General features: G+C 42.1%; 3 long non-coding RNA genes and 1 other non-coding gene across 10 annotated transcripts; 1 reads left to right on the forward strand and 3 right to left on the reverse strand.

Moving 5' to 3' along the window:
- Nucleotides 1-3,493: 3,493 nt before the first annotated feature.
- LOC107401586 (uncharacterized) lies at nucleotides 3,494-25,799 on the reverse strand. Its single transcript, XR_006064543.2, has 4 exons — nucleotides 25,605-25,799; nucleotides 25,229-25,486; nucleotides 5,715-5,764; nucleotides 3,494-4,520 (listed from the first exon to the last, which is right to left on the reverse strand). It is a non-coding gene; the product is annotated as an uncharacterized LOC107401586 (long non-coding RNA).
- Nucleotides 25,800-30,974: 5,175 nt separating this feature from the next.
- Nucleotides 30,975-31,078, reverse strand: LOC121823338 (small nucleolar RNA U13). The gene has a single exon (XR_006064748.1). It is a non-coding gene; the product is annotated as a small nucleolar RNA U13 (small nucleolar RNA).
- Nucleotides 31,079-31,100: 22 nt separating this feature from the next.
- On the reverse strand, nucleotides 31,101-47,967 carry LOC121823181 (uncharacterized). Of its 5 annotated transcripts, none has more exons than XR_013045041.1 (7): nucleotides 47,320-47,967; nucleotides 46,477-46,707; nucleotides 37,515-46,297; nucleotides 36,407-36,513; nucleotides 35,069-35,689; nucleotides 34,870-34,993; nucleotides 31,101-31,402 (listed from the first exon to the last, which is right to left on the reverse strand). It is a non-coding gene; the product is annotated as an uncharacterized LOC121823181 (long non-coding RNA). The 5 variants fall into 5 exon arrangements; XR_013045040.1 differs by lacking the exon at nucleotides 46,477-46,707 and having other exon boundaries at nucleotides 37,515-41,005; nucleotides 42,798-46,297; nucleotides 47,284-47,965; XR_013045038.1 differs by lacking the exon at nucleotides 46,477-46,707 and having other exon boundaries at nucleotides 47,320-47,966.
- Nucleotides 44,844-50,372, forward strand: LOC121823182 (uncharacterized). Of its 3 annotated transcripts, none has more exons than XR_013045044.1 (4): nucleotides 44,844-44,917; nucleotides 45,279-47,561; nucleotides 47,708-48,472; nucleotides 49,888-50,372. It is a non-coding gene; the product is annotated as an uncharacterized LOC121823182 (long non-coding RNA). The 3 variants fall into 3 exon arrangements; XR_013045042.1 differs by having other exon boundaries at nucleotides 44,856-44,917; nucleotides 47,422-47,561; XR_013045043.1 differs by having other exon boundaries at nucleotides 44,856-44,917; nucleotides 47,422-47,561; nucleotides 47,708-47,837.
- The last annotated feature ends 21,717 nt before the right edge of the window (nucleotides 50,373-72,089 follow it).

A 72,089-nucleotide genomic window follows, 5' to 3' on the forward strand; every position in this document is an offset into this window, starting at 1 on the left:
CTTCTTTGGGGACCAACGAGCTAAAGTCCCACAGTATTTTAACTTTTGGAAGCCGCTAAAGACCAGAATGGCCAGGTAGACCAGAGTGTAGTTTTCTCTGACTGGCATTTCAGGATAATGGAAGGAACCAAGATAATTTTTCCACATGGTGAAAATCAAGGGTTCCTCATCCTAAGTCCAAAGATCTGTAATTTGTAGACATCTGTTGTATCTGCTATGGGATGGTCTGTATGTCAAATCTGTTGCACTGATTGGCCAGTGGCCAGGCAGGAGGAAGTATAGGTTGGACAAGGAGAAGAAGAATTCTGGGAAGTGGAAGGCTAAGAGAGACACTGCCAGCCGCCGCCATGACCAGCAGCATGTGAAGACACCGGTAAGCCACCAGACACGTGGCGAGGTATAGATTTATGGAAATGGATTAATTTAAGCTATAATAACAGTTAGCAAGAAGCCTGCCATGTCCATACAGTTTGTAAGCAATATAAGTCTCTGTGTTTACTTGGTTGGGTCTGAGTGGCTGTGGGACTGGCGGGTGACAGAGATTTGTCCTGACTGTGGGCCAGGCTGGAAAACTCAAGCTACAGACATCATCTTGCATTCATTTTGAACATCCCTCCCACCTTCTAGGCTCTTCTGGTCAACCTCCATTCCAGTTCTTTAGAGAGGAAGCCTTTGCTGACATTCATGCTTCACCCCTCACTATGAACTTTCCTAGCAAACACAACTCATTGAGGGAGGATACTGACTAATTTTGTTTACACAGTGGAATAGCTCTCACTAGGAAGTATCCCAAAGATTCAGGCCGATGGTTCAAGATTCCAACATTTTAGTATTAAGGAATGTCAGCCCTTTAAAGGCATCTTACATCAGAAAAGGCAGTGACTAGGGTGAAGAAGCCACTGCTGGATAACATATACCTGCAGTGAATCACTGACATGCAATATTCTACAACTTAACTTGCTTCTCATTGTCCCTGACCTGGGCAGTAGAAAGGAGCACAGAAGGAGAAAATGAATTCCATAAATAAGGTGAAGTGCCTGGTACATGGACATGGTCCAATTACAGCCTTACTGATTAGTGTAAAAAGAAACCATTTCGCCTTGGGAGACTCAAAACTCCATGCAGAGGAGGACCGACTAAGGCCACCGAACTTTGACTCTCTACATGTTGTTACAAGGGGAAAGCACTGGAGCTCTGTGTGGGTGTGCCTAAAGTGGCAGCTTTGATGTGTGGGAAAGATCCATGCTGCTACAGTAAGGAGCATTTGCCGCCTTGCCCTGCATGTGCCAAGAGTCAAAGTCAAGGTCACTTCAAAGCCCTCAGCACGGACTCAGGAGAGAATGATGAACAAGCCATCCCCTCTGACAATGGAAACCCTTCATGAAGCCTGAAGGAATTTTCCAAGAGGAAACTTTCTCATTCTCTGCCCAGCTCTAGAGGAGATGGTGCCCGCAAGAGCCCTCAAGTCTCCAATGTTGTGAAGAACTTCATAGAGCCACAGACCTGCCCTTAAGCAATATCCTTGTTTACATCTTTAGTTTTATGATGTCACTAGAACATTGCTGAAGACTGGCCATCTTATAAAGCCTCAGTCATAGCTCTTCCTATTTCTATGACCTTGAACACAGCCTCTTATTCAGTGAACAATTAACTGCCTAATCACTTGCTTAGCGCTCTCCGTGTTGGGACAGTTGGCATATAAGTATCTGGATGTTAGCAGCAAACCACGAGCATCTGAGTCCTGACCGTATTATTTCACTGGTAGTGAACAAGCTGGGCCTCAGTTTCCTCATTTGAAAATCAGGTACTATAATAGTAATGACCTCAAAGGGGGACTACATACAAATGAGCATTATCATCTTTGGGAAATTGGAAAGGTAGATGCCACAGCCCATCTACCTTCTTAAGGAAACACTATATGTCTAAAATGTCCTTTGCTGAAAACAAGTGGTCACAAAGACTTTGGAGCTAACATGAAATATTTAACTTACGGATCATCGTTGGTACCTTCGGCAAACAATTTAAAAGCATACAGAAGTGAGCACTGGGCTCAGAAATTCCAGACACATCAGGAGCTTCAGAAAGCAGCTCATCTGTCTGTTCCCATGTTCTTCCATTGTTCAGCCCCTTGGGCCACATCATAGTCCCCACCATGGCTCTCTCCATCCAGCTGAGTTTTAGGGTGTCTGAATTTAAAAGCAGACCCTCTTCCTCCAGTGTCCTTGCTACTCATTATCTGGGCCACAGTGGACAATGTACTCTCCATGTGTGCTGGTAAGGAGCACACGAGGGACGATTATGTGTGTGCTATTTTTAATCTGTGCATTTCCTCTCAATTTTTCTATTCATCATATCTCAGGAGTAGCTAAAAAGAATCGTGTGGCATGAGAAGAGAATTTGCATGTCTTTAGGCTTTACGTTTACAGAGGTGGTTGGAGAGTCGGGAGTCGGTTGTCCTGACAAAGGTTGATAATGTTCAGCAAGGATATTTCCAGAAGCGCTGAACTGGCTAACTTCACCACTCTTTTCTTCCTTCAAGGCTTCCTTCATTGGGCCCGGCTAACAACAGAATAAAGAGATGCACGAAAAGACAGGCGTGTCTTTCAGAGGGAAAGGACGTAGGTCTAACGTTTAAAAAAAACAAAACAAAATAAAACAGACTTGACTTTGCACATCTCCACTTTGAGCTACAGCTGTGTGACCGGGAATAAGAGACACAGCCTCTCTAGACCAAAGTGCCACTAAGTGAAATGGTCTGTAGGACTGTCGCGAGTCCTCCAAACGAGACTAAATCACAAGTGTAACATGGGTAAATACTTGAAAGCGGAAGTACTTACCATTCGGAAACGTCAACTCAGTTCGCTCCCTGCAAGCAAGCGCTGCTGCAGACTTCTGAGCTCTGAACTGAGGCAAGAGCAAGCTGACAGTCGGGCTCCAACCACTGGATCACAGTGGGAAGCTCTGACCGTGAGCAAGTTCCACGCTAGGATGCTCCATACAGAGCTCCACGAAGGATGACTAGCAGCAGAGATCACAATGGCTGAGCAGGCAGTAGCAAATACAGATCGATAAAACTGAATAGTGAATAGAATTCTCATATATGTTAACGCTACCTCTTCAGGAAGAGAGGCAGGCAATGGTTTAACCACCCTGAGATAGATGTCTTTAAAAAAAAATTGACCTTTAAGGATTAGTGACTTGACTTTTTTATTTTCACTTGCCTTGTTCTCTGCGGTCAGTCTACAAGCTAGCTGAAACTAGTTTTCTAAGAGCCAATAAAATTTCCTATGTCAGCATGGAAAAATTAATTACTCATAATAACTGTTCAGGACATTGTGTATACACTAAATGGAATGACGCATTTTCTTAGTGCAATGTCCAAGTCCTGTTATTATAATAATGCAACATCTGGAACACTTGCTTCTATATTATCAGTACAGTTAACATCTGAATATCTTGACCTGGGTAAGAAATAAAGAGACAAAAAATCTAGAAGAAATGAATCAGTGTTATATTTAAATGTACAGGCATCCCAAGTGGTAGATGGAATATAAGGTCAATGTAGTTTTTCATTTTAAATATACAAACAAGCTCAAAACTATTTCTAATGAATATTGAGAACCTATATAAAAAATCTGTTTCCACATAGGTCTTGTTTAATCAGCCTTGTATGAGAAAAGTATAACATTAACTCTACACACAAAAGAGAAAATTAACTGTATGAGGAACCTTATCTACGAAGCATCTTCCTAGCACGTTGTTAAGCTTAACAAAGAGCTGTCCCTGGTTAATTTGACACATCTGCGATCATCTGACTGTCAGTCCGGAGATTCAGCACACTCAGTGTAAGCCACGTTCTCATCACAGCTCCAGACGTGCTGCTTGTGAGGCAGATGCAGGTGTTGACGAGCAGAGTAGAGATAGACACAGTGTGCTCCCTGCTCCTGATGAAGGGCAAATCACGGGCTGGGGCGGAAGGCTAGTCCCAACCAAACACAGCAAGCCAGGAGGGTTGTAGAAAGCAAACACAATCACACGTCTCCAAACTGTACCCAAACCCCTTAAAATACTCGGACATTTTACTCAATAACCTTTTAGTAACAGAAAATTATAATCAGAATGACTACATCTAAAAAGTCATACATGGAGAAACATTTAACAATTTTTTTTATAGTAAGGACAAATTGCAAACAATTTGAACTTCCACCTACAGGGAAATATTAAATAAGTCATGTTACATCTTGGAAAGGAATGGTATATAATATACAATGCTTCGTGGAAGTATTTATTAATGAGAAAATACATGATTTTATTAAGTAATGTGAGAGATATAAAAGCACGTGGTATACAATATCAATTTTGTAACAGCTGGCTATGGATATTATAGAAAGATCTGATTCTCTGCTGTATCCACCTGAAAGGACAGGTCCCAAGGCAGGTCATTGATCTGGATGAATGTTATAAAGATGCCAGTAATGTGCCTGTCATTCAGTGGTTTTCATTTCCCTTCTCTGTGACACCTGAAAAACCAAGATTGAAAAGATTAACTTTGCCAAGCACAGTGGCACAGTGGCCCACCTTTACATCTTAGCACTTGGGAAGCGGAGGCAGGTGGATTTCTGTGAGTTCAAGACCAGCCTGGTCTACATAATGAATTCTAGGACAGCTGGGAATACATAGTAAGAGCCCAGGTTTTTTGTTTGTTTGTTTGTTTGTTTGTTTTTAATGAAAAGAAAACAAGACAGACAGTTTTCATAGATACCAAATGAATTTATCACTGGCACCTTCTTGGCTCCCCGAGGACACAGATAAGTTAAAGTTGCTAAGATGTTTTCAAAAGGAGAGCCATAAATGAATAGTCCTAATGTACTGTTGACATCACCTCATCAAAATTAATTTTATATCATCAGAACAATGTTAACTATTGTGCAGTTAAAATGGAAAATAAACATGCTACTTAAATCTGGAACATTGGTAAGGAACACAAATAAAAAGGAGGGCAGGCTAAAGGAAATGTCCGGCGCTTTCCCTGCCCTTGCCAAAAAGATCTTTTACCTTTCTGTACAAAACTCAAGTTCCCACAGACCTCTGGAGCAATAAAAAAAAAAAGTGTACTGTGCATCATGTGCTGACTCGCTATAAATGTTGTGGACTCTGCAAGCGTGGAAGGCCACCTGTTCTTTGTGCAAAGGACAGACAGTGGAGCTGGGACCTGAAACTAAGAAGAGGAAGAATTAAATAAGGACGCTAACCCAGACAAGGGTTGAGTCAGCGGGGGCAGCCTCAGACAGCACACAGCCCTTGTCTTGCTTAAGCTCCAGGGTTCACTTGCTCAAAACCAGAGGCCACAGCCAAGTAGGTGGAGGCCAGAGAAAGAGCGTTCCGTGGGTCAAATGATTGACCTCGGCCTTCCAAGTCACCAAGCCTTCTGAGGAGAAAGACTGTCCAGACTGTTTCTATTTCTGCCCTACTGGCAGCCTCAGCAAAAAACCTTCGGACTTTTAAACCAGGACGGCCTGAGTGCTGATCAAGCACAGGCATTCGTTTGCTTACCAATTCGTGCGAGATCTTTACGCTTGCTGACCATATCACCCAATCCACAAAGTGGTGTTAATATCTACTTGGCAGACGTTTAGTGGAGTAAAAGAAATAGTTGTCGTAAAACGCCTGGCACACAATAGGTGTTTAATAACAGTCAGATCCTTTCTACTTACTCCCGTTTAGCTTCTTCTCTGGGTACTGCTCACCTCGGTGCTTTAAAACGCTAAGAAGGAAGAAAAGGGGGACAGAGGATTATTTTCAGGAGCTCAGATATCGTAAAAACCCTCCCAATAAAATGGCAGGTTACTAAGCTCTAGAGTTTTGCTGTTCATGTCTAGATGCCAGTTAATGGCTTTCTTCCCGCCCGTGTGTGCACCTTTTTACAGGAATTATGCTCTTAGCAGAGTTTAACGGCAAGTTTCTTTCTGTGTGTTTCATGTTGACTTTTGGGTTTGTTTTTATCTATTAGAAGAATTAAGGAAACAAGAATTTAAGAGATTAAAAAAACATAAGCATCTTTTGAGAGATAAGAAATGAGGCCTATCTTTAGAACTTTATCATAATTGCCTGAAGAGATGGCTCGATTTCATGCAGCTAATCTGTATGAAATAAGTAGGCCAGAGGAGACTGAAAAGAAGTATGTATTTGCAGTGGGATCTTGTAACAGAATATCTATACTGCAAACTTATTTATCTAACACATACTGGGGAAATTTTATGTGCTAAGACTGGGCTTTAACCATGTGCCAAGATCACATGAGGGTCATGGGTCTCCCTCAAGTCACTAATTGCACATGGTCCTTAGGCAAGAGTTACAAATGTCCATGGTTACATACTAGCTGCATTCTTGTTATTTCTCAGTAAGTGTCACCATTTGGGGCCCATCCGATACCTTACAACACATAGAAGTTTCCAGAATGTAATGTTTCTACAACGATCAGGAGCTTGATGATGGTTTAGTCACATTGGCAAACAGTGGGTGCTATGGACCATGAGACAGTCCAACAAATGAAAGCCTGGGGTCCTAGGAAAGCCACTTACAAGAGGAAAGTTTGCTCGCCCTGTTTGAAAGATCTATGCTCTCAGTCACTACAGAAGGTGGTTCCGGTTGTCTGTCCCTAATCGAACCTTTACACAATGCACAGCTGCTTTGCTTCAACAGGAGGTGGCTAAGCAAAGGAAGAGATTTCTCTATAAAAACCTGCCTGCTTCACAAGACAGACTTCTTTACAATGGTCAGAAATAGAACTTGTCCACGTGATAGTCAGGTAATCACAATTATCGACTCTTTAACAAACAGGGACTGTAGGGGACTTACTTTCCCAATTCACTTAGAATGAGAGTCTTTGCTTGCTATTGCTCAGGTTGGAGGGACATGTATTACCTTCTCTTTTCAAAAATCTTATTCAAGTGGCATGTTGTAAAATTGTAAAATAGTTTTTAGTACTTACAACTGCTACGATTTGATAAGACGAAAAACAGGATAAATAATGTTTATAGTCTCAGAAATGTATTATTTCTCTGTCTCTGTCTCTCTGTCTCTCTGTCTCTCTGTCTCTCTGTCTGTCTCTCTCTCTCTCTCTCTCTCTCTCTCTAAGAAAGGAGACTTATAGGCATCAGTTCTCTGTCCACTGTGGGTTCCAGAGCTTGAACTCAGGTCACCCTACTTGTAGGCTTCTACCTGCTGAGCTGTTTTGCTTTGTTCCCCAAAAATATTTCAGAAAGAAAAGTAAGAAGTGAAAAGGATATACCACTCATGATCAAGTGTTTAATCTCTGTCAGTTCCCAGAGGTAGACTTCTGGGAGTTAATTAGGCCCTGGAGTCAAACATTGTCCAAGTCACCTGACATCCTTTGGAAAAGGAAAACTACAGCCCAAGTTAGAACCTAACTTTCTCCTGACCAGAGAGATGCAAGGTAAGAAATTTAAGAGGACATTTTCATTAATCCAACTGGTATTTATGCAGTTGCCAGCTACATGCCAGGGACACTCTGAGCCACTCAGCTCTCCAGGCTTATGGAGCCCACATTATGACAGAGGTAAACAAAAGAGCAGCCTCGAGTTGTCTTGGTGCCATAAATGGGGGTTAGAAATTGTGCATGACAGAGTATGCATCTTTGGAACTGCCACAAAATAGTCGAGTCTTTTAAGTCACCTAATCAAATTATGAATTCTGTTACCAGGTAAAAAATTACACATTCTCAGTAGACCAAGCATTATCTGAAAGCCAACAGGACCCAGAAAAGACGTACTCTAGCCTTAGTAATGGAATACAAGGGAATTCCTTAATATATTAATTTTAAATTGTGGAAAACAATTCCCTAGAGTTTTGAAGGAATGTGCCCAGATAGTAAGTGATCTTAATTTAGATGTGACCAATCTCCAGATATAAAAGTATGAGAGGATATCCAAGCAATCAGGCAATATGTAAGTAAATGGGAAGTTGAAAATTACTGGGGGAACTGGAATATCCACTGATACAGGGGTTATTGGGTCAGTTATGATATACTTATATGCCCAGTGGAAAGAATGAGCAGGCTCACACTGACTCAGAAAGGTATCTTGATATATAGTTGAGTGAATATAAAGGAAAAAAACCAACAAGGCTACAGAGTATTGTCTGCAGGAGTTAATGCTATTTTTGTCTTTGAAAAATAAAGGATAATATTCTCTCTCTCTCTCTCTCTCTCTCTCTCTCTCTCTCTCTCTCTCTCTCTCTCTCGCTCTCTCTCGCTCTCTCTCCCTCTCTCTCCCTCTCTCCCTCTCTCCCTCTCTCTCTCTCTCTGTGTGTATGTGTGTGTGTATGTACAAGCACTCATGCATGTGTGTATGTGTAAACACCCACATACACTTTGAGCAGACTTGTATAAACATGGAAATTGGTATGGAAGACTATTTGCCTAACAATATTATTTCGGATGTATAAAATGGGATAAAGATGGTGTGTTACTATTTATGCAGCATGTCTTTTCATGATGGCTAGGCACTGGCTCACTAGTTTTATAGAGTATATAAAACTTTAAGAAAGTAATAAGGTGGGTCAGGACTAAAAACATGTCACCAAAGGCACCTCACTGGGATATTAATTGGCATTTATCTATAGAGCTCTTATTGTTTATAGGAATGAGAACATTAGACTTACAAAGGGACAATAATACGAGAAGAAAAGCCTAGTCACATAAAAATATAAGAATTATCCTGCCAAGACAAAGCTGCTATATATAAGTACTGAGTCTGGGTATAAGTCTTAAGAGTCAGAATTTCGGTGTCCTATCAGTGAGTTACATCTCCAGCTCTTGGTGTCTCCAGACAGGGTCTTATTATGCAGCCTAGCCTGGCCTTAGACTCAGGGTCCTCTTGTCTCAGCACTCTGAGAGCTAAGATCACAGGCTTGTCCAATCACATTCATGTATCCTTTTTAATCAGTGAGACAGAAATGGGCCTGTGAGTACCATTCCAACCTGACACTCATGCCTAATTCTGCCACTTACTTGTGATACGAATTTGGGTGATCTGTCAGCAACCATAAGCCAAGCTCACAGGCCTGTGGCTCTGAGGTTCAGAAAGACAATTTTTAACTACAGGCAATTAGCACTGCATTGGCTGCCATGGAAAGAGCCTGCTCCCCTTTCTCCCCATAGATATATACACCTTTGACCCTCCTTCTCTGAGACTGGGAATTTGGATCTGTTCCTTCATAACTTATTCTTTGAAATTGAGCCCTCTAGGCCATGGTCATCAGGAGACCTCTGAGAACCAAAGCAGCCCAAGAGGCAGCTCAGACTCTTGGCTAAGCACAGGCCCTTTTGGTCAGCTGTCAAAATGCAAGGTCAGGCAACTTCTCCTCCAGGGGCTAGCTGCAAAGCATCTGTCTCTACTCAAGTGAGTGCTGCTGTTGGGAAATGTCGGAACAAAACTCAGGATCCCCAAATTCCAAGTCCAACTTTCTCTCGGCATCTAGGCTCAGTGCCACAGGCCATTCTCCATAGGTGGCATGCCAGGCCTGCCATCTGAATGCCAGCAAACCCTCTGTGGGGGGGGAGGAGGAGAAAGCGGAGCAAGGAGAACGCGGTGGGGGGGGATGCACAAAAAAAATATCATGTCAACTCTCAAAAGTGCAGGGAAGAATGCAAGGGAAGGCATCTGCAACAACTTGTGTCGCTGACAGCGTCAGCAGAAAAGTCACCAGTTGGCTCTTAGCCAGGGAGTTCCCCATCCAGCTGCAGGGTGAGTGCTCCAGGTCCGAAGAGTACCACTGCTTCTAACAGCTGTCCAGGGCAGTCTCCACTAGAGTAGACTCCAGCAGGTTACAGGATACAGTTCATGGGCATTTCATTTTAGAAGACATGTTAGGGGGAAAAAGATAGGGCATCCGTTCCTTCTATTTCCCCTGCTACATTTTTTTTATATATATATTACACTTAAAAATGAAAACAGTAAATTTTTATTCTTATACTGTCTCATGGACCAGTATCATGCTATTTTTCCCTTTATGGTACTTTTAGTTGACATAGTGCTGGGAAAAGAACACAGACACTGTCCTTTAAGAATTGCCAGATATCTAAATATGAGACTGCAGTGGAAAAATAAGGCATATCAAATGCAAGGCTCATTTTAGGAATGGGTGGGAGTTCTACATAGCTGTGTGGGAAGCCTGAAGCAGGCTGCCAATCAACGTCTCTTTAAGATTACTTAGCAGGGTAAAGAAGAGAAGAAAACTAAATCACTTGGTGAGTCGAGCAAAGGGGGAAATACCTACTGGTTTTCCAGAATACGGAGAGGTAGGAGTGTGAGTGGGCAGCCCACATTTCTGCCTCTCCCACCACCTCCATTATAGCCTCTCCTTCTCTGCTAACAGCCTGCTAATGATCCATCAAGCATGTAAGCTCCAGATTAGACAACCCTGAAATGTTTGACTCCATGCTCCTAGGATCTGTTTAATAGGGAAGTGGCCTTACACAAAAAAGTGGATTTTTTTTTTTAAATTAAAACAATGCCAGACGTGGTGACGCATGTCTTTAATCCCAGTACTTGGGAGGCAGAAACAGGTAGATCTCTGAGTTGGAGGCCAGCCTGGTCTACAGAGCAAATTCCAGGACAGCCAGAGCTACACAGAGAAACCCTTATCTCAAAAAACTAATAAATAAAATAAATAAACAAAACTTTAAAAAAAAATCGAAACTTGATTATCTAATCAGGTCCCCGGCATTTACTGGAGATACTTTGTGCTTTACTTTTAATCGCACCCAGGGGAGGAAGTAGCTTGTAGTGGAAAGAGCACCCACCTGAGAACCAGCCCTCTCCTTCTCAAATCCCAACTGTAGCGCAGAAACTCTACAACGATAACGGTCTCCGCCCTTACTTCCCCTCACTGAAATGAGTGAAATAAGTCACCTTTACATTCCCTCTCTATTTGAGAATTTTATGTGCAAGAGAACACTAGATGAGAACCAAAACTTCACACTACGTTGGTTCTTCTGTGCCAAGCCCGATTCATTGATGTTGTGGAATGCTGTCCTATGAACACGACATGGCCATTGCCCTCTGGGACTCCCAGAAGCTATAATTACCCCAGGAGAGCTACATAAGATTGGGACCATTAACATTCCATCGTAGAGGGTAAAGAGGGCCTTAAGAGGCCTTGTTCCTGCTAGGGGATTTATCGGCAGTTAATAGTCGCTTGAAGAAAGATTGATGGTACAGTTACTCATAAGTAAACATACTCCTCTCTTGTAACCGACCACTACTCTACGCTCCTACAAATCAGTCGAATTAAACTCACTCCTTTACTAAGCTAGACTGCTGGACTCATTTCTTTGGTCTGTTCTTGGTGCTCTATTTGGGGCACGTATGTGGTTTATTCACATCACTCCTGGGCAAAGTTCACACAATTGAACATTCACTCCTGTGACAGGCTAGCTTAAATGGTGATGGACTTGGTTGGTTGTTTTTCTTATTTTATTTTATTTTTTTGTTTATTTATTTATTTATTTTACGTACTCTGTATTCCTGGGAGCCTGTGTAGTACCGGGGGAAGTCTAACCATTTCATCAACTTGCCTGGTTACTCTTGTTACCCATCCATACACAGTGAGACCTCAGAGAGAAGACATTCTATGCAGAGATAATCTGAAAATGACAGAGAACTCTTCACGGCAGGCTGACTCAGCTGCCATCTGTGTGGCTGTGGGGAGACCTGGAACTACTTTTAGTCTGAATTATCTCATCTCTGGATGGACGGTAGTGAAGTCCACCTTGAATGAACCTTTGCTTTCGGGAGAGCAACTGAGCAGCATAGCTTTGTGGGAATACCCAGTAGCCCTCTGGGCACAGACAGAGCAGGTTCAGGGGCTTGTTTAATTGCTTCCGAGATATGTTACTATTCAAAAGTCACCCGATTTCTCTTAAGCCTCAGCTTCTTCATGTGTGAAACAGAAATAACATTGACCCTACGTAGTCACTGCATGTGACATGCTAAGGACTTGGTAGGAGTAATTACACAGATTGCAGCCAAATGCAGAATTGGCCTCAAACAGAGCCTACTTCTGTGTTGTTAGACGAAGTACAAATGATAACATAAAGAAAATCCTAATCCACCTAGTGGAAAAGCTACTGTCACATAGACATGAACTGTGCTCAATTTCCATACAAGTAGCCAATACTACAAGGGAAATGGAGGATGCTGGCAGAAGCCTGGGCAGGTACAAAGTGCTCAGAATGAATGGACAGTATGGACAGACTTGTTCCAATGTCTCGTATCATTTTACCCAGTCTTCTCCACCCCCAAGTCTATTAAAAGATAGGGATACCAGGAGGTCCAACATCACAGGACTGCTACAAAGTGTAAAGGCAGTGATGCTTAGAAAATGCCCACCACACCCCCCCCCGCCGCCGCCATGTTTGTCCTGTTGCTGCTGTATTAGATTTTTATAAATCACACTCTCCTTTCTTATTGTGCCTGTTAGAATGTTCTGTAGCCATTTAATGTCTACTTTCTTATTACGTGCTTCTTAAGTCCATGCATATTCATATTCCATCATCAATGTGTCTGTCTACAGAAGAGAGCTCGTGTCTCACTTTAAACCATGTCATCTGCTTTTAATGACAGTGCCAATAATGACAGTGAGACATTGCCTTAGTCATTAGGTTGAAATACTGTTTGAGACTTTAAAGGTATCTGCATAGTATGGTACTTACGAATATAGTTGGTTCTCATAGTTACACAAGAGATGTAGACCTCTATTTTCTTTTTCACGGTCATGCTGTGTCCTGATGACACACAAGCCATATTGTCCACACAAGGCCCCTAATGACAGAGTGATTGGCACCGTCTTACTTTCCTAAATAGTTTGCTGATTCACTCGTTCCATTTTTAAACAAAACAGATTGGCACTGGTGACATCTGCTGATTATTTGATTTCCCTCGTGACTGGCATGGGACTGCCATCTGCAGCAATCACTATACTATGATCAGAGTGAGCTTTACACCACCCAGGCCATGACCAATTTGTAGTAATGAGTAGCCTTGTCTAGTTGTCTGTTTCCCCTAGAGGTATCATTATTTATCATGTGTTGGAAACACAGCTTCCAGAAGTTCAGCAAAAACTTGGTGTCACCTAACTTCAAGTGGAAGTCACTCTGTCTTCCTATTAATAGCTGAACAACTCAGATGGCCCTGGCCTACCAATCACACATTTCAGATCCTGACATCTCTCTTTGGCTCTGCTCCCAGCCCCCATTCCTGTATGGAAGCAATCTTGGAAAGCTACTAAAGACCCCCTTTTTTTTCTATACTGTGTATCTCCTTTTAGTCCCTGGGACCAGATTTAAAGATTTTGAAAAGGCCCCTGAGATACTTTCTGTTGCTATTTCTAAACCATCATCGTGAGATTGCTACAGCTTCACTGAGGCAGGTCAGTGATGCTTCTTTCTGAGTAAATTAAATCATACCAATAAATCACTAAGAGACATGTCTGTTTCTTTTTGTAATATTTGAATAAGATTAGAGAGGCAATGGCCTCCAATCATGGCATGATTTCATTTGCTAATTCCTCACTCAATGTGAAGGTCAAAGTCGGTGCACATTTTCTCCCCCACCATTTAGTGGTTTACCAAAAGAAATGTAGGAGAATGTTTCCTTGCCCCCTAGTGCCCACAGCCTGCTACTGCAAGCAGATGAGTTGACTGAAGGAACTTCCGATAGAAGTGAAGGGATAATGGTTTCTCATTAAGCATGGGAAAGCCAGAATCTTGCAGGGCTTGCCATACCATGTTGAAGCGAAACTCCAACTTATCAGGTAAATGGAGGCAGAACACTCAGCCCATAAATTCTCAGCCCTTTTGAGAATAGCAGAAAATGGACTTTGCCTCATTATTATTCCTGACCCCTGGGGTAGAGCCTAGGCCACTATTTTTTAAGTCTCTTGATTATGTTAGATTACTGTCTATCTCAGTAGGTTGGCATTTATTTCTTTCACTGTCTAAAACCATCCAGACCACCCTCACCCACTAAATCCTCTCTCTTTTACAGAATTTAGCAGAAAGCACTCAGTTTCATCTTGGGACATCACCTGATTCTTCTCCTTCAAGGCCCTCATCCTGATGAACTGGATGATGAGCCTGTTGTTCAGCAGATGTGCCACATGCTGAGATGGAAGCCCCTCAGAGGGCTCCTTTCTCTTCTCGTCTCCTATGCTTATACATAGTAGGAGTACAAAGGCCTGTCTTCTACTGAATGAATGAACTCTAGGTTAAAAATACACCAGTCGCAAATGTGGCCATCTGTCCATTAGTTTTTCCAGCTAATCCCAAAATGTATTTGTTCTGGAGTATAATTCCAAGATAAAAAGACAGGAGGAAGAAGTAGTGGGAAGGAAGGGGAGGGTGAATCTGGTCACTTTCTCCCTGTTCTATTCACCATGGAATAGTCATATGCAAATGTAATTAAACACCAAACAAGATTCTAGAAACATTCTTGCAAGCAAGAATTCTTTCTGAAGCCCATTTACTTTTCCCATCCTGCTTATAATACTGAGCCTTGTATGGACAATATGGCTTATGTGTCATCAGGGTACAGCATGACCATGAAAAAGAAAATGGAAGTCTAAATCTCTTGCATAACTATGAGAACCAACTATATTCATAAATACTTATAATAGCCTCCAAGACTCTGTGTCTGCACTTGAGACAGAAGCTTGGGTAGCAGGAAAGCCCCATTGCTTTGCATGACTGTGCAGAAGGGCCCCTGCGGTTCCGTTCTCTCTAATCCTACACTGGAAGTATGCTGTCACTGTGATTTCCTTTCACAGATGCAGACAATGAGCACGGACAGATCTGAACCCATGGCCCACTGTCACACGGAGGTTAGCAGCAAGCCTGGATCTGCTCCAGAGCAGCAATGGAGGGAAATTCCTAGAACCCCAGGCCTCCTGGGAGTTTGCAAGGCCTGCAACTGACCACAGTCCATTGGCTAAAATTGTAACAGCAATGGGCAGCCTACCTTTGTAATGTTTAATCGAAGAAAGACAGGAAAATCCCTGAAAGTCGCTCTGAATTGTTTTCTTGTTGTCTGGTGCAAGTGGAATGCAAACTTGAGAGTAACTTCAAAGGAAGAGCAGAGAGTACTTTTTCTAAGAGTCAACCGATGTTGGAAAATCTCTGTGGTCCAGACAATACAGGCTACTTATGATACAGCCCCAGTAAAGAAGTGGGAAAAGCCACCGTGGATGGTCAGTACTGTGTATGAGTCTGCCTATCTGGAAGATATCAGAAGGGAGCAAAAGACTGAAAAACGGAAACCACATACAAATTCCATTGGTGTAACAATACCACAGCTTCTCACTCAAATCTTTTTACCAAGTCTTTAAGATCGACAAGTGTATTGAGTTCGGTGGCTATAACAGAATAGAATGAAGTCCCTGGTCATTGGGACTTTGCACTTTAAAAGCAAGAGGAAAGCAGAATTTGGCAAAGACACAAACAGGCTGACTCCCAACTCTGATAGGTGTTATGGAGGAAGTAGACAGAAGGAGATGGCAGTTTTAGGTCTGCGCTGTCTCACACAGTAGCCTTCGGCCACATGTGACTTTTGGACATTTAAAAGGTGCTGGTGGGGCTGGAGAGATGGTTCAGGGGTTGAGAGTACTTATTGCTCTGGCAGAGGATCCAGGTTTGATTCCTAAGACCCACATGGCAGCTCACAACAGGTCTGATGTGCTCGCTCTTCTGCCCTCTGCTGGCACCAGGCACGTACATGGTACACATACACACATGCAAGCAAAACTTTGTATACATTAATAAACCTAAAAGAAATTTACACCACTAGTCCAAATTGAGATATGCTTTAAGAGATGGGCTCGATTTACTTACTGTGAAAAAAAAATGAATGCAGAGTGTCTCCTTCTAATAAGGGGCTGGGGAAATGGCTCAGTGTAAAAGAATGTCTGGTCTGCAAGCACACAGCCCTGAGTTTAAATGCACTGCATCCACACCAAAGCCTAACATGGCTGTGCATACCTATAACCCTAGTACTGGGGAGTGGAGACAGATAGATCCCTGGAACTCACTACTTGCTGATGCAGCTTCAGATTCAGTGAGAGATCCTGCCTCAAAAAGTAAGGTGGCAGAAGAAGACATGTGATGTCCTCCTCTGGCATTCACATGAATGCAAATGGACACATGCACATGTATGCACATGTATATATATATATATATGTATATATATATATATATATATCACAATTGTATACTAAATTCTTGAAACAATACTACAATACTATTTTAGATATACTGCACTGAGCCAAAATATTACTGAATTATCTTTAAGTCAACTTACATGTTGCTACTAGAAAATTCAGCTCATAATTGTGTCTCATTTTATGCATTTGACAGTGTATCCAGGGTAGGCTACATATGGAGGTGACACCATGTAGGGGAGACTGGCCATATGAAGGTCGGGGAGACCTTCATGGAGAACAGCACCTGCAAAAAATCTTGAGGTGGAAATAGCTTGAGGAGAGGTAAAAAGAGTCAGTGTGCCTGGAAAGATGGAGCAAGGGGTAATAGAAGTGCGTGTGTATGTGTGTGTGTGTGTGTGTGTGTGTGTGTGTGTATGTGTGTGTGTGTGTATGTGTGTGTGTGTGTGTGTGTGTGTGTGTGCACACGCGTGTACGTGCACATAGCGGGGTGACTTAGGCTTTCTTCACTAATGTAAGGCTTTGCAGGAACTTAGGCTCTTATAAAAATAAAGACATGACCATAGCTTGTAGCAGATTGGCTTCTGTGCAATTTGCTAGGAACTGTTCTAGAATATCAGTATTCAGCATGAAATCTCATAAAATACTGCAGGAGAATGCACCTAGACTACTTCCATGCTAATGAAGCTTTACACATATACATTATTATGCCCACCACCAAGCACAAACATCCTCCATCTTGGCCATGCCTCTTAAGCCCCTCCAAACAGCCTCACCAGCACTGGTAGTTTAAATGAGTTATCCCTCAGAATCTCAGGAATTGGAATACTTGGTCCCCAGTTGGTGACCATTGTCTGGTGAGGCTTAGGAAGTGTGGCCCTGCTGGAGGAAGCTCATCCCTGAGGGGAGAGGGCTTTGAGCTTTAAGAGGCTCTCACCATCCCCAGTTTACCCTCTGCTTGTTTGTGATTCAAGACGTAAGCTCTCAACTGCTGCTCAAGCTGAGGCTGCCTGGTGCCACATCTCCTCACCCTGATAAGGATATCTCTGGAACCATAACCCCACAACCAACCCTCCCTTCACAGCAACAGAAAAGTGATACTGAAGGCAAATCCAAGTCCACCCATAATGTGTGCTGTGTCATCAAGGAGATAAACATTAAAGTTAACCTTTTTTTTTTTTTTTTTAAACATAGGAGTGTATCTACTGTACATAGATTTTTCTCTTGGGATACTTCCAGAAGGAGGAGAAGAAACTGGATATGGGTTTTCTCCTTTCTCAATGGAGTATTAAAATTGGATCAAATCACTTAATGGCCAAAAAGACAAATACAACTGTTCTCTCTCATAGGCAGCTCCTGGCTTCTAACTATGTAGGTGTGGCTATTCGGGGATGAGTGTGGGTGTAAGTCATGAAAGTACAAAGGGGGTGGGGGAGAAGTTTTAAGGAGAGGAGTGGGGGAAGTAATAGAACCCATGTGATATGAATTTGGAAAGAATAACACCAGGGATATAAGGATACAAGCAGGGAGGGAGAGAGACGGAAGCGCTGGTGGTGTGTGTGTGTGTGTGTGTGTGTGTAGACTCGTTACTTTTTATGTCTTAATTTTTTTTTAAATATCGGGACTTTGCCCACGTATTTAAAATTATCCAGGGACACTGTCAAGACTAGTGCTCAGTCAAACTAATCCTAACCCAGCCAGTCCCTGAGATCACCGACATGGCAAACACGGCAGAGGTTGTGTTGATCTGAATCACTGGAAACCAGGGTGGGGATGAGATGCTGGGTTACAGGGCCCAAGTGGCGCCAAGGGGAGTAAGCCGGGTAGAGCCTTTTCCTATAAGGTTAATCTCTGATGTCGCAGAGGAATGGGCTCACAGAGCTTTACCTTAGTGTGGTCCTTACAATGCTGCACTCATAAACAGCATGCAGACATGCCTAAAACTTACATTTAGCCTTTCTGAATATTTATATATATATATGTATATATATATATATATATATATATATGCAAACAAATATATTCCAAACACATCAGCATCTTACTTTCTTAAAATAAAAAGTCTCTACTTCAATAAAAAAAAGAAAAGATTGGTGGCAATCTAAACTAGTGTGGGCCCCATGGTAGGACTCGATAAATATGTTTTTAATATTAGAATGTGCAAATATTAGAGTTCTAAGTAATCTTACTGTGAGATCAGTCAACACCATAAGGAAGGCTCAGATCCTATTCTGGTGTAATTAATTCCTCCCAGTAAGTTTCCTGGGGGACCTATACATAGAAGAAGCAAATACAAGCAACAAACTAAAATACATACTCATTCTACAAGCCTCTGCTATCCCATTAATGATCTCTCTAGTAGGCTGAACCTGATTTCTTACTGTAGGCTCCTGTCTGCCACAGGGACCACGGTACCTGAAGGCCATCTTTGCAATCCCTATTTACAGAGCCTGAAAAGATGGTCTCCAGGTCTCTGACTATTGATTCTCCCAGTAAGAGGGAAAGCAGTATGGCTGAGCCTACACGTCTGAAGCAGTGACCTTCCCTACAATATTAGGCCATTGAGCTCAAGCAACACACTAATAGCTTTTTCCTTCTGAGACCCCAAGGTTTTCATGGTAGCAGTGACTTCCGCGGGGCGGGGAGGGGAACTAAAGTGGAATTCAAAAACTAATACTCATAATCCATAATTTACTGGCAGTCTGAGGATTTGGGGAGCAAAAGTGAATTCAACTTTGAGAATCTGGGTGTGTACAAGAATGAGGATTGTGAAGCAGAAGCTGTGTAGAATCAGTTTATGAAACCTATTTAAGATGTAATCAGAATTGAGGTTTGCAGTAATTAAGTCACGTGCCCAATAACAACCAAGGGGAGGAGCAGCTACATGAACTCAAGCGTCTGCTCCTTCTCCCCCACACTTCCCATGGGCACAGTTCTGTGAATTAAAACCAAGTCATAACACTTGGCCAACATCAGTATTGTGAAAGCCTTAACGGAATTTCCCAAGTACAAAATCGCTTATCACATTATGCATTCTTCATTACTGTTATGGATATAAATTGCGTTAATTATACTTATGAAAACATAAATAACTAACAGGGGAAGGCACAGTAAGGAGCAAGCATTCACACTGTAAGAAAAGTACTCCGCATACAACAAGAAAAAGTTGCTGATCGGCCTTCTTTTTCTTTGTGTGTGTGTGGTGTATAGGCACACACTTGTGGGGGCCAGAGGACATCGGGTGTCTTGTTCTATCAGTCTATGCCGGGTTCCTTTTAGATGGGATCTGCTGCCCACCTGGAGCTAAGATAGTGTCCAGTAAGCTCCATTGATCCCCCTGTCTCCACCCTCCCAGTACTGAGGTTACAGGTACACGTGTCCATGCCTCGTTTTTTACACAGGTGCTAGACATTTAAACTCAGGTTCTCATGCTTTTTCATACATCACTCTCAACCACTAAAGTAACCCTCCAGTCCCTGGCCTCGTTTCTTAAAGCATGCCATCCCTAAACTTTGTAGACATTCTCTCATGCTCAAAATAAATGCATATATTCTGGCTAACTTACAACCAAATTCTAGCTAAGCAGTCAACTTCTTCCCCAAATGGTCTCATCTCTTGCACCCTATTTTGTGTGTGTGTGTGTTTTTTACCTCTTCCTCTCAAGGAACCAAGGAGTCCTAGAATCTCAGATTTTTTTCCCCTTTCCACTGATATTCAGCTAATTGTGTAATCTCAACAATTCTCCCGCAGTAAATCTGTGTCTGGGTCTCACACATGTGTCCCCCACTTTCCTTCAGTTTCAGGTCTAATTCAGTCTTATTATTTCAGGCTGCCTATATTAGAAAATTCTGACTCGTGTTGACACAAACAATGGGAATATTTATTTCTCATTTAACAAGTGTCTGAAAGGAAGCATTTCCAGGTTTTCTTAAATCAGAAACTCAGTCGCCACCATGGAACCAGGATCTGGGACAGCAGCCCTGCCCACAGACTAGCTCCTCTTAGAGTGGCAAAATGGCATCCTGAAGATGTCAAGTGTCCCCTGGAGACAACCCACTTACACCAGAAGAAAAGACCACCTCTCCTGAAGTCTCTCCTTTTCAAACGGAGAGAACATTTCCTAGAGTCCCTAACAGGCTGCCATTATAACTCACTTGTTAGAAATGGGCTATGGACTTATCATGAAGTGGATCCTTCTTTGGGGCAGATGGAGCCTCCTTTTCTGTATATCATGCACAGGAGGAGGGGCAAGAAGGAATCACTGGGGAAACACAGGATTCAGTCAGGAAGGAAGTTTCAGAACAGAATGGAGTAGGTGGGCAACCAGCTATCTGCATCTAAATCCTTCCCAGACTGCAACAATAAAGTCCAATTGTGCGCTAGGTTCTAGAGTTTCCCTGTGCCTATCCACTCCATAGACTTCCTTAAACAATTAATGTGATAAAACTTTGTAGTGTATCAATACCATGAAAAATGACTTGGGAATTTAAAGGACTCATTTACTGACATTTTCAACAATGTTGATTAATCTTAAAAGTTATGCTTACAAAACAAGGTTCACAAAAACAGGCATATATATAACATTCATATAATTTCAGCAAATGCAAATTCAGTGTACAGCGACATAAAACAAAGCAGTTTAAATATAGATTAGGGGTCACATAGGAGTAAGAGGGAGAGATATTAAAGGGCAGAATGGGGGTGATGATATGCCTATTACCTGAATTGTAGTAATGGCATCACATGTATGGACCTAGTAAATGTTTGTGGTGGTTTGAATAAGAATGGTCCCCAAAGGCTTTATGTATCTGAATGATTAAGTCACCAGAAAGCAGCACTTTTTGAAAGAGTTCAGAGGTGTGGCCTTCTTGGAGGAAGTGTGTCACTGGGCATGGACTTTGATGTTTCAAAAGCCCATGCCAAGCCCAGTGTCTCCCTATTCTCGAGTTGCAGATAAGGATGTAGCTCTCAGCTACTGCTCCATTGCCACGCTCCCTGCCATGATGATAATGTACTAAACTTCTGAAACTGCAAGTGAGCCCCCAATTAAATTGCTTTCTTTTATAAGACTTGACGACTTGGTCATGGTGTCTGTCCACAGCAATAGAACAATGACTATGATATGTGTTTCAAAACTCTTTTCAAGTTGTAGAATTCAAATGCATACAATATTCCATTTTACATAACACTGAGATAAAATTGTTTGCATAAAATATGACTCATATTTTAGAAAAACCAACAAACCATCCATTAACTGTCTTCTTCTACTAAATATTGAGAAGATCAGCTATGGTTCCAAAGAAGTAAAAGCAGAAAAGCAAAGGGCCTGATCATTCCAACACTGGCTGAATAAGTAAAGACCCAATGATGAGTCATCTTTCAGTCTGTCCCAGGCTTTCTGCCTCTGCGGTGCCAACTGTGGTGTCAACAGCTCTGACAGTGACCACAGGAGATAGACATGAGGCTCACACTACTACCTCCTATGCATAGCTATTTCTATTTCTCTAGGTTTTTGTTTTTTAATACTGATGATTGAATGCAGGGCCATGTATGCATATGAGGCAGGCAATCTACCACTGAGCTATACTTCCTCCAACCTTTTATGCTTTCAGTTTTATTTTTTTTGAAAGCTTTCTTTCCTAAAGATATAGTCAATTCTATTTTAGGATTTCTAAGTAAAACATTTACTAGAGTTAGCCAATACTAAGTATTATGATTTGATTTTTAAAATGGTTTATTTTATTGTGCACATGTGAGCCTCTGTGTGGCTATGTGTACTTAAGTGCAGTGCCCAGGGGATGCCAAAAGAATGGATTTGGTATCTTGGAGCTGAAGCTAGAGCCTGTTGTGAGCCATCCAACATGAGTACTGGGAACTGAACTTCAAACCTCTGCCCACTCTTAGCCACAGAGCAACCTCTCCAGTCTCTGGCTTAAACTTCTTAAAGGAAAAAAGTAGAATTTTTAATTTTTCATGAATCCAAACACTGTCAAAATGACAAAATTCTGTATTTCAAAAGAGGAATGCATCAATTAAATTTCCCACATGGCCGGGCGGTGGTGGCGCACGCCTTTAGTCCCAGCACTCGGGAGGCAGAGGCAGGTGGATCTCTGTGAGTTCGAGGCCAGCCTGGTCTCCAAAGCGAGTTCCAGGAAAGGCGCAAAGCTACACAGAGAAACCCTGTCTCGAAAAAACCAAAAAAAAAAAAAAAAAAAAAAAAAAAAAAAATTTCCCACATGAACACTGTAGAGTTTAGGCATCAGTTTTGTGATGTCATAGCTCATGATTTCTGGACAAGTTTAAGACTACTTTTCAAGTGTTGAGGGAATGTGGTGGTCTGACTAGGAATGGCCCCCATAGGCTAATATATTTGAATACTTGATCATTAGGGACTGGAACTACTTGGGAGGGATTGGGAGGATGGCCTTGTTGGAGTAGGTGTGGCCTACTGGAGGAAGTATATCACTGAGGGCAGGCTTTGGTGCTTCAGATGCTCAAGTCATGCCCAGCATCTCTCTTCCTGCTACCCCATGATCCGGGTGTAGAACTTTCTGCTACCTCTGCAGCACTGTGCCTGTCTGCATGCTGCTGTGCTTTCTGCCACAATGATAATGGACTAAACCTCTAAATGTAGGCAAGTCTCCATTAAATGCTTTCCTTTATAAGAGTTGCCATGGTCATGATGTCTCTTCACATCAACAGAACACTAACAAAGACAGGGAGTATTCAATAGTCCCTAAATAGAGACTAAAGCATTAGATGTTGTCATACTAACTATCCCCTTGTGAACTCAGAGGAGATTAGGGAAAGCCTAAAAGCCAGCAGCCAGATCACAAGACTGGTCCTACCAAACCCCACAATTTTCCCCTAAGAAGGCTTAAGCAACATTGCCAATTAGGCCAAATTAGATGTCCGACTATTGTCTGCCACCTCGCTGTTCTAAGACATATGAAGTTTGAGGTCCCACAAAAGGTGTCCCTTCTTGCATGGTGGAAAAGATCAATTCTTTTCCTACGTCAATCTCACCTACTGAAAAGAACACTATAAATGTTTAGGTAGGAAACAGATAATTGCATTAAGTCATTGTATCAACCAGATCAATGAAGGTCAGAAAGTTCCAAGACTGGATGGTTTGGAGCCTGAAGACATCCATGCCAGCACACACAAAGTCAAGAAACCACGAAGATGAAAAACTCTGGGAAACTTGCAGCAGATCTCAGAGCTAAGATTTCGTTCAGAATCTGAGTCATGTGTACAGCAGAGCCATCAGAAGGAGGTAATGAGAGCCTCCAGTGAATTTAGATCACTCAGTTCCTTCCAAGGAATCAGAAGCAAGCATAAATCTCCCTTCCCTGGGTACTTTGGGGTGACTGATGTAAACTGTGGAACTGATTGCTGGTAGAAGTCAAAGAGTTTCTGAAAAAAAACAGAAAAGAAAAGGCAACAAAATGGCACAAATCTGGGGGACACCAGAGCCCCCCGAAAGCATTCTGTATATACACAAGACTCAAGGAGGGCATCTCCCCCAAGCAGATTACAGGTTCCCGCTCAGAAAAGCTATAACTACTACTAACCATTCTCTTGTGATTCATGAGATGTTGAGCAAAGCATGTATTTTGCACACTCTGAATCTCTCTCTCCACTGTGAAATCTCTGGTATTAAATGGGCTTGAGAGATTAAACTCAAAGGCCACCTGAAGTCCTATACTCATGAGGTATTTACTCAATGTGAATTTTCACATGGTAAGCACACTGAAAACATCGTCTCCAGATTTCTCGACATTTGTGAAATATTTAAGACCTCACTGCCGTGTGATGTGTCCAATGTGGGAGTCTGAAGTGACCACTGAGGCCTTTTCCAGTCATGTAATTCAGAATTCACCATATGGCCTCTCTTGTGTTGAGTGAGTGGGGTGTCCTGACGTGAGGTTTCTTTCATTTACTGCATGGAAGGCTCTTCTCCACTGTGAGACATGCATTTCTGTAGGGTGGCTTTCTTTTTCTCATATTTAACAATGGAAGTTTTAGAGGTAAAACTTTTACTAGGACGTTTGCATCCCTGGCAACTTCCTCCACAGTGAAGTCTGAGAAGCCCAGCGGGTATGTATTTGCAACAGAAGGGCTTCCTGTATCCACCACACTTAGAAGGCCTTGATCCCATGTCAAGTCTCAGGGGAACAAGAAGGCTGGAGGTATGTCCAAATGATCTCTTGTATCACACACACACACACACACACACACACACACACACACACACACACAGGCTTTTCTTTGTTGTGAAACTGCTCATGCTGAACAAATCTATTTTGGGGAATGAAAATTGTTCAACATTTGTCCAGGGTAAGAGGTCTCTCACACTTAGTGCTTCTGGATGGTTTCATTATGGCAGACAAGTACAGGGCTGGCCAAGAAGTCCTTCTGGAACTCCTGTGACATGTGGAACTACATCTTTCCACAATTGAAGGCTGGCCCTTTCCCCTTCTAAAGGATGTTTTATTATTCTACAGCAAACCTAGCAACTGTCTCCTACATATTAGACATTTAATATAGTCATTGTCCAGTGGGTTCTCCTGGCTGTATAACTAACTGGTTACAAAATTTATCACTTACAATGTTACAGAGGTAGGCTTCTGGGAATAAGAATCTGTTTAAGAGTCTACCACGAGCCGGGTGGTGGTGGCACACGCCTTTAATCTCAGCACTTGGGAGGCAGAAGCAGGCGGATCTTTGTGAGTTTGAGGCCAGCCTGGTCTACAGAGCAAGATCCAAGAAAGGTGCAAAACTACACAGAGAAACCCTGTCTCAAAAACAACAACAACAACAACAACAACAAAAGAGTCTACCATGATACTGTCACAGAAACACCCGGCTCACAAGGCCCATCTTCATCCTCCACACTAACATCCAGGAGAAAAAGTTAAACCTCTATAACCATCCCCTTGGCTACAAGCTTTGTTTAATCAGAAATCCCTACTGGCATCTGTCACTGGGGTACCTGGGAAGGACCTGGAAATAGGAAGCCCAAGCGAGAGGACAATCGAGAAGTTCTCCAACATCACATTATGGTACAGGAGCTTCTGAGCATCACTGAGGAGATCCCACTCCTCCTCAGTGAAATACAGGCACACATCTTCCAAGCTCACACAGCTCTGGGCTTGGTTCACGGGTGCATCCACCATGGGGGAATCTGGGGAGCGTGGCCGGTCAGCGCAGGCTTGGAGGCCTAAAACCTCACCAGGGCCTCAACCGCAGTCTGGAAAAGACAGGCAAAGACAAGGTACTGGATAACCATGGCACTAGATCTCAAGGAGACACAAGAAACATCATTGAAGGACTTCACTGAGGCTGCAACGTACACACGTAGGACCCACCTGCGAGGTAGACTGAGTCAGATCACGCCCACCTGGGAGGTAGACTGAGTCAGGTAAAGCCCAGACCCTGTAGACACCACCCACTGAACAATTTCGGGCCACACTTTCGGGATCCTACCAAAGTCCTCACGTTAACGGACATTCTGTCATGACGCTGCCGGAAATCCCGCCCCATCCCTGCCTTAGTGCATCTTAAACCCAGGAGCAACAGGAAGTCTTTTGCACTGCAGAGGCTTTATTTAGTCCGGAAGGATGATTGGAGCAGTTGCAAAGTCCAGAGGTCGCAGGTTCATTCCGGTCCAATCAGATATCTCCATTCAGAACCATTGTCCGGCTTCGTGTTTAACCTTGGTTGAACTGCCGCCTTCATTTTAATTGTTGATTACCTGAGATGGTTGGTATGCATTATCATACCTTCTGCAAGTAATATTTCATATGTTGCAAATATCACAAGCTATCTACTATTTTCTTTAACCCTCATTTAATTGCAGTGGCTGAAACAGTATCCTTTAGGATAATGTTCATTAATATGGAGAATCTGAGGTGTTTTCTGTTCCTATTTCTTACTCTCATTGATTGTATAGGTAAGTTAATGGGACTAAGTGTGGTATTTCCTCACATACAGGGGCATTTAAAAATTCCTGCATGATTCTAGAACTTTGTACGTATCTATCCTCTAGGTATTTGTTATGCTTATGAAAATTAAATTTGGGAAGATTTATTACTTCTAAGCAAGGTCTCACTCTGTAGCCCAAGTTAGCTTCTCATGGCCATCCTTCTGCCTCGGCCTCCTAAGTGCAGATTAATGGTGTGAGACAATCCTACCAGGCTGGGAAGACTTTTTGAAATGATAATTAGTTGTCTGATACTATTAAACAGTAAGTTGACGTCAGTTCAGCTGATTATATTTTTCTCATTAAATGTGTAGAAGAATGGGTTCCATTGGCATTTTCATCCGTGTGTATGTTATGATGTACTCTGAACCATCTTTTGTCCCTGCCTTAGTCAGCGTTCTGTTGCTGTGAAATGACACCATGACCACAGCAAGTCTTATAAAGGAAAGCATTTCACTGAGCTTGCTTACAGGTTCAGACGTTTAGTTCATTGTTATCACAGCAGGGATCATGGCAGCATGCAGGCAGACACAGTGCTGGAGAAGAAGCTGAGAGTTCTACATGCAGGTGCACAGGCAGCAGGAAGAGAGAGACAATGGGCCTGGCTTGACTTTGGAAACCCAAAGCCCACCCGCAATGACACACCTCCTCCAACAAGGCCACACCTCCTCCAACAAGGCCACACCTCCTCCAACAAGGCCACACCTCCTCCAACAAGGCCACACCTCCTCCAACAAGGCCACACCTCCTCCAACAAGGCCACACCTCCTCCAACAAGGCCACACCTCCTCCAACAAGGCCACACCTCCTCCAACAAGGCCACACCTCCTAATCCCCATCGATTAGCACTACTCCCTGATGACCAAGCATTCAAATATATGAGCCTAATGGTGGCCATTCTTGTCCAAACCACCACAGTCCCCTACCACCTTGCTTCCTTTACTCTTCCCAAGCAGTCCCCCTTCTACTTCCACGTCTTTTTATTATTTCTTTTTAACCTAGATTCTGTATGTGAGAGCAAATATGCTACTTGTCTTTCTGTTTGGGCTTATTTGTCTTAAGATGATGGCTTCTAGTTCCACCCATTTTCCTACAAATGGCACTATTTTGTTCTTTTTTATGGTTGAGTAAAACTCCATTGTATCCAAACTGTGCCTGTTGTGTGTTGAGAACCAAGGCTTCAGTGAAGTCATGTGATTCAGGATGGACAAGCACTGCAAGAAACATCTCATATTTGTTACTGGTTTGGTTTAGAAATGAATTTTGTTTGAGTGCTCGGAAACTCACTGTTATCAAGCTTCTTTACTATAGCCACGTTCAGCTATGTGACCCCATATGACCCCAGAGTTGAAGCTGTGTTCTGCTCTGATCCACTTTGTATGGTTTGTGTCAGCACCAGACGTCTGTTCTGCTTTTATTCCTGTAGCTCTGAATTACCATTTTAAATTTTATATTGTAGCCGGGCAGTGGTGGCGCACGCCTTTATTCCCAGCACTCCGGAGGCAGAGCCAGGGGGATCTCTGTGAGTTCAAGGCCAGCCTGGGCTACCAAGTGGGTTCCAGGAAAGGCGCAAAGCTACACAGATAAACCCTGTCTTGAAAAACCAAAAAAAAAAAAAAAAAAAAAAAATTTTTTTATATTGTAATACCACAAGTATTAATTGGGCTATTCACTGTTCTTTGTGTTTCCGTATGAATTTCAGCTTTTCCTGTTTCTGTGAAGAAGGACTTTGGATTTTGATTGGGATTGCATGACTCTGTACGTTGCTCTTCATAATATAGTCGTTTTCATGTGAGCCTTCCCATTTTCTAGGCTCTTCTTTAATTTCTTTCCTCCTCATTTTGAAGTTGTCTTTGTAGAAGCCTTTCACATACTCATTGATTCCCAGATACTTTTGTGTGTACATGCGTGAGTGTATGTGTGTGTGTGTGAGCTGTGAATGGAATCCCCTTACTGATTTTTTCTACACATGTTATGTGGGAAATGCAGGAATGTTGCTGACTTTTATATGTTGATTTCATATCCTGCTGTTGGCTGAAGGGGCTTATCAGATCTAAGAGTCTTTGGGTAGTGTGTTTAGGGTCTTTTAAGCATAAGATTGTGACATCTACAGAGAGGGATGGCATTAGCTCTTATTCTTGTTTTTCTTGCCATATTGCTGTGGCTGAGTTTTCAAGCATTACACCGAATGAGAGTAGAGAGGCAGATACCCTGATTTATTACTAACTTTTGAGGAAATGTTTCTGTTTTTTTTTCAGGGTTTTTTATTATGAAAGGATATTTGATGCTGTTAAATGCTTTTCCTGCATCTATTGAGATGATTACATGATTTCCCCCTTGATTATACATATATATGCATATATGCATACAGATACAAAAATGTGATATATATATATATATATATGTATGTATATATGCTTTATTACATTTATTTAGTTGTATGTCCTTGTGTCCCTGGAATGGAAACAACTAGATAATGTCATAGGAAGTTCTTAATGTGTGCTAATTGAATTTGGCTTGCAAATATTTTACTGAAGTTTTTCTGTCTATATTCATTTAAGAATTTGGACTGTAGTTTTCTTTCTTTTTTTTTGTTGTATCTTTATTTGGTTTTGGGTAATGTTGTGTTAGTAAAATGAGTTTGTAAGTATCCCCTCCCTTTCTGTTTTATGGAATAGTTTGCAAAGTCGGGATGTTCTTTTGTGGAGTTAAAGGTGAATTCAGCAGTGAAATCATCTATCTGATCATTGGCCTTCTTTGTTGAGAGATCATTATTGCTTCAATTTCATTGCTTATTTAAGGTTCATTTAGGTTTTCTATATCTTCTTTGTTCAATTTTAGAAGGTCACATGTGTTAAAAAAATTTTTCCAGTTTATTGGTATGTATGTTTTCAAGACTCCTTTGTTTAATATTGGTGGAAAGAATTCCTTAATGATCTTCTCGGTCTCAATGGTGTCTGTCACAATACCGCCTTTGTTTGCAATGTGGATCTCCATTCTTTTTCTTTTGGTTGCTATGGCTGAGAGTCTTGTCACAGCCTTCTCTTGAGTACTTACCACATGGGAAGAACAACATCTCTAATAGCTACAGCCAAACAAATCAAAGACAATAAAATACAATTTAACTAATATAATACAATAAAAATCTATTCAAGACAACTGCTATACCACAAATAACCACAGAAAGGACAGTGGCAAAAATAATATAGACTGGCCTATGAATTTAATTTGTTACGTTTAAAGTAATAGTAATAAAAGGATGGGGCTGGCAGTGAAGAAATAAGGTTAAGGAAAAGAAAAACAATGTAAGGGAAAAAAGAAAAAGGCAAGATTTAAAATATCTGATTATAAAAGAAAACAAATACCTTAATACAGTTAGATAAAAGTACAGAGGAATAAAAAATTAGAACAAAAAATAATAAAACCAATACTAAAAACAGAGCAAAAAGAAAACTTTTTTTTTTTTAAAAAAAAAAGCAAGGAATTAGATCAGTTTTTTTCTGAATCCTCTGATGTTTGAATCTACCAGATCTAGTAGAGCTGCACTGGGTAGCACTGAGGGAGTCTACTGTAGCTCTGGGTATGAGAAAGTCAGGGGAGAAAACTGAGCATTGAGCTTCATAATGGAGAGGGAAAAACCAGGGAACTTGACACTTTTTTCCTCTGGTTTCAGTAGTCTAGCTCCCATTCAGCGGCAAGCCCCCTTTGTTAGAGAGGATGTTTGAGAGTTCTAATCCACCCTCAGTCTTGGACTTATAGCTGTCAGTCCCATATAGCAACAAACTCTATGTAGCGGCGAGGTACCTCTGGAAGCCACACATATCTGACAGCAACCAACTCAGAGATCTCAGTCTCTGTGGCAATCCACAGGAAATGGGCCTCACTTCTGACCATAAAGTTGGGGGCCACTACCACCTGCTCCATAGCTCAAGCTCTTGCTTAACTTTCCTGGGGTGTCCAGGTTTGATCCTTCCCAACGACAATAGCCCAATCACACTATCATGTCTAGGAGAGGGGGAGTCCCCTGAATTGTAATTGTTCCTTGTTTTTGGAACCCCAGAAAGTTCAGTCTCTGTAGTGGGTAGCCGTTCCAGCTTTGACCTGGAAGTACTACCCCTAGTGAACCCCTAGTGAGGCTTCCAGTAACTGCCTCGCCTACCTATGACCTGCCCCTGGGGTGGGGCCGAGATAGGAACCCTTAACCTGAGGTCTGGATGTGCCAGTCTCTTGGTTCCTGGTGATCCTGGATGCTGGATGGCAGACTGAGTCAGAGTTCTCCCGAGAATCCCCTGGACTACACCTCACCTCTCCCAGATCCTATAACCAACCCCTTCAGTAGCTGTAAGCTACCCCAAAATAAACCTCTTTTTAAACTACGTGGAGTTGCCTTGATAAATCCCCACGTTAAGTCTCAAACAGTAAACCCTTTCTGAAGATGATGTTTGACTGTAGTGTTCTGAGAGACAATGAGAAACATACTGAATTTCTTCTCCAGGGCTGGTGTGCTATTCAGAAGAGTCATTGTTGGACTACATTCTTGTACCAGACACAAGTCTTGTGAGAACTGTGGGGTTTTTCTCTGGCTGGAATAATCACACTGTTCTCACACGACCTGCCTGCCTAGCTTGTGCCTGTCAATTCAGCTTCCCCACCCCTGAGATGACGGTTGGTGCTGTCCACCCCACCTCACCCTCCACCCCCTTTTTGTTTTTCCATGTCTTTGAGATTTCCTGTCACCTCTTTTTATTTTCTTTTATTCCAGAGAAGTAATATATTAATGTTACAACAAGGTTTGAGGGAGCCGCATGTCACAAAATGGCATGGATACCCAATCATTACATTTGTGAACAACAACAACAACAAAAATCTATCACTGTTTTTTTTTAAAGATTTATTTATTTGTTATGTATACAGAAGAGGGTATACACCTTCTGGAAAAGCAGTCGGTGTTCTTAACCTCTCAGCCGTCCTTCCAGCCCCTATCACTGTTCTTGAGTCCTGACGTTACTCCTCTTTTCTCTGAACATGGTTTTTCTTTCTGTTGTTGTCCTTAGTCTTCCCAGTTATGGCATGGGAAAAGGAAAATTTATGCCATCTTACCTCAGAAGGCTTCATTTATTTTTAATCACTGTTAGTATGTCTCTCCTGAAATTGGCCCATTATCATCACTGGCATCAGCCCACACTGGCAAATACAAAAACAATCATCCAATCCATCAAATGGTGGACTAAAATTAAACATGTAAAACCAGTATTCTGATCTATAGGCATGCATCTCACATTATGTTGCAAAGACAGTATTTAATTTGAAAGGGTTTATAATAATCAACTAAGCGGCAGTATTCCAAAGCAAAGATGAATCCAGTTTTCTGGGAAAATAAGTTGCACTTGCATAAAACTTTCAGGTGGCGAACAATGAAGACTGTAGGAGGGTTGAAATTTTCTTCCTATTTCAGTTGAAATCTTGTGAGTATTTCTCTTATGACTGGGCTCTTAATGACTCACAAATTAGAATGCTTACTTCTGAAGGTTAAGTACAAAAGAGTAAATGATGCTTTTTATCTCCTTCATCTCATTTAAAACCTATAAAAGATTCAAAAACTTTTACTTGAAGTTACTGTTTAAGAGTGGGTTTTCATATGTCAGGCTTTGTTTAATCACACTGAGTTTTTTTGTTCAAAAATTCATCTAAAATGTTTAAGGGGGTGCTGTGAATAGAGATGTTCCCAGAAATTTCACTCAACATCTCGGTGGACTGGAAGAATGCAATAAATAGTAGGTGTTTCTTCATTGCTATGAGAGCTTGGAAGCAGCTTACATGGTAGAGGCAGACGTTGGGAGAAGAAGTAAATTATCATGGAAGAGGTGGGTTATCATGGAAGAGGTAGGTCATCATGGAAGAGATGGGTTATCATGGAAGAGGGGTCATCATGGAAGAGGTAGGTTATCATGGAAGAGGTGGGTCATCATGGAAGAGGTGGGTTATCATGGAAGAAGTGGGTTATCATGGAAGAGGTGGGTCATCATGGAAGAGGTGGGTCATCATGGAAAAGGTGGGCTATCATGGTAGAAGTGGGTTAGCATGGAAGAGGTGGGTTATCATGGAAGAGGTGGGTCATGGAAGAGGTGGGTTATCATGGTAGAAGTGGGTTATCATGGAAGAGGTGGGTTAGCATGGAAGAGGTGGGTTAGCATGGAAGAGGTGGGTTAGCATGGAAGAGGTAGGTTAGCATGGTACTGTCTTAGGCATAAAACAAGGCAGAGACTTCCAGAAAAAAACACAAGAATAGACCTTGCCTATTAAATATATATATGTCCATATGCAAGAACTGGTTAGGACAAGCAATCAGATGGTTTGGAGAATTTCAATGATAAGTGGATGGGAAGGAAGTAAAATGAACTCATTTTCTAAATGGTATAAATTTAGAAGGTTTGGGCTAAGTTCTTTCTTTTGTTTTGTCTAGTTGGATGTTTATTTCACATTGGAAACTTTCTTGGGATGTCTGTTATCAATGTTTAACAACAAACCCTCCACAGCCTTATGCAGAAGCACCATGATTACTAACAGATGACTCTCACTATAGAATAATCAGGACTGGAGTCTGTTACTTGGCGTGAAATTGCTAAATATCAAGAAATGGAAATTTCTTCTTAGGTAGCTTTCATTTTCTTCACAAAGGAATCTCTTTTTGTTTTTAATTTGAGAAGTAAATATATGGAAGATGAAAACAGAGTGGAGGAGGGTGGAGGCTCCTACCGTTCACTATACAGGCTTTTAGTCTGTCCATGATTAACACAGTACCATACTATCTTCTTGGGACCAACCTACCTAATGTTTTCCCACTCAGTACCATTTAAAAGCAAACCCTATTTGTCCTGCCCTTGGTGAGGTGCAGAATAATCACAGATTTTATGTGGAACCAAAAGAAATATTCAGAGATTTATTTAAACAGCTATTCTGGAATTCATAGGGAGGTCATAATTCCTTACATACTTTCTCCTCATAATTCTTCTCCACTATGTGACATAGAATGAGACAAAAACTATTGCTACTCTACAGAGTAGAATCTAGTAGAGAGGAGGATGAATCAATAAAGGTCACACACTTGAGCAACAATTATATAGAGAAATACAAATTAAATTCTGAAGATTGTTGACATGGACATAATAAAATATGTTCAACAAGCTTAATGTTAACAGTTACTCTCATAATTTTACCAAGCACTTATTGTATATGAAGTCTGGTAACAGGTACTAAATTGATTGCTCATACCACCTGTAAACAGCTTTTCAGTTCTTAAAATGTGCTTAATCCTGAATTTCAGAGTATAGAAGGAATCATTGGGAGACATGAAAGAAAGAAAGAAAGAAAGAAAGAAAGAAAGAAAGAAAGAAAGAAAGAAAGAAAGGAAGGAAGGAAGGAAGGAAGGAAGGAAGGAAGGAAGGAAGGAAGGAAGGAAGGAAGGAAGGAAGGAAGAAAGAAAGAAAGAGAAAGGGAGGGATGGAGGAAGGAAGGAAGAAAGAAAGAAAGAAAGATTATGACTTTCCTATAAATTGTAGCATAAAAGCTATCTTTATTGTAAGGCGATTGGGGAAGTTATAAGACATAGAAATAGAAAATAATACAGTATTTCTTGACAAATATATTGGAAATGGTCCACATTCGTTCAACTCAATTTCCCTTTTCCCTTATTAATGTTGTCCAAATCTTTACAGATTTTTTTTCTGTAAAGATGAAACTTTTTTTGTTTCTATTTTAGTATCACTGATCAGAAATGCTTTCTTATATAATAACGGGGAATCATTTTATTTTCTCCTTTCCTTATTCCATTTGTAGTTAAAAATAATTTGCCAAGCCTCCCTTTCCCTTCTAAATAGTCTATTTATTCCATTGCTTTGCCTTTCCAACTTTATGTCAACATGCCTTTGCTATTTCTTAGTTATCTTCACTTTCCTTATTAGTTTAAAAAACATTGCCATCTTTATATTAGCCCGAAGCTTTCCTTTCAGTTAAAATACAAAATTAATTGAGTTCTTCCCCAGAACCTTTTAAAAAATGCTAATAACAGTAGCACTATATATCCCATATACTAGCGGCACAGTAGAATTAGTGGGTGTGGTGGTTTGAAAGAAAATGGCCCCAAAGGAAGTGGCACTATTTTGAGATGTGGCATTTTTGGAGGAAGTGTGTGTGTCACCGTGGGGGTGGTCTCTTTTGCTCAAGCTTCCCTTAGTGTGACAGTCAGTCGACTTCCTGTTGCCTGTAAGATGTAGCATTCTCAGCTTCAGCACCACATCTGCCTACACACTACCATGCTCCTTGTCATGGTGATAATGGACTGAACCTCTGAAACTGTAAGAAAGTCCCAATTAAATGTTTTCCTTAGGAGTGTTGCTATGATCATGGTGTTTCTTCACAGCAATAAAAACCCTAAGACAGTGATGGAGAATGAATCAATAAAGGCCATGTACTTGATCAGTTGTATTAAAAGCAATGTGGTATAGATAATAAACTCTAATGTCCACACGAATGAAGAGAAAGTGATTAGGAATAGCTTATTTGGAAACACAAATGTATGCCTACATATATACCAACTGCAACATCATTATAAAACATATATAATGTTTTTTCTTCTTTGTCTTTAACTTCACCTTGACTATGACATTTCCTTTACTTCTCTGTGTTCTTTCTTGATGTTTTTTTTCTTATATACTTCTTATTTTCTTCTCTTCTGTCCAATGTCTTCACCATTCAATGAAGAAGAATTCCTCAGCCCTGTATGGTGCAAAAAGAACATTCATTTCTCTCTTTGGAAGCCCTTCCCTATTTAAGAGCTTTCTCTGGTCTTACCTGCCCCTGTGGATACTTCCGCCAAATCCCAGGCTCAGTTTAGAGCAGCTCTTCCTTCCTTTAAAGAGTGAGTACCAATTCCTTGTGGAAAACTTGAAAATATGGCATCATGCTGTATTTGGAAGAAAACTGGTAGACAATAGTATATCAGCCAGTTCTGTCACTAGCTTGTGACAGTTAGAATATGGCTTTAGCCCCAGCCAGCACAAACTCTTCTACATAAAATGGAGAAGTTTATGCATGTTGAATAACGCCACCTCAAAATATGTCTACTTTCTAACCCTGAAATCTATAAATATTATATTACATGTCTTAAAGAACTTCACAAGTATATTTAAGAAAATTGGCTTGAGAAACTATCCTAGACTAATTGAGAGGATCAGTATAGTCACAATTGTCCTTATGAAAGGTACCCATGAGGAGTCATAGGTGGAGGAGAAGGCAAGGTGATTGGAATGCTGTGACTTGGAGAGGGAAAGAGTTGGGCACAAGCCAATGCAGACATACTCAAGACACTGAAAAAGGCAAGGAGTCTCCCATCAGAACCTCCAACAGGAACCAACCTTGTGGACAACTTGATTTCAGCCCAGTGAAATGATCTTGGACATGTGACCTGCAGAACTATAAGAGTGTATTTTGATGGTTTTAAGACATTAAGTAGTTTATTATATCAGCAACAAGAAATTAATACAAAGTTGAATTAGGTAGCTTCTATGATTCCAACTCTATATTTCCAACTCTAATTGCTAGTTCATAGTGAAGACCTATTTCTGAGTGGCCTAGACTACAATACTCAGAGGCTTTAATTGGATGCTTGTTTTAAAAAAAGAACACCTGATAAGACAGCTACTCAGCATTGCTTGGAAAGATGGGGCACATCTGAAGGAAGGAAATTGAAGAATAGACCGTGGTTTCAAGAGATGTCTTGTTCTAAAAGCCATCAGTAGTAAGAGAACATCAACTTCCTCTATAGTCTGTCCTCAAAACTCCTCCCAATCTCCTCTCTTTGTCTCCTGTATAGCATCTGCCTTCTCACCACTTCCCAGACTAGCCCTTCTGTCTTGATTCCCTGGTTAACATTCTCCAGAAAATGGTTTCTTAAACGTGTCCTAAGTTCCAATCAATCCCAAGCTTCCTGAAGTCTCCCCTAACCTCCCTGGGCACATTAGATCATGTCTTTCTCAAGCATGTCATTTGCTCCGCTTCCACCCAGACTCTTCCACCCTCCTCCTATTTAGTGTTTACATGTCTGTCTCCTCCACCCACCTTCTGTTTAGTGTCTACGGTCTGTCTCCTCCACTGCCGAGGAAGACTTTGAATGTTGCATTTGTGACTTACGTGTTTCGGTAGCTTATATTGGCTGTTTCTTGAATTAGGACCACAGAAGACTAGAACCAGGAAACCAAAGGTCTCTTCTCGTCTAATGAATCTCTCAATGCAGAACTCTGTATAGGAAAAGCAGTGAAGGAACATGGTCTGTCAGTGTCCCAGCCTCTCGCTTTACTTTCTACAGCATTTTTTCAATACTGTACATTTCCTCAGCTCACCCTTTCCCTGACATACCGTGGACAAATAGGAAAAATTAAACACATCTCACTTTTATAATTTTTCCAGTAAGAAGATCAAAAGTTAATTTATGAGCCTAAAGAGATTTGTTTAAATGCCCTATGCTGTGATTTATAGGAAGATCATAATCCCTTCCGATGTGCTGGCTTCCCCATAATGCTCTCTATTCTTTGAAATTCAGGATTAGGCACATTTTAAGAACATAAAAGCTGTTGGAGAGTGTCAAGAGTAATCATTGATAAAACCTCCTTATTCTCTTGATCCAAACCAAATCCTAATTAATGAAAGCACTTCAGTGCCTGAACAAAGACCGTTTATCCTACCTGGTTATATTAAACATTATTCCATTTTGGATTTAATGCAGAACTGAGAGGTAAAATGAGTTCACTCCAGAAATATCTCCCAGCAGTAAAATGCCTGACCCTTTACTCATTTCCTTAATCATGGGGGCTGCTTACACCAAACCTTTCATTTGGAAAGCAGAGGGAACTTAACTTTGAAACCCTGAGAAAACAAGGAGGCAATACAAAAGTGCCTGTTGAGTGTGGTTTTCTCAGATAGACCGATATGCCGAATTCTCATAACATGTCTGTGGAAGAATCACGAAGAGGAAGAAACCAGTGATATCCAGTTTTGTTTCATTACCACTCACACAATCTACCAAATTCAGCGGGAGACCTCTGCCTTGTCTGGACAGAGGCGTATGACCCTGTGGACATATATTGGCAATGATGGTAGGGGGAGGGGCTTGCATAATGGCTGTTTAGATGATGTAACAAGGAGATGCTGATCACATTAGAAGAAAACCCTGCCACTTCCTGTGTCTGTGAAAGACTGTGTATGGTATGCTACTGCTTGGAAGTCAATAAACAAAACTCACCGACTGATCCCAGGTCACCCACACATGCTGACACGGCCTTTGGCTGCAAATCCCCCCGGAGACACAGTCCATAGGCAACAGTGTTTTCCAGTCCCTTCTTGTTTGGGACATGAGTCAGGGCAGCACAACCTCAAAGCCAAGATTTGCAATTAGTATGTCTATATTGCCGCTCCCAGTCCCCATTCAACAAATCACAATGGCATTGCTGTTTGAATGGGTGACTAAAACAGGTTCATTACAATAAAAAGAAGTACTAGTCAATTCAGTGCATGCTGTGTAAATTGAAGCATGTGTGTGGCCTGCCAAGAACAAATGTAGTAATTTTAATATAAATACCTATATATAGATATATAGAGGGAGATATTAAAACTCTGAATTATTCTACCACATTTTAATGCCTTAAAAGGGAAACTTTAAGTGTTTGATCAGTATGTTTTAAAGATGGAAAGGCCCAGAATGGAATAGGAAACTTCCAGGCTAGATTTTGTTCTTGGCAGAATTTCATCTGGCTATTGGCTGCTTTTCTAAAATTAAGTGTTCCTTGCTTCTCTCCTTAATTATTGGGATGAATCAAATTCTAAAGAAAACAAGCATGTCATCTCAGCCTCTGTCATTGCAGGTGTCGTGAGACGTGTAATTTACAGCAGGAAGCACATCTTTCCTTTCATACAAAGCACACACCGAAGCCAGGCCGAAGTCAGAGCAAGTTCCGGTTTCATTGTTTGTTACCTATGCACAGGACAAACAGGTTAAGCTTTCTGAATCTCCGTCTCTTCATCCACAAATATGGAAATAACAGTGCCTACTGGCAACGCCAAGTAAGATCAAATGTGTCATCAGTCCCGCCATCTGTAGGCACTCCAACAGTAATAGCTACTACACCAGAAAAAGCATCATTATTCATGCAATGGATGGATAAAATATCCTGTAGCGCATTAGGAAGTCCTTGAGAGTGGGTTCTGTTCTATATCGTGTGTATCCCTTTCGGAGGCTGTCAGAATGCGTCTCTAGTAGGCATGAAGTAGAGACTTGTTCATTTGGCTCAAGCACAGATTTTTCTCCAGAACAACGTTGTACCAGCTTCCCGCACACTTCGGTCCCCTGTGCTTTGTTTAATAATTTCACTCTCACCCTTTGGGTTAGTTTCCCAGTCAATGGCAGATGGATGAACAAGGAGAAGGTGGATTTTAAAGGAGAAAAACTTAGTGGCACCGGCTTGTCATATATACTTGGGAAGCTGGGGCAGGTGGACCACAGGTTTAAGATTTGCCTGGGCTACAGTGTGAGTTCAAAGCTACCCTGGGCAACTTCGTGAGACCCTATCTTAAACAATAAAATCAGGGTGGGAGACAGAGCTCAGTGGTAGAGAGTTTGCCTAGCATGCCCAGGAGCACAGGTTCAACACGTAGTACCAGAGAACAGGGAGGAGCAAATTGAAAGGAGAGAAAGAGGACATAACTCAAAAGCAAGCAAGCCTGTATCAAGAAGGCAGTCACAGTTTCCCGGTGCAGTGTGGAGAAATAAGCCGTGCATTCTCATACCCACTTTCAAGATGAGAGCCAAAGTCTCCTGAGAAGCTGAGCACAGTGGACAACGTTATAGGATTTACGACTGAAGGGATGGTGCCCGAGCACACATCTCACAAGAAGCGATTTGCCACGGTTTAGCATTAAAATCACAAGTACATAATATGGGGGGAAAAGTTGCAAAGGAAACAGAAAGGTGTGAGAAGAAACCGCCAAGGTGGAAATGAAAGGCTAAAAAGGCCAGAAGTGCTTGGGCGAACTTCCAAGCACAGAGGGTTTTTCAAGAAGAAGCGACGATTGGGCAGAAGACACAGAATGGACAGAGGAGAACCAGCTGACCAGCGTCCCCCTGTTTCCTTTTTGTCTTTGAGGAGAGCATCTTTAAACGATAAAGCAGAACACAAACAATGTGGCTCTGAGCTCCATTAATAGAAGAAATACCGAGCATAATTGTATCTGCCCCCATTTATCTAAGGTCAAGGTTTTATATTCAGATCACCTCAAGGTTATAAAAAGGTCCACATAGTGATTCAATGGTTAATTTTACTAATTTCTGTATTTGTAGACATAGAAGACATGTCATGTGTCCATATCTCTCCCACATGTTGGAAAAGTGTTAGCCATTATTTCTCTATGCTGTCTTATCTCTCTCTTGTCCTTCTGGGATTCCTATATTTGTTCACTACAGATCCAGAATTCTTCCCAACTTTCTTTTCTTCTTCCTCCTTGTAATCCTAAAACCGGCTTATTCAAATGACCAGCTTTTTTCAGTTTCCTTCTTCATAAGCAAAGGAATGAGGCCCTTGAGACAAGCTTGAGAAAATAGATTATCAGCAGATGGAATGAAAATGATTAGAAGAAAAAATAAGGAAAAAATAACCCCTCTGTATAAAGGCTAAGATGCATCCTAGCGACCTGCTGTGTGACAAAATTTTCCCTGGGGAGGCACTACACACGAGTCTACTCATGCCAGACATGGAGTGAAGGGACAGCAGCCCACTGGAGCATGTGGCTCTGGCAGGCCTTGTCCTTCCCCCTTTCCCTCTGCCTTTATCGAAACCTTTAGATTGCATTGCTGAAGCTAGCCACCAAGGTCTATTCCCTTATTTGGCCACTTCCCCCTCCTGAGGCTGGCTACACAAGTCCAACAATCAAAAACCCTCTTCGGCTCACCTAATTAACATGCCCAGTTAAAATGAAACACCTCGTCCTAACATGGAGTTCCCCACTTTACCTTTATAAACTGCCATTTGCCCATGTGCCACATCTGTCTCCCCTCTACCCAGAGGCAGTCCTTTGTTCCTCCTGGACAAATACCCCTGTCCCCTTTCCCTTGTCCCCTTCCCCTTACCATCACGCCCTGTCTCCTTTACCACTGCACCCTAGCCCATTCTAACACAGACCCCTCATTTCCTCCTCTTAAAAATTACACCTGCAAGGACATTTACTGCTATGTTCCTGCCTGAGTCAGAGAGCACTCTTTAATTTTTCTTTCTTGCTTAATAAAGGATCTCTGTGAAAATGTGTCTCTGTGTGATTTATGCCTACTCTGGGTGCAGGAGGAAACCCCTGCTGTGCGGGGTCTCCTTCAGGGAGCCCATAACAGAACAAAGTACAAATACCACCAAAGTCCAGCATGGTGAACCTATGAGTTTTATTGGGGTTACTTACAGGAACATGGGTGAGGGGTTCCTTACAGGAGCAGAAATGATTTGAACACAGCTGTATCACGAAAGCCCACCCCAGCATGGGTGACGGTGCCGGAAAGCTGGGAACCTGGATCACACTGCTCAGCCCACAGGCGGCTCAACTAGTTGAAGAATGTCTTTTCCAAGGGATTTTGGTCTAAACCTCTTCCAGGTAGCTCTGCTGGGTTCTGCTCCTTCTGGGTAGCTGTTCTGGTCTCCAAGTCTTTGCAGCTTGCCTTGTCTGAAAATGAGTCTCAACAACGGGGCCTTGTTTACTCTAGGAGGGAGGGGGCCTATTGTGGAATATTTGTTCACACTGTATGAAGATGTGCCACTGTGATTGGTTTAATAGAGCTGGATGGCCAATAGCTTAGGCTGGAGAGAATAGGTGGGACTTGCAGGGAGAGAGAGAGAGAGGAACTCAGAATGAATACAGGCGAGTAGGTGTAATGCCCTTAGAGCAGCTATTCTTAACCTGTGGGTCTTAAGCCCTTTTGTGGGGGAGCAGTCAAATGACCCTTTCATAGGGGTTGCCTAAGACCATGGGAAAACACAGCTATTTATATTACAATTCATGACAGTAGCAAAATTACAATTATAAGTAGCAATGAAATGATTCTATGGTTGGGGGGATACCACCACAACACGAGGAACTGTGTTAAAGGGTCACAGCACTAGGCAGGTTGAGAACTACTGCCTTAGAGTTTTTATTATTATTAAATTTATTATTATTATTATCATCGTTATTATTATTATTATTATTATTATTATTTGGAGCTAGGTTTTCCCAGACAGAGAGTCTCCCATATTCTTCAGTGAGTGCTGTTCTTTCACTCTTAACTATGCCTCCCATGCACACATCATGTGCACAAATCATGTGCACAGAGTTGCCTGGCAGACCAGAACACCAGGCAGAGGCAGATTATTAATATCGAAAATTGACCACCATATTTGTTACTCACCAGATTTTCACAATGCATCATGTTTTAAAAACATAGCAGCCTTTCTAGAGTGTTCCCCCATCAGCACCGTTTCCCTGGCCTCTCTCCCAAAGGCTCCTGTTAAGGGAGATGGTTGTTGATAAGCTTCCAGCTTTGAGTACTCATCTCTGAAACAACTGAGACCTGTTCTGTTTGGATTTCGATACCTGTTACATATTCTTGCTGTCTCGGGGAATAGACCTATGTTTTGTCCAAATGTAGTCTCTCCCTGTCTGTGTGCACATAACAGGTTCAGTTTACCTGCATGATCTGTAGAATGCCCACCATTGAAAGTTTCCTGAGTAACTAGAACACCGTAAGAAGTTTGTGTGTGCTGAAAAAGAATTTCTCTTCTCTAGTGGCTGGGTACTCTGTTACATAAATGCTCATTACTTCAGTGTGTACATTGTATTACTCAGATATTACATATATTTGATTCATTGTTTAATAAGTCGGTAGCTACTATCAAAGCCTTCCACTATGATAATAAATTTGACTCTTCTATATTACAGTTTCATCAACTTTTGCTTCTCACATTTTGGTATTCCATTGAAAATTATAACTTATTTCTGGTGGTTTGCTTTAGTTGGCACCAGAGGCCATGAAGTGCATAAAACACTGGCACAATACTGGGGAGGATTCAATTCACTCACTCCCGTATGGCCTGATTTAATGAAAACATTCTAAACACTTCATTTTTACTTCTTCATCTTCATCAGCATCTTCTTCCTTTGGAATAGTGAGCCGATAGTGGTGATGGGAATAATTTTGTCTACGGGTAGGACTTTAGACTCCATTCTTCTTGGCCTCAAGGAAAGCAAAGCAAGTCGAATCGGTTGCTAAAAATCCAGATTCTAGCTTTGAAAGCTATCAAGTGTCACTATAAAACTTAGGTTTCACCGTGGTCTTTGTGCTGGTTTTGTTTTGTTTTCTTTGCGGCACCAGAATAAATTAGTGGATGACAATTCAGTTTGGAACACATCATCAGGGCTTGAGCTACCCATAGGAATTCAGGGAAAATACATGTAGTTAGAAGGTAGATGAGGCTAAAGAACACTACGGATGAATTATGAGGTTTAAAAACCTAACCTGTCCTTTTGTAGCAGCCATTAGTGACAACAATCAGAACAGGGACTTGGAAGGTGAGCTGGGCATAGCCAGGTTTGGGTTCTAACAAGAATAACTCCAACCACATCATGAAAGAAGTCTGGAATATGAAATAACGTGGAATATCAGGTTACTAATGGTACCCATCTGGAAATGAACAGAATTCAGAAAATGGTGCAGGAAATGAAAGAGGGTGGTTGAGTTTTGAAATGTATTTTAGACAGACTTCCAGTTTGGGCAATGGAAATGTTTGGCTAAGAAGTGAGAGAAAGAGAAACTTAAAGACTCCAGTGGGTTCACACCATTAGCCAGCCAGGTACACATTGAGGTTAGGTTTTGTCCTTTTTCCTTTTCTTTGTACTTACATACTCTATTTAGCTTAGGCTCTGGTAGATTTCAGACATTAGGCTTAATATACTAGTATTGGTAAGACAAAAAAAAATCACTTGTTTTTTTGTTTTGTTTTGAGGTACTTAAATTCTTAGCCCACAAACAGTGGCAGTTGAAGACCATACATCGTGTCCTTGGCTGAGAGTGATTCACTACCAACTAATGATCCTATACTTTAACTCCCTGCACCACCCACTGCCACATTAATCTTTACAACAATCTGTTACAAATCGCTGCTCTCCCAGGGGGAAGAGAATATAAATTGGAATGTTCAACCCCGTTTTAGCTTGTCCATCTCCACCCCAACCCTCTTGCAGCAGATTTCAAGGTGGCCGAAAACATGAAGACCTCATGTCATTTCTCAGATCTCCTTACAGCACTATTTCCTTTTAAGGCCTAGCTTCTACCAAGTAGACGTAAGCACATGAGCTTTGGAAGGCAAATGTTGGAGAGTATAACCAAGGCCTTCCTGCCAACTCTGCTACTTACTGCTACTTGCAGTAATGGTAGTTGTGGAGTGGTATTTCTATGGATTTTGGTGTGTGTGCGCGCGCGCGCGCGCGCGCGCGTGCATACTTTCTGCAACAATGGTTGCAAGTGTCATGGTCAAATTGTTTTCTACTCCCTCCTTTTTAGGTCTCACCTCTAGTGATGATGAATGTGATCTTATTTAGAAATACTGTCCATGTAAGATAGTCCCATTAAGTTATTAGATGGGGCATACTTCAGTCTGACTGATATTCTTATGAAAAGGGGAATATGAGCACAGAGGTAGATACACATACATGCACATATGTACATGTATACATACACACACACACACAAACACACACACACACAGAGAGAAACAGAAACAGATAAATTCAAGGATGGTTGATTTCTGGGACGGATCCTCCTTTTGGATTGCAGAAGGCAGAGGCAGATTTCTGTTTGTGTTCATTGAATGGAGGGAGGAGAATGCCACATGAGCACAAAGTAGAGTTTAGGATGACTCATCCAAGAAAACTACAAAATGTCATCAAGGCACCCAAAGTTAGATGTGATGTGGCCACAGACTCCCTCTCGTGGCTCTCAGAAAAAGATAACCTTGCCTCCATTCCAGTCCTTCTCGCTTCCAGAAGTGAGGAGAGTGCCTTTCTGTTGGTTGGGCATCCATGGCACACTGCTCTAACATCCCTAAAAAAGCAGCACAGGTCTCATTGTGTGGTCTTCAGCCTTGCTGAAGGTGTTGAAAAGCAAAGGCAGGGGAAAGGTAGCACCCATTATGATGGAGTGCATTACAGCATCATGGAATGTTCTGGAGCCAGAAGTCATGGTTCTGTTTTATTATTTCCCGGTAGTCTCATCACTTTAAGGGCAGAACTACCAAGGTATGGCAGTTGAGTGGCACTTCCTCAGAATTCAGCCATAGAATCTGTCCCTTCTCTAATGAAGTGTCCATCATCGTTTCTGCAAATGTGTCATGCATCCTCACTAAAGGACTCAGTGACGTCCCAAAAACCTATCAGTTATTCTTGCCCAGGTAAATCTGTTTGACTTCCTTTCGCTTTGAGCAATACAATGTGTGTCACAAAGACAAACAAACGGCAGTTAGGTCATGGGACTAGTAGAACTGAGGTCACAAATGTCTACGAAGATTCCATTTCTCTGTCTGCCTTAGAGGAAGAAGCTGGCCTTTTTACAGTAGTGGATTAGTTGTTCCTCCCAAGGAGGTGAGCTGTGGGACAGTAGACAGACATGAAGATGGGTGGGGAGATACGGATAGAGTTTGTCAATATTTGAGTGGACACTGCAAATTCTGCTGGCCACATGAAATCCTCAATAGTCTCAGTTTTGGGGAGCTCTTCTCAAGGTTATACACTATAAAGCCTCAGAGGAAAGCAGGGACTAGAAAAGGCACAATCTGATGTGATTTGTAGCCAGCTCTGTTTAAACAATGTGAATGGGGTACAAGACAAAAACCTCAGCTGGATTCTCACCCTGTACAGTAACTTAGAGTGCTTTGCGCTGTTGAAGGCCGTGGTGTTTACTGAAGTGAGACCTTGTTTTTGTTTTTTTTTTCTCTTCAAACAGGTAAACTGAGTCTCAGAAAGGTTAAGTGACTTATTCAAAGTCAGTGGTGGTCTGGTTATCTGAAGGACAAATAACCTGCATAAGGAATAACTCTTTTCTTCTGCATCTTCGGAAAGTGTGTCTAAACAGCCAGTTGGGCATTGGACTAGGACAGATATGTCCAGAGAAATGTGAGCCAAGTCCTACTGATGCTGTAGCCCTGGCTCCAGTGAACAAAGAACACCATACAGTACAGGGAGGCTGGCTGAGCCTTCCCGCCCTCATTCCAATGCCACCTCTGCTATGCACTGTTCGAATCTCACGGGATTTACACCTGCTTCTGTCCGAAGCACTCCATTCACTTCTCAGATGGTTGTCGCCTGTTGGTTTAGCAAGCCCTTGTGTGCTACTTACCTAGCAGCTATAATCACTCTTCCAGACACTTTGCTCAAACTAACCTCACCTGACAAGTACTGTTAATACAAATGCAGACCTGAGTGACTGACGGTGGTGGTGGTGGTTACTCTGCAAGTTGGAAGCAGGAAGCAGGCATCAAGCCAAAGGAGTATAAGCCAAGGCACACCTCCACGCCTGGCCCCGTACTTGTAACCGTGTCAAAGCTGTGGACATAAGGGCCAAGCCCTCTCTGCCCTGCACACTTCTGAGAACAGAGTTCATTGCAATCCCTGTCGGTAGCCATGTAACATTTAAAGCAGGTCTAGGGTAGACTGAGAAACTGAGTGATTTACTAAATGGATAACATAAAGACAGCAAGGGCTCATCCGTGGGAAGCTCAGCGTGTGACTGGCAAACTGTCGTCCTTTCTCTCGGTCACTTCATTCCCAGCTCCCTCTGCATGCTATTTCCCACAGGCTTCTGAACTACAAGGTACTCCAACGGAACCGTGGCAGGAAAAACGGCTGGCCGAGGGCAGGATGCACTCTCGCTCTGAACTGAGAGTGTGGTCGCCTTGCTTCCCTCTCCCAGGAGTGCTGGACGTGGCCTTCCTTGATGAGTTCAGGGAGGTTACTTCCGGGGCTCTAAAAAGAGAAGAGTTCAGCCAAGGCCCAGGAACAATTATGTTAAGGAACATACTCAATCAGACACATGATTCAGTCACTCAGTGACTATAGTTTAGATTTGTACATTTGATCTACTCTCCCATCATAGCTACCATAAAACTGCACTGATGCGTGACTCACTTTCTTTCATTACTTACCTGTCAGTGGTACTAATTAACCTTGGCTAATAGCTCTCTCCATACGACTGATTCAGGGATGGCTAACAGCACCAGGCTCCCCAAAGTAAATGGTGGGAGATGGGAACAGAATGCAGTTCAGCTCGCATGTTCCAGGATTGGAACTCAGTATCCTCGTAGCATTTAGAGCTCACTTCTGGGAGACATCTCAAAGGTGGGAGATCTGGAGTGAAGGCCCCAATCTTGTTCAATCTCAAAGGAGCAACGGGACCGTAGTTGGCAGCAGGAAGAGATGGGCAAGAAAAATAGTGTCCCCTTTCTGTTATTGGATTCTACAATAATCTGTATTACCTGTTTGACTTTAAAATTGCATATTTTTCCCCTCAAAATGTCAAGCAGAGAATTACCATATGACTCCACAATTTAATTCCTGGCTATCTACTCCAAAGAAATTAAAAGCAGGTTTTGAAACAAATACATGCATATGTAATATTCATAGTGCCGCTGGTCACACGTACTGGGAAGGTGAAGGGCCAGTGTCTTGCTAATAGGAGAATGAGTAGATAAATTATGGCCTATGTGTGGGGTGAAACATACCCAGCTGTGACAAGAAATGAATATTAGCACATACTACAACCTTGAGAAAGTTAGAAAATAGTGTCCTAAGTGAAAGGAGCCAGAGACACAAGGTGATAGGTGTATTTCATAGGGTGAAATACTCAGAACTAGTGAATCCAGAAAGACAGGCAGCTTCTGTCTTCTCCCTGGGCACTGGGCACTGCCAGCCGGACCTGCCCTATGCCATTCCATTAGTTCTTATTCACCGACCGAGGGGAGTTTCAGGGAAGCCCCAATTGGGAGTACCATCATGCTGTTCTTCACAGTTTACGAAGTATTTTCATATGAAAGTGATTCTTCAGTTGACTGGTTAGTGATGACTTAGATTCCCACACTGTTTGTCTGCAGGAACGGGAGGTGACCAGAGAGAAAGGAGGCCCCCGGAGATGGAGGATGCACACCAGTAAGGACAGTCAGTGCCTGTCACTCCAGGCCTCCTGACACCCAAGAAGGCTCCTCTCCATTGTGTCGGCTGTCCCCCTGCAGCAGTAAGTTCCCGTGACATGTCCTCACGGAGACTCGGTTTGTGCCTACTCACTTCTGCTCCCACTCATCGCCTAATCCGCCACCCTGTTAGAATTCTTTCCACCACTGTCACAATCTATAGTTTCTTTGTTGCTTCATTTTCTGTCAGCTCAACCAGAATGTGCGCACTACAGCAGCAGGAGCCTCCCTGTCCATTCTCAGCTGTGTGTGTTCCCGGTACAGCACAGTGCACACAGTAGGCACTCAACACGTGATTTCTTGAATAAAGGAAGAAATGAGTGAGAATATTTTTTTCCAGTGAGCTTGAGAACATCATTTTCTCCACCGAATCAAGCGCGGTGGTGTCCTTTGGCCACATGGCCAATGGGCGGATTTTGCTGGAATGTATTGGTTTACAAATGTTTAACTATCAACTTACTTATCTGCCTACTCTGAAAATGAGATTCTGCATGATTAAAAAAAAAAACGGCTTTGGAATTTGTACTAAGCCAACTTTGTACACGGTACAGAATGTTCTCAGAAGCAGCAGGACTCATGAATAATAAGGCAGTGGCACTTCCTGGACTCGGCAGCCTTCCTTGGCCTGTGCTCTCCTGACCACAAACCTTTTGCCTGCTGACCTGGATCTGAGTTCTCTCCTCCCTCAAGCGAGATACCAGATCAACTCTAAGGGAGCCACCTTTACCCTGGATCTTGGCTGTCACTTGTAGTCGCCATCAACTCTTCCTACACAAGCACACACTTAAAACACTGATACTGTATAAAAAGAACATAATTAACACCACAAACTGTGGCCGGCAGAGACCCTCACCAAAGCAGCAGTGTTCCATTCTAACTGTTAATGCTGGCTTACTCCAGATGACCAAGCTGAATGAACACAACCTGCAGGAAGCTTGAGTCTACTTCCCAGCAGGTAGGAATGTGCAGTTGAAGCACAAATGGAACATTGCTTTGACCTTCCGTGAATTGCGTCTGCCATGCTGACTAAAAGCAGCATCTATAAAGCTATTTGTTCATATACTAAAAAACAGTGACTAACACATTCATGAACTGGAATCACCCACATGCATATGCCACCTGCATTCATGTCCTGTATAAAACGTTTGAGCAGTGTAAAAGTATATAGAATAAAAGTGAATGAATAGATGGATGGATGGATGGATGGATGGATGGATGGATGGATGGATGGATGGATGGATGGATGGGTGGGTGGATGGATGGATGGATGGGTGGGTGGATGGATGGGTGGGTGGGTGGATGGATGGATGGATGGATGGATGGATGGATGGATGGATGGATGGATGGGTGGGTGGATGGATGCATGGGTGGGTGGGTAGATGGATGGATGGATAGATGGATGATGGATGGATGGATGGATGGATGGATGGATGGATGGGTGGGTGGAGCTCCTTTATCTGTCCTATCCCACTCCCTTCTTATAGTAGCCAACGTAAACTCTCTCTCCCCCACCTCTGCGCCATGTTCAGACAGTATCACCTCACTATGTAGCACAAACAGGTCTTAAATGTAAACTCTCAATGGTGCCTCAACCTCCTGAGCATCAGGATTATAGATTTGTAACATTTAGACATATCTTTTAATAAAAGCATTCATAAAAATGTTTGCTTCACTTAAAATGAATACGTTGTCATATGTTAATATTTCTGGAATTGGGTTGCCCTCCATTTGCTATCTAACTAAATTCAAGGAAATACCACGTCTTTTACTTTTTAAGTAAATGGCTCCTACTTTGCATGTTGTCCTAAAACTCATCTACCCTGAAATAGCCTAAATACAATTTTACGTGAGACTTAGTGTTCTCACCATATTTACATTCCCATTACTGTGCTATCCGTCTACCATAAAATGTTTAACAGCTCTCACATCTTCAAATTGTTTCTAAATTTATTCCTGACCTCTCACACTGACCTATAAACGTGAAGATCCAAGTCCTCTGTGAGAGGTTTGTGGGTTTTTTTTCCCCACCAGATAAGATAAAGAATTTGGACCAGATTCTTGGGAAGATTCATATAATTTGTAGCTATTATGTACGAAGATACAGACATTACTTCAGACATTGAGGACATTAGGTATGCCGCTTGGTTGAATTATGTTTTGTTCAATGCTGTGCAATTAAGAAAGTTCTATTATGTCAGAGATCTATTCCCCACATGAGAAATGTGTGTCTGTGTGGTATTTGTCCTGATAGGAAATGGGAAATGAGGTTCTGTCTACATTGTTGCTCACAGTTCTCTCAGCCTTCACCTATTCTCCACTTTATCCCTTCCTCTCTTCCACATGGTGTATGTCCTGGATTCTTCAAAGAAGACACCAGCCACGCAGAAGAAGCATGGAGAGGAAGACTCTGACCTGGACTCAGGTTGGCTCTGGTTCAGAGCATGCCTCTGAGAAGTCAGGTCCAAAGGCCCAAGAGTACAGACCAAGTCAAGGCTTCTTGTGCTTCTCAGCGCCACACAGAAGTAATTCTCCACAGATGCCCTTTGCAGCAGCCTACTCACACTGAAACAGACTTCCAGAGACTGAGGAAGCCTAGACTCACTCTACCTCTCACACGGGCAGAGGTAGTCTTAGAAGCCCCAGATGTTCCCAGAATGTGGCACTCAGGAGCTGGGACCTTGTTCCTGGACAGAAACAGGGTCTTACCCCTCCATAGAAGGAAGGTGTCTGCAGTGGCCAGAGGCAGTGGCTCTTCTGATGGGACAAAGGACAGTTGGGGACAGCATTGGGGGCTGCATGATGGTGTCCGCATCCCTGTGGTTCACCCTCACAGAAATAAACAGTTAACAGCACAAGCCAAGTTCCCTCCTATTCTTTAATCAGCTTTGCCTGTTCTTATTTCCTGAGGATTGTGTCCCTTTCATGTAATTTCTAAATGTGTTGCCAAAATGTTTTCTTCCGGTTGTCTAACCCCATAATACTGGGGTATATGATAGTGTTCTCTCTCTTTCTCTCTTTTTTGTATTGCTAATGTTATTATTTTTTTGTTAATGTTATTTTTTATGTTTCTTGATAAACCTTGAGAGAAATGTGACATTTCATCACTTTCAGAAACAAATTCTTCTTGGTATGCTTGTTTGTATCTTGGATTTTTACTAAACTAATTTGTCTCCTTAACATCTATCTTTTGGGCTGTTTCGTGAATTTCTTCTTCCCATACTTTTGAACTTGAATATTTTGCTCCTTTTCATTCTTTTTAAAAATTTTAAATTGTGTTCGTTTGTGTCTGTGTCTATACAGTGTTTGGGTTTGTGTTCAGGAGTATGTGTGTGGTGTTTGTGTGCATGTGTGTATGTATGTGGTGTTTGTTGCATGCACTTGTGTGTGTGTGGTGCTTGGGTTTGTGTTCATGTGTGTGTGATGTGTGATGTGTGTGTTCATGGGTATATTGTAGCTGTGTGTAAGCCAGAAGTTGATAGTAGATGTTTTTTCTTGATTGCTCTTCCCCTTGTGTTTTGAGACAAGGTCTCTCCCTGAATCTGAGTCAATGACTTGTGAGATTGGCTGGCCAGAGATTGCTAGTGATGCATGTGATTCATCCCTTATCTTTAGGATTGCCAGCAGGGGCCACCACACCCAGCTTCTATGTGGCGCTGGTCATTCAGGTCCTCCTGCTTGCACAGGGGGATGTGATGCTGGTCATTCGGGTCCTCCTGCTTGCACAGGGGGATGTGATGCTGGTCATTCGGGTCCTCCTGCTTGTACAGTGGGATGTGATGCTGGTCATTCGGGTCCTCCTGCTTGCACAGGGAACACTTCACCAACCTCCTTTCTCCTTCAGCATAAGAATTCTAGGCTACAAATTGGGCTTTCAACACAATCTTAGTTTCAACACAACATTTTTGTCACTCATTTCAAGAATTTCCTAATTTCTACTAGTTTTTCTTTCATTTAGAAAGGTTTTACTCTGAATGCTTAGAACATTTTCAGCTACTAAATGTGAGTGCATTTTAGTAAAGATATAATAGGTATGTTACTGATTTTTCAAAAATGTCTCATCTGTGTTTCAAAATGCAGTTTTCATGTCAAAATGCAACAAAAGTCAGTCTCATACTTCCTATAAATGTTTTTTTTTTTCTGGCATTCAAGAACTTTTTCCAGTAAGATTTGCTTATCACCTTGGGCAGATGCCCAAAGGACACTTCATCCTACTACAGAGACACTTGCTCAACCATGTTCGTTGCTGCTCTGTTCATAAAAGCCAGAAACTGGAAACAGCCTGGATGTCCATCAATAGATAAAAAAAAAATGTGGCACAATTACACAGTGCAATATTATTCACCTATTAAAAAATGAAATGCCAGGTGGTGGTGGCGCATGTCTTTAATCCCAGCACTCAGGAGGCAGAGGCAGGTGGATCTTTGTGAGTTTGAGGCCAGCCTGGGCTACAGAGTGAGTTCCAGGAAAGGCACAAAGCTACACAGAGAAACCCTGTCTCGAAAAACCACACACACACACACACACACACACAAATGAAATGATGAAATTCTCAGGTAGATGGATGTGTCTAGAGAGAAATCATCCTGAGTGAGATAATCCAGATCCCAAGAGGCAAATATGGCATGTGTTTGCTTATATGTGGACGTTAGCTGTTAAGTCTTCAATATAGCCACAGAGGTTAGGTATAGAGTAAAGGACTGATGGGGGGCAGATAGATCTCTCTAGGAAAGGGAAATAGAATAGATAGTTATGGATGGGGGGACAGGAATAGGAGGATCAAAGGGGGAGGTGAGAAGAAGGCAGCAGGAGAGGGAATATGAGGAGAGACAGCTAAAATTAAGGATCATTTGAGGGGTCCTATGGAAAATTAATACAATAGAAGCTCCTAAAATATATACACATATGAAGGTGATCTAAATGAAATTTCCAAATAATGGTGGAGATAGAACCCCAACTGGCCATCTCTTGTCATCAAATGAAGCTTCCAGTGCCAGGAATGATTTATACCTAATGAAGTGAGTCCCGTGGGACCCCCTTACACACACCAAACAACTCAGGATATTGCCAAGACTCTTGGACGCTCTCCACAAACTGATGGTAAGGCCTTCTTGTTGAAGATAACACCTACACAACTCACTGAACAAGGAGAAGTCGAGCTGGTGCCTACCTACAGCCTGCATCCCTATGGACTAGTGTTCATGGCACTGAAAGGCACTCTGCATGCTACCAAGAGAAAAGTAAACACCAATCAAACTACAAACTCTTCGATCTACAATGATGACCTGGCTGCAAGATGTGGTAACAATGGTGTCTCAAAGCTTGTAGGAGTAACTAACCAATATCTGATTGAATTTAAGGCCCACTCCATGAGATGGACTCATGTCCAACACTGCTTGGATGGCCAGGAACCTTGAACCACATAGGCCAAAGACATATGGAAAAACCAAATTTGGTAAATAAATGTAGCCATAAAATGACTCCTATAGACATTCTGCCATACTCATAAATCAGTGCTTACTCAGCCATCATCAGAGAAGTTTCCTCCTCCAGCAGATGGGAACAAATGTAGAGACCCACAGCTGGACAATGTCCAGAGAAAAAGAGACCTTGGAACACTCAGTCCTGACTGGGATGTCTCATCAGATCCCTCCCCCAGGGCTCAGAATATTATTCCAAAGAGGAGTCAGAAAGATTGTAAAAGCCACGAAAATAGAGGACACCAAGAAAAGAAGGCCTTCTAAACACAGCAGGAGCAATGCCCATATGAAGTCAGAGAAACTGTGGTAGCATGCACAGGGCCATCTTGAGTCTGTGTCAGATGGGGTCCAGTGTTGAGAGGAAAAGAGGACACAAGCCTCCATCTCTAAGCCAGAATCTATCTGCAATTGATAACCACTTGCGAATGAAAAATTAGTGCTCTCCAACTGATTCTCACCGAGGATGCACACCACTCTTAAGAGCAGGCCCCATGCCCAACAGTAGATGGCCAACACAAAATGAACTCAATGGTGTCTTTAGAGGTTCTTAGTCTCAAATTTTGCCAGGGTATTTTTATTTTTACCTTATGGGTCCTTTGCATATATATTATGGCTTTTGGATTTGTGTTTTTTTATTGGGATTCCTATGTATGTGTATGTGTGTGTGTGTGTGCGTGTGCGTGTGCGTGTGCGTGTGCGTGTGCGTGTGTGTGTGTGTGTGTGTGTGTGTGTGTGTGTGTCTCAATGCCTTTTCTTGTTTATTTGTTGGTTGGTTGGTTGGTTGATTTTTTTTCCTATTCCAGTTTGATTTTGCTTCATCTTATTTATTATTATTATTTAGATGCCTGTTTGTTTTCTAACAAGAGACAGAAAGGGTATGGATTTGGATGGGACATGAGGTGAGGAGGGTCTCGAAGGAGTTGAGGGAGGGGAAGTCATAACCAGAATATATTGTATGAAAAAAATGTTTTCAATAAAAGAAAAATATCTGCATTTAAAACATTATTCTTCTTATTTTTTTTTCTCTCTCTCCCTAATTTTTAAAATACTTGTACCAAATACATTTATACATGCTAGACTCGGAATGAATCTGGTTTTGCCGAGTAGAGAAATCCATAAAAATTTGAGATACATTATTTTCTCCCTCCTTTGTGTGGTTTTGCTTCTATTGTAGGCCTGGTTATATTGTATTTTAAGTGGGTATTCTGAAGTCTGGAGCATAGTTTTTGAAGCTATACATCATGTCATCCTCATTTGCAAGCTCTCACCTCTGTAGAAAGTATTTCATTTACCTTAAGCAAATGAGATTCATCCATAGAGACCCCACTAATAGACAAGTTTGTCAAGGCCAAGAAATTGTCACTGTACTCAGTGTGATATCTATGAACACAAAACCCCAGAAAAGTCACTTTTCCCACCCCTTAGAGGATGTGTATATTGTAGACTCTAGAGAACATCTATGAGTCACTTTGAAACATCATTTAATCCTGTAGTTGGAGGAGTATCAAAAAAGAAATAAGAGTCCCAATTATTTCCTAGAAAAATTTTAACCAAGTACAGTGTTAAACGCCTAGTGCCTATCCAGGTACTTTAGTCTGAGCATGTCAAATGGCTACTTTTGGTATTTGTGGATACAGTTATAGAAATCAACAAAGAGAACTAAACTTCTAATGCTCAGCCACCTACATAAAAAAAAAAAACAGAATTTATGGATTTTTCCTCTGTGAGACAGTCCATATACGTCAGAATCCAAAATAATGCAATTCCTGCTTTAGGTTTCTGAGAGGTGCCCAAATTCAGTCAAAGTAGAAACTATTGCTGTCTTTCCACAGAATTGGTTTAGTTCTTCTAACTCCAAGAAATGGAAGCCTCTTGAATCTTCTTCTAGGCTTGGAAACATACACAGTAGAACTGAGTCTTCAATCATGCAAGACTGAGAGTCAAACCTTGAAAAAGTGCTCCCATCTTCTCAATAACTATGAAGCTCTTACTTTACAGGTCCTGTTATGGGTCCTCACACAGCCATTGGTCTGTCCCTTCATCATCTTGCTTGAGTTCCAAATACTCTTCTTTCATTAGCAATAAACAAATGTGGAGGGAGCAAGAGCATTCTAAATCTGAGTTACAGCCTCCTGTCTCAACATCCAGAAGACACACTCTGTGTATTTGCTGCATTAAAATATGTTAGACTGTTAAATTTTATTGGAGCAGGAGGCTCCAAACCTAGTCGTTAAAGCCACAAAGTATACTACCGATGTCTTTCAAAGGGGATTCAGTGGATGGGAAATGTTGATGTTTATGAATTCATCTTGTACTGTATAATGGAAGGTAAACTAGAACCACACTGTAAGAATAGGACCACTCAGTCAGGTGTCTGGAGCTTGCCCACTCTTTACTTGTTTCAGTCAATAATTTAAAATCAGGGTTTATAAAGATTTCAAATACTCATTTAGAGGAACTGGGATGGAATGACTTATGATCAAAATAAGAAAGAGAAGGGAGGAGAGAAGAATAGAAAAGGAGAGAGACAGAGAGAGAGGAGGGGAGAAGTGGGGAGAAAGAAAGGAGAACTATAATCACAATGTTGTGTTTATCTTATTTTAATAAAATTACATAACATGAATATATTAAACTGGTAACCTAGAAAAGCAGGGAGACAGAAAATACTTATTTGGGTTAAAGAATTTGCTTGGGTTAAAATTTTTCTCTAAAGCTGTTCACATAAGTATTACCAAAATAATTTTCCAAGGGTTTTGTGCCATGAATGGGCTGTTCCTATTTTTTATCATCTTTGGTTTCTCTTTAAGTTCTATTTTCTTGCTACCTCCACATGAGAAATAATAGGAAATGCTTTAACAGAAAGTGTCGCTCTAGCAATTCTGGGGCTAATGGGAGAATGTTTCCCTTAATCCACAGGACTCTGGTGTGATGGGAAGCCATTTGATGGGTTCCCTTCTAAGTGCAAGTGCACTTTAGACTGGATTTCTAAATATGTCCACTGGAGGAAGTGAAATCTACTATTGAGAAGGGCTGGCTCCATCATCTGCAGATACACAGTATATAAAGCGGAAAAACACTTAACATTTCAGTGTGTTGTTTGTTTGTAAGATGGGACAGACTAACTTCTTACTCACTTATATAATTCAGACTGGCCTTGAACTCCTGACCCTCTTGTCTCCACCTACTAAGTGCTGGGATTGTAGGTGTGCATCACCACACCTACATGACAAACACTTTGGAATAAAAAAACAAATATAGCAGCTTAGAGACATAGCTTGGCCAGTAAAATGCTCACCTTATAGGTTTAAGGACAAATGTTTAACCACTGAAACTTACGTTAAAATGCCTGGTGACATTGGTCATCCCAGTGATAGGAGGCAGAATCTTTGGGGCTCATTGGTCAGCCAGACTAGGCTATTGAGAGACCCCATCTCCAAGGAGGTGGGTGATGTTCCCCAGGATAACACCGGAGTTTGTCCATTGCAAACACACACACAAACATTTATTTAAACGAAACGAACATACCAGCTCAATTCATGGTTTTCATAAAAATAAGTGTATTATATTTTAAATCTACTATCAAGAATCTTTTTCATATATGTGCATAGATATTAGTATGCATATGTAGGCAAAACATTGATGTCAGGAACCCTCCTTGTTCACTTATCCATTTTATCCAACTAGCTAGTTTCTCTATCAAATCCAGAGCTCACCAACATGGCTGGTCTTACTAGGCAGCTTACGCTGTAGTATCTCCTTTCTCTGCTTTCTGAGGCTGGAATTACAGGTGGGCCACCATGCCCACTTGACATGGAGCGGCGCCTAGGGATCCAAAATCCAGTCCTTATGCTTGTGCAGAAGCGCTTAGCCATCAAGCCATCTCTCCATCCCAAGACCTTCTCTTTAAGCCCACAATGAAAGTAGATGTGTGTGAGCCAAGGCTAGGAGCCTAGCAATGACACTGACGAGGCTGACTGCTCTACAGGTGATTTCCACTTTTTAGTCTAACACTGGCTTACATTCCCTCTGTCTTAGAGGATAATGCATCGATTCAAGAGTTTGTTATCATTGCCTATGATTATTGACCCAACAACCCCGAGCTGTTCTTTTTCTGTAACCATCTTCCTTCCCACTAAAAATACATCCTCAACAAGCTCTGGGGAGTGCATCTTCACAGAGTGTAAGGTGGTGGCTTCCCTGAGAAGTGGAAGTTTTGGATGGAGTAGTTCTTGGGAGTTTTCCTTCATTTGTCTAGGTAGTTTTTTTTTTAATTGTTTTTATTTTATGGGCATTACGTAAGTACCTACGTGTATGAATGTGTACCATGTACATGGCTGGTGCCAGTGGAGGCCAAAAGGAGGCATTAGATTCCTCAGAACCAGGATTAATGGTAGTTGGGTACTTCCATGTGGGTGCTTGGAACTGAACCCACATTCTCTGCAAGAACAGAGGTACACCTAAGCACTAGCCATCTCTCCACACCCTCATGTAGGTAGCTCTTACTTTATTCCCAAGGAAGGTTTTTTATTTATTTGTTTGGGTTTTGTTTTATGCTATATGTCATCCATAGCAACCAGTTACACTGCGGCTGTAGTGATAACAATAGCACATTTAGAAGAGTCAAGTCATACCCAACAATCTTCAAGCAGTCTGCTTTCCCTTTGGCTGCACCTGCTGATTCCTTGTTATGCAAAACATTATTGCTGTACATAGGCTACTGTCAAAATATTTATACCAGGCAAGGAAAACACACTTAGAAAGTCATAGTCTGGAAATTCTGAGTGCCTGGTGGCAGTCATTCTGAAGCGCTGGAGCACAGTTTCAGTCTGGATTACTCAGGTGCAGCACTGAAATACATACTCTAAAATTAATATACATAACTTCAGCTGTGAGCACAAGGCCCACCCAAGGCTCCAGTCAGTATCATTGGATGGCTCCTGACCCTCACTCCCATGTTTTTGCAGTGGCCTTAAAAGGGCACTTGACGATGGTCTGAAAATACGGTGCACACATTTTGATGAAATCAATCCTGAGTTGTGACATTTTTATTATTATATTAAATATTTACTGCTTAATATAGATTGTACGTAATATAGATTATGTAGAAAACATATATATATACACATCTACTATGGTAGCGTAAAAGGACATTATATAATGTCTGCTTTCCTGCTTCCACAGTTGTCTATTAGTTCCTAAACATGGGGACATGCCACTAACACATCTAGGTAAATAGAATGTGACGAAAAATATGAATTAAAATGTAGTTTGTATATGAATTGAGCTTTCCCTAAAATCAAACTATGCTTTGTACATAATTGTACAGTGATGTCTCTCTCTCCTACAAAGGACATTTTTCTAAGTCAATACCTCAACATTTCCCAATTTTCAAGTGCTTCATAAAACTCAATTAAATGACTATGCCATTGTTTGCCGAACATTTAAACTATTGACATTATATCTAGGTGCCCCCCCCCCCCATTTTCAGTCTCAGCGAGAACTAAGTCACTTTCCATAACTGGCATACTTAGCTTTTTTGCCTGTGTGTGTGGCAATGGGAACCGAACCTAGGGCTTCCCACTTGCTAGGCAAGCACTCTGTCACTGTGCTACATCGTCTGCCAGCTCTCCTCTACCTACCGTACAAGTACCATGCAATTCTTTCTGCCTTTAGACAGAAAATACAGAGTCCTTCAGGAACCCAGAGTCATTTCGTTGATGCAAAGTTCCAGAAAGCACGTCTTGAAAAATGTCAGTAACTGAATCATACAGAGGTCATACCTATCTACTTTTCTCTCTTTCCATACATGAACACAGGGAGTTTATATTAGAATTTGTTTCCACTGTATTAGAAAATACTTTCTCTTATACGAGATGCCAAAATATAAGCTTCACAGGTCATAGAAATGGAAAATTGTTAGCTCAGTTTCCTCATTACATCTGTATTCATATGTGGTGGTAAGAGAGGAAACTAAGACCCCACCTACTTAAGTTCCCTGCAGGAAGGGTATTTAGAATCCAATGAGGTAATGAATCTAGCCTAAGATTGAGTGCCCAGCTTAGAGACAGTAATCAGGAATCAAATGCCATGGTCCACCCACCTCTGCTCTTTGGAGAGAAATTCACATGGTTGGTAAACACAGGAAGATCAAATCACATCTCTCCTTCACTTGGATTCTTTTGTGTTCAGAAGGGCCATGAATTCCTATAAATTAATGGGATGCGAACAATGTATTTATTAGCTTTAGTTGGTAATCAAATATTTGCCCTTTCTAGCTCTGGACTCTGTGAGACCCAAAAGCAATGTTTCTCAACCCTCCTAATGCTACAACCCCTTGATACAGTTCCTCAGGTTGCAGTGACCCCCTCAACCATAAAATTATTTTGTTCCTTCTTCACAACTGTAATATTGTTCCTGTTATGAATCATACTGTAAATAGCTGATATGCAGACGGTCTTAGGTGACCCTTGGGGCCAAATAACCCACAGGTTGAGAACTAGTGCTCTAAGGGATGTTGTGAATTTATTCTCAGGTGTGACTTCAGTCTGTGGCCTGTGGGAAGCCTGTTCCGGGTTTCTCGGGTCTGTACCAATAATTTGTCATTGTCACCTGCCCTGCTACATCCACAGGAGGAGAGCGTTGCCAGGATAATGGATCCTCTCATGGCCAGCTGTTGAACTATGTTTCTGGATCTCCTGATACTTCCTTGGTGTTTGTCTTCCTAAATGAGAGTGGTTCTATCCACCATCAGATTTTCACTTCCTGTGCTCTCTTCTCCTGATAAACTGAAAGATGTTTCCTGAAATGAGATCCAACAGCTTCAGCTTTGACTGTTCCCTCCCATGGAGAGGAAGCAGGGGCTGAGAAATCCAAGCCATAGTTTTCTTTGTACTCTAATGACAGTTCCATGCCTGAGGATGATGCTGAAGTGTGGCTACTGCTCTGGGCAGAGCTACACCAGGCCAGAGATGGCTCTGCTGGGTTCCAACCATCCGCCTGCCAGCAGAGAGCTTTGCAGGCACTGCGGTTTAGGAAGAGCAAGAAGCCAGGATCCACAGGTCCCGGAAATATCCCAAGAGTGGGAGGGAGTCAGCCGAGACAAGAAATTACCCCACCACGCAATGTGTCTTGAGTGGAAATTTAGGAAATGCCTGCTTCTAACCGGCTTGGTCCTGCATCTCTGGTCCAAAGCATACTTGCTTTTCAGAGAGGAAGGAGTGTATTTATGTTTCAGCCGGTGTGATCATATTTAGATGTGATTGACAATTACCTGCTATATAAATTTATAGGTGGGAATTGTGTTATCTGTGCATTTTGAGTGGTCTCTGCATGAACATAAGGATCATTAAATACCACGAACGGCATTATGCCGTTTCCTGTGACTGGCGGAAGTGAACTCATAGTTACCTGGGCCCCCTGTATCAATGGGAGGAGCGCTCGGGCTCAGGGTAGTAGTGCACAATTTCTCTCCAACACTCCACTTGCTGTCATCCACCTGTTCTGATCTTATTAAAACATTCCAGTCTCTCAACTAGTCTTCTTCCCCCCCCACCACCACCACCACCCCCACCCCCCACCCCACCCCCACCACCCCACCCCACCCCCATCATGGTCATGTTCTCTCAATGCATGTGTTTGTTGTCTGTCCTGAGGGCAGAGTTCTTTGAAAAAAAGTCCCGCCATGACTCCCTCCCAAGGACCTGTTCGAGACTCCTGTTGCATACTGGAGAAATCTGGCGCTGGCTAAGGCGACTCTCTGGCTCTCCACACCACGTGACCCTGACCTCATTAAGACCTAATTACACGACACATTGTTCTCAAAACACAGCAGGCCATTCTCTGCCATCACACTAACTCCCGTGGCACCAGCTCCACCTGGATGCCTCCTGCCCCACCCCAAATAATTCACCAGAGACAGTAATATTTGACCCCTAATTCTGCCTGTATGTCCCTTGGTTCTCAGTTCCAGTTTTTGCCGGATGATCCGTCTGGTAAAGTCTCCCCTCCTCATTTGCAGAGTGTAGGTCCTGGCTGCTTTTGTCCGCTCTGTCCTAGCACCACACTGACAACATGACTCCCCAATGAACAAATGAACACTAGCCTACTGAGTAATGATCCTTGGCTCTTGCCCAGTGCCAAATGGAACGCAAGCGACCATGAAGACAACCTCCTCGCTAGGTTCTTCCAGCCCCAATGGCTGCTCTATTGTTCTGCTACTGTCAAGGGATGCTGAGTAACTGCCGCTGCCGCTGCCACCAGCCCGGCGACGTCTGCAACCCTGCCCAGTTGTACCCACGCCTGAAGCTTGTGCCAGTCTCCTTCACACCCTCTCAAAGCTGCTCTCAAAAAAAAAGAAAAGAAAAGAAAAAGAAAGAAAAGAAAAGAAAAAGAAAATCCAGATTCACTCTTATGAAATGTATATGAATGCCAAAACCCAACCCTAGACTAATTAATCAAAACCGGTAGAGAGAGCCTGCGCATCATATGTGTGCCTTTTAAGTGCCCAGGGGCTCTGGTGCAGCAAACAGGATGACGTTTATGACAGTTTGCCATGGTTTGGAAGTAAAATCTTCTTCATGTGATTGAGTACCTGGTCTCCACTTTAGGAAAGCTTTAGGAGGTGGAGTCTTGTTGGAGGGAGCGAGTCACTAGGGCCCGGCCTCCAAGTTTTGCAGCCCAGACCTATTTCCCGTTCATCTTGTGTCTCCCCACTTGCACATTCCATGGGATCAACGGCCTCATGCTCTGGAAGCCATGCCTTCCCCACCATGATGGACTGTATCCCTTCTTAAACAGGAGGCCAAAACAAGAACTTCCTCCCTTTTGTGGCTTGTCCCTAGTGTTTGGTCAGAGCAGGAAGAAAAGCATGCAATACATACAACTTCAGACATGAGAAATTGAAAACCGAAACAGTCCACAATGAGCTCTGAGCAGTCAAGATTAGCACAGAGGACTCCTACCCACATGCTTCATGAGAAGAAAAATGCCTGGAGCGCCTCAGTCCCTGGATGGAGCTGTGTTTTCACACCACTACTCTCAGAGACAGGGTCTAGTTTCCCAGACATTGCTTCTAAGGACAGTTCAGTCCATGACCTTGCTTTTGTTCATCAACTAGTACTTCATCCAGTGTGGGAGGCCAGCTCCCACCTTTTCAAGGGTTCCTATGAGGATGAGAGAGAGAGATAAGAAACTTCTAGATAGAAAGATAGTGAAGAGGAGAAAGACAGAAACACAGGATAGCTTTGGGAGGACCTGAATCAAAACCCACCGGCCTTTTCTGCCTCTTCAAAAGGGCTTTTTATAATAATGCCAAGGGGCGGGGCAAAAGACCTCCCCCTTGCTAGACCAAAGCACACCCTACAGCCAAGGGTAGCCCCTTCCAAATACCTGGTAACCAGGCCTGTGGTCAAATCATCCTCTTATACAGCCCTGTTGGGTAAAGCAAGCTCAGATTCTCCCTAAGAAACCTCTGTAGGTCTCTACAATCCAGTCAGCCACATTCTTAGGGCAATTCACAAAGGCTTCATCTGACAATGGAGGATCTCCAGTGTTGTAAATTTAAGAGCACATCTTGACTGAATGTTCCTCTCCATGGGCCGCCTCTATAGTCCCATTCCAACCTCGACCCACATTCTCAGCCTGTGTCATCATCTGCCATTAGTGTGGTTGCTGCTACTGGGGCCATTACCCAGCATGCCTGGTGATTGGTTCATGGCTTAGAAATCAATGTATCCTCAGCGCTCCTCAGTGGGAGGACCACTGAAGCCATACCCTTTCCTCTCCACAGTGAACATAAAAATGTTCACATTTGAAGAAGGTGATGATCTGAATCTCTTGAAAGTCTTGCTTCATCAAGAAATGTACTTGTTCTACTGGCAGACATTTTTCTCCCACGTACTGAAATCCTGCATTCAAAACAAGATGTGATCTCGGAGCACCTACTGTGCATGCCTGCTGAGTGAACTAGAGTGGAAACACTAACACGTGGCCCCCACTTCTCAAGGAATGGCTATGTGAGCTGGAGAAATGTGCACATGTACCACAACACTGCATATATAGCAAGTACAACTATTGTAGGACTGAGTCACTACAATACTGAACAGTCCTTGTGTTATAAGAATTGTAATTTTGACTGGAAAAATATGTTAATACATTACTTATATTTATATCCAGTTTTCTTCAGAACAAATACGCATCTATTGAAATAAATTTATCTTTTTCTCTTTGTTCATTCCTTTCCTAAAACACACACACACACACACACACACACACACATACACACACACACACACACACACACACACATACACACACACACACACACACACACACACACACTCACACACACTTTGAATCACATCACATACAAATCAGAGATTTTCTTTGCAACCATGAATTTACCATATGGGGGATGGTGGGAGGGTGGGGATTCAAGCAGTTTAAAAATAAATTGTAAAGTTTCAGCCTTGGGGCATCTCTGGATAATATCATGACAATCTGCTGAGAGAGGGGAAGTTTGCCATAATTTCTTGTATCCCTCAAACATCTTCTCCAAAAGCACAAGCCAGGATGCCCCTATCATTTATGTAAAATAAATCAAATTCAGTCTATATGAGAAAATCTCTATATGAAGTTTGCCATCTGAACATATACTGCTTACAAAAGTGCTAAAAAATCAAATTAATTTTAATATCATACAATGAGTCAGCTCATGTTAGAGACAATTTCGCCTTAGATGAAATGATTGCGTCATCCAGACATACTCTTGAATTTTTGCTTTCATTTATTTTTTTAAAACATGCTTTGTAATTTATTCCTTGACAATTTCAAATATTTGTATTTTGGTCATATCCACTCCGTTCTCTTCTTTTCCCCCTCCCACTCCCTCTGGACCCCTTTTTCTTTCCTACATGTGTCCCTCCTGTTTTTCTGCCTGAGTTTTGAGTAAGGTTACTTGATCTCTTGATTATGGGTGAGTGGTTATTTATTTGATCATGGGCAATTTAGCTGTGGTGAAAACACTGAGGAAAAATCATTCACCTTCCTTTCGCTGCCCTTAACCGACAATAGATCGTCAGCAGGGGATTGGGGGGTTCATGAGCCCCTTCTCCCTTCCTGTTGACAGATGAAGTGTTAAACCTTGTGCGAGCCCTATGCAGGGAACCACAGGGGCTATGAATTCGTGGGTGCAAAGGCCATGACCTGTCCAGAAGATGGTATTTCCCAGCATCGCTTCCATCCTCCAGCTCTCACATTCTTTCTGCACCCTCTTCTGTCACTTTTATTTTTATTATTCAAAAGACAACCCCCTTGTCTTCCGATGCAAATGGCCAGCATGGCACAGAATCAAAGTACGAAGTACACAGAGTCCACTGATATCTGTCTCAGTGTGCCGAAGCCCTTCAGCAAACCTGTTATTTAATAACCAAGGAAATATACAGGTGACTTCTTCTATGACAGGACGGGGGCAGGGACAGAGAATGGAAACGAGAGATAAGATACCGACTGGCCTGGGAACAGCTTAGCCCAAAAGACTGGACATTGTTCACCAGGCTATCTCAATCTAAAAACCTGAGCCAGCCTTGTGGTTGTTTTGCTCTGAATAAACTGCCTTTTTCAAAGCTACCTTTTACCCTACTAACCTGAGTATGAACTTTTGAACATATTAGCCACCCCCCCAAAAACAAAGAAAGAAAGAAAAAGAAAGAAAGAATAAGCATTTGTAAGCATAGAAGGATGACTCTTTGTTCATCTTTTTCTTACTTACCATTATTCTGTATTTCTCTGCTTGTTAGTATTTATATTATAAAATCTGTGGTATTATCCAAACAGAAATCTGAAGGCCCCCTATTGATTTCCCCTAAGGGCAGAGAGATAATTAAAAATTACCTACTTACTTTGCTATCTCACTAAAATTATAAATGGCTCCGGCAAGGCTTCAGAAGGCTTGATTAAGTTTGTTGATTGATCGTTAACATGTTTTTGTATTTGACAAATTGTATATAAAAGATTACATCATGCATGCTGAGTGGGTGGAAATCATTTGTCTCAGGAAGCATGGATGTTTGCTACAGTAAAATCAGACATCAAATACAGGTTACTAGAGCCTGAGTTTGGAGAGCTCATCCCCATGGCATAAATTGCCCCATCAGATCTTCCCTGGAGCTTGTGACTGGAACTGGCCTCTGGCTCTATTTCCAATTCAGCTATAGAAATAATGAGGGCAACAGGGAAAAAAAAGAGAAAAAAAAATCATGCCTTTGAGGCAGGATCTGTCTCTTAGCTACTCACTTGACCTTGCTTAAAATAGAACCGCATTTGAATATTCAGTCTCCTATTCAGCGTTCATTCATTCACTCACCCAGAGATGAAAAATTAATGTAGAAGGTAAAGAGGGAGAAGCTAAGGACTGTGAGAATAAGCCCAGTTTTAAGATGAGGGGAATGCTTTTTAAAGGTTTTTCATTTTGTTTACTTTTTGTTGTTATTATTGTTTGTTTTGTTTTCAGCGTGAACATGGATAGATGCATACAAAAAGAAGACTGGAATTCAGGGAAACCTTCAAAATATACTTGGAATATTCCCACCTTTCAAAGGATTTGTGAATTTATTAATGCCCCTGCCCTGTTAGAGCTTCTGTTGATTTCTGGGACAGTAAAGCCACATCCTTAGTGGTCTTTGTGTTCAGTGCATAGCAAATTAGATTTACATATAATCAGAATGAAAGGTATGTTAGTGGACATTTACAGAGCCTCTACAGTACTTCAAAGTCCACGGTGATCACAGATGTTTAAAGCTGACACAGTTTAGTTGTACAGACGCCTGGGAGAAACAGGCATGATCTGATGGTAACGGTAATATCTGGTTTTAATTTGTTCCCAGAGGCAAAGATGGCCTACCTGCTGAAATAGGGTCCAGAGGTGCCTTGTAATTCAAAGTAGAATCTTTTCAAATATAAGTCGAAAGCCAGGGACTGTCCAAGTGTGTGAAGTGTGTGAGAGCCATAGGCTCTCAGACTGGAATCCATGCAGCCCCAGCCAGTAGTCTCCGGCAGTGGCACAGGGGTTGTGGAAGCCTGTGCTGAGATTCAGTGGTGAGGTGGAGATCCTGGGGACAGTGAGAGCCAACAGCAGGGGAGAGGCAGGAGGAGAGCAGGGGAAAGCCTGGAGGAACAGTGGCTCTCCCTCACTCTGCTCGCCTTTCCTCACCCAGCCTAGTGCACAGTGAACTGTCATACACAATTTCTTAGTTGCATGATTTAATATAAATTCCTTATTTCACTAAGTACCCTCAAGGGTTCTCAGTCCTTTGCCTGTGTGTGGTTAGGATAGGGGGATGATTATGATAAAAATCATTTCCCATTTAATTTCGAGTACCCGTAAACCCACAAGGTGTGTTGGGAGCGGGTCGGAGGGAGTCAGTTCTCTCCTTCTACCACGAGGGCTCTGAAGATTAAATTCATATTTCGTATTTTTTTCCAGAAATATCACCATGTGTTTGCTGCCACTGCATTTTTCTCCCTGCAGTAGATCCTGGGAAAACTTTAATGTGAGATTCTAGATCTGAACTTCACCTGGTTCCTGCCCGCAGGAAGTTCCTCACCAAATACAGGTAAATATTTGTCACACAGTCCAGTCATTCTCACGTATCTGTGGGAGGTTGGTTCTGGGTCCTTCTGCAGATATAGAAATCTGACAGCATTTACAGATAATTTACATATTTGAAATAATCTCTACACAATTTACAATCCCTAGTATACTGAAAGTGCCACATAGGTAGTTTAGAGATCAATGAAAAACAGAAGTCATTCATGCTCAGTTCAGATAGAATTTTAAAAGTATTATTCGCCTGCAGTTGTTTGAATCCACATATGTGGCGCCTGAGAACACAGAGGAACAACTGTAATTGAATTATATTGTTTTGTTTAAGAAGATCACGCCCTGAACGCAGTTCAGTACCGAGGATAGGGATGCAAAGAAGAGCGAGGAAAACTGTATGGAGAAGAAAACACACAAACTGAGCTCCGATGGACAGATGGCAATACCCAAGAAGATCCAGAAATCCTTCTGACTGTCTTCATTCCCTGGATTCCAGCTTGCCTCCAACATCAACCATCTCCTACCTACCGCCAGCAATGCGCATGCTCAGCCTTTCAAGCGTTCCTGCTGCCTAAGAGGCAATTGGAGTGTTCTGCCCTATCAGGGAGACCTTCCCCTTTAGACCTGCTCTTAGCCATCTTTGAAGCTAAACCCATGTGCTAATTCCTCAAGGACGTCTTCCCAGGTGCCCTTAGTGTTCATCCCAGGATCCCACAGGTGTCAGCTCTTAACTTAAACTGTGAATTTGTTTGCATACTTTCTCATTCCCTCCCCCGACAAAACCGTCTCTATGAAAGCAGACTTCCGTGGTGGCTTTTTAAAACACCAAGTCAGCACTTAATAGGCCTCAGTGCAAAGGATGCTTCAGTGGCTGCCCCCTGGTCCAAACTAAAGAGGGTGGACTTGAACTACAGCAGTAAGAACCGGGAGGGAGAGGGATCACCCGGAAACAATTGTCTGACGCACGCTGGTATGGCCCGACCACACATCTAATAGGCCAAGACGAATCAGGAGGAGCTGTGGATTCACTGTGACACTCGCCATTATCTTTCCTTTAATGGTTTTCCTATTTTTAATGGCTCACTTTACGTCAAGTTATAATGGTTTCTTTTCATTCCGTTGCATTTTTTTTTTTTTCTAATATACTGTCTCACTTTGTGTCCCATGCTAGCTTGGAACTCGCTATGTGGCCGGATCTGACCCGGAACTCATGGCAATTCTTGTGCTTCAGTTTGCCGAGCACTTCTTCACCTGCGGCCTCTATTTACCAAACATTAAACAGTATTGCCTTGTTTATATTCACTTGAAACGCCTTCCACATGAATGTATTCACTTGTGTTTCCCATGGAAACTAAGGAGTTGTATGTGTGTAAAGTTAGATATTAAAAGTTTAGTCTCTGGGTCGAAACATGCTGTGTACTTTGGGTCAAATGCTGAGTGGCTTGGGAATCCCCAAGCATTGCCCAGAAGTAATGAAGGGACTCATGGTGCTCACAGCATGCAGGGAGAGGCTTATAGCAACTCCAAGTGCAACCATGTGCTTCCAGATTTTTACAGTTCAACCAAGGCTGTGGAAAGGATTTCAGGATTCACACATGTAACTAAGGAGACAGCCCCCAAAAGAGGCATATATCCTCAATCAGGAAAATACGGCTTTCCTTTCAGAGCCTGGCAAATAACCATTGTTAACAGCAGTAAAGTTACATGTTTGACCGGGTTGGTACAGGAAACCCTGGAATTCATGCAACTCCTAAAGCAAGTATATCACAGGGTACGGGAATCACTCTAAAATTATCTGAATTGTCTAACCCTGTCTCCCAAGTCCATAGACTGGGAAACACCTGTACACCTCGCTAGGTGAATCGTGCTCTGTGATTTTTTTATTCTTACATCGCCCTTCCTGGATCCCTTCCATTGCTCCTTTTATCCTGTCCCTCTATTTCCTGTCCTCCTTTTTCTCTCCCAAACGCTTCTTGGTATTTTTCCATAGGTACATAATAATTCTTATTGCAGTGTGCCTGAGACCAGCAAAGCTACCAGCCATTACTGTAACCCACAATCTAAGACACATAAAACATTATGTGGCTTCTTGAGAAGCTTATGTAATGCCCAAGATAAGGGGTAACCATAGGGATGGTTAGAATCAACAAAAGAGTCACACACACACAAAGCCTTAGGTAGCCAAGTTATATAACCATTCGGGACCAGAGGGGAAGCTTTAATTAGATTAAGGAACAAAAGTTCAAGGTTCGTATTGCCCAACACATCTGTAAGGTACAAAATACCAGTGATTCACTTCACTTACAATGCAATATTCAAAGTGATTGGCATAACCCTGCTCAAGACTTTGCCAATTACAAGGATGGAGCCAATCAAGCGGGAAGAACGTTGCACCTACCACCACCCCATGCTGCCCATGCTCTTCTATTATATAACACTCCCCTACTGTGAAAGAACAGTTCGTGGTCTCCAAGTGCCCCAACTTGGACGTTGCTCCCCTGCTACAGCAGGTTTCAGTGACCCTGCTCGCTCCAGGTCAGCCCAGCTGTGAAATTCTGCCCCGCATGATCCTGGACTTAAAGCAAGAAGTTCAGGCTCCTTGTTCAGACTGACAGTAACCCATCTAAAGTCAGAACAGTACCTGCACATGCAAACCCTCCCTGGCTGTTCTTGCATGGGAAGCAGGAATCCTTAGAGAAATTCAAGGCAAAAATTATCAAAACGAAGCGAGTATGATTGGGATAACTAAAAAGGTACCCCCAAGATGAGATCTCTTTCCTGCTCTGTTGCTGTAGGTTTCTTCTTCCTTAAGGATGCTTTTGTGGTGGATTTCATCTTGTATCATTGGGATATACTGCCCAAGATTAAGAGCCAAATTGGTTTTTTGAAAAAAAAAAAAAAAAAAAAAAAAAACAAGAGCTTTTCTGGAATATGATGGTGAAATCTGCATAACTTTGACTGTTCTTTAATTGTTTTCCCAACAACTGTACTCTCTCCAACAATGAACTGCATATGGATACAACTAAGTGTGCTAACTGATGTTGTCATCACTGTGACCTACTAGCTGACAAGCAGCCACTGAAAGGGGAAGGTTGTTGTCTGGTTTTGGACGACTGGTTGGAGTGGACACAGTCCATGACGGTGGGCAAGGGGATGCCCATGAGAACAACTTGCCAATGTGGCAAGAGGACTATGAGGTCCCAGCTTTAACCACTGTCATTCACACCTGAGGGCAGGACTTCCGAGAAGATGATGGGCAGGTGCTCCACAGAGGCAGGAGGAAGGAAAGGCATGCACTTCCAGATTCTGGCCCCACCACCTAACATTTCTCTCTTCATTCCTGGGGTTCTTGACCAAAGATCAATAAGAGTTTCAGTTTTCTCTTTCTTAAGGAAATTGCTTTCTCTCAGATTCCTAGAATCTCACCCTGAGAAGGAAGCTAAACCCACCTGACCCTAGCCTTTTTTGTCCAGGTTGTCTCTCTGCACAATCGTACAGTGGTTCCTGTGCTCACTCTCAGCCACCTCAATGACACTACACAGCTCTGTCCATCCCATTTGTTGAAACGAGTAAAGTTGATTAAAAAAAAAAAGAAGTTCTGTATGTGTATGGTCTTATCAGTCTAGAAATCTTAACTTTAAAAAGATTATGATCTCCTCTATGGGTCAGACTGTATAATTCTAAATTTTTAACACCAAACTGTACAGTAGAAGGAAATAACATTTGATATTTCCTTGTGGAGTTTTTTCCTGTCTTATTTGTTAATTTCAAAAGTCAAAATAAAAAAAAATGCCATTTTATGATAGCAGTAATAATAGTAGGAATGTGTGCATGTGAGTCTGTGTGAGATGTGTGATGTGTGTGTGTTAAGTATAGGTATGTATGCACCACAGCACACGGTTGGGGGTCAAAGGACAACTTTTGGGAGTCGGTTTTCTCTTTCTATTATGGACTTCAGAGATCAAACCCAGGTCACCTCTATCTATCTATGTATCTATGTATCTATGTATGTATCTATCTATCACACACACACACACACACACACACACACACACACACACATATATATATATAATTTTTAATTCTTTTTGTCTTTACTGCTCTTGTTTTGCTGGCATCCTGTAACCATAGCTAATTTGCCGGTGGAGAACAATCTTGACTTTCCGTCTTCTCTCCTTCGCACTAGTGTTCTCTCTTCTTATCACCATTCCTCCGAGACCACACTTCAAGAGCTCTTCCCTTTCTCTTCTGGTTTCCCACAGCCCTCTTTCCGCTGTTAGCATGATCAGCTAAACTGGACACACCGACTGCCTTTGCTCTGGACATGCATTTTGTAGAAATGACCTCATCAGCTCTTGGCGGACCATGTGGTAGGGAACTGGGAATTCAGAGCGAACCAAAACTCCAAACATGTTTTTTCAAGCACACACCCTTCTGCTTTAGGAAAACACCCCCGCGTGGGATGGACAGAGCTCCTATTCATGCCCTCAGCCAGGCACCTACGTGCGGAATATAGCATGCTTCAACCTGCTAGCTGGGCTCACAAGCTGCCCACCCTCCCCGTGTTTGTGGTTCGAATTTTCTGGAACTAAGAGCAGCCTTTTTTTTTTTTATCTCTCCCTTTTACTTTTTATCATGTTAGATTTGGCCCATTGGTGTGTCCTGTCGAGCTATTTTGGGTTCTAAAATCTGTGCCCTCCCACCCAGCTGCAGAGGCATCATGAGATGCTCAATCTGCCAGCTCAGGGACCCCATCAAAAGGAAGTGAGAGGTCTTACTTATCTCACTCAGACTGCATGATCCCCACCCCCCCTGCCTGTGGGCTCATAATGACGATTCAGTCCAAAGTGATTTTTTAGTATCAACACAAATTTTCTGCTTTGTGGTCTGTGTAATCTAAACTTCTCATTTCTGAAACTAGGACATTTTCTGATCCCCAGCCCATCTCAGAACACATTTTTAGGGGTTACAATTTCTCAGCTATCACTGGCAGCCATTTTTAACTGGAATCATGCAGAGCCAAGAGCAGAGAGAGGTCTAGCCATGTTTCTTTTGAAGTCGCCGAACCACAGATTTTTACAGATAAATGGAATAATGACTATAACATCTTTTCTTTTTAACTGTGGTTCAGAAGTCCCCTTTCCCACCATTTTCTGTTTTTCAGGAAAGGCAAACTGTTATGTTTAGTTTGACGCAGTTTTTTTTTTTTAATATGAAAGTTCCAGAAACCAAAACTGGTGATTTAAAACTTATATACAATTACATATTTCTCTGTAATTGTTTTTCCTCTCCAGAACCCCAACAGTCCTATGCTAAACCTATAGTAAATATGCTAAAAAATATATAATTAGTATCCCGATTTGTACCTGGGTTAAAATTCCAGCATGGAAACCATATTTGTAATTTTATATAATCATATAGTTACATACAGGCATTATCAAAGAGTTATTTTTAATTTGCATTAACTCTGGTCAAACCGAGTGACTACACTGAGTTCT

The sequence above is a fragment of the Peromyscus maniculatus genome, chromosome 16 (genome assembly GCF_049852395.1).
Source record: "Peromyscus maniculatus bairdii isolate BWxNUB_F1_BW_parent chromosome 16, HU_Pman_BW_mat_3.1, whole genome shotgun sequence".
Classification (NCBI taxonomy): Eukaryota; Metazoa; Chordata; class Mammalia; order Rodentia; family Cricetidae; genus Peromyscus; species Peromyscus maniculatus.